This window comes from Spermophilus citellus, assembly GCF_964194105.1.
Source record: "Spermophilus citellus genome assembly, chromosome: X".
NCBI classification, from domain to species: Eukaryota; Metazoa; Chordata; class Mammalia; order Rodentia; family Sciuridae; genus Spermophilus; species Spermophilus citellus.
In genome coordinates, this window is record NC_138190.1 from 40,445,518 (window position 1) to 40,506,465 (window position 60,948).

The window sequence follows — 60,948 nt, forward strand, 5'->3', positions numbered from 1 at the left end:
AGACGGCTCACCTCCCTGGTTCCCGCCTCCAGCCGCCCAGCAGGGCAGCGAGGATTACTCTGGGCTAGCAGGAGAGAGAGAGAGAGCGAACACGCCTGGGAGTAGCCTTTTATTTGGGGAACAAGAGATTCAGGGGAGAATTCCATCCAATGAAGGTTGAGGGGGGCTGCACTCCAAGGTCAGGGTCAGTGATTGGGTCCCCGGGGTCAGTGGTCAGGCACACCCCCACACGGATGGGCTCTCTCATCAGGAAAGGGCCGGGAAAGTTCCTACACAGCCAGAGCGCCTCAGACCCTTAACGGGAGCCACCCAATCACATGTCAGAATGGCTCCCCACAGTGTACCACTAGGCCTGGCCATATTGTATTTTTAATTTCAGTTTCCATATGTTTATTGTTAGTATATAGAAATGTGATTGGTTTTGCTTGTTGGGTTTATACCCAGCAACTTCACTGAATTATGGTTAATTCTAGGATTTTTTTTTTGGGGGGGTGCTGGGGATAGAACTCAGGATTACTTGTGTATGCTAAGCAAGTACTCTATCACTGAGCTACACCCCCAGCCTCCAGGAATTTTTTGCATTGCTGGGCTTTGCATATGCTAAGCAGTGCCAAGCCACTAAGCCAAGTCTCCAGCCCTCTAGAGATTTTTGGGTCATTTTAACATAGACATGTCATTTACAAATAGGGACAGTTTTATTTCTTCCTTTATAATCTGTATGATGTCTCTTTGACATACTGATTTTATTTTGCTTGGCTATATATTGTTGGACCACATGATAATTCTCTTTTTAATTTTTAAGCTAGATCCTTATCATTTTGTCTATTATGTTAGGAAACTTGGGGTCCTATTTATTTATTTTCAGTGCTGGATTGAACCCAGGGCCTCACGCATGCTAGGCAAGTGTTCTACCACATGCTATATCCCCAGCCCTTCTGGGTCCTATTTAAATTTCTAATTTTAGCAGGCAGTCATCCTGTTTAGGTTTAGCATGCAGGTTTTGGCCTAGTTTTTTGTGCTGTGGTTCCAATGGCAGTTTCCGTCTTAGAGACTTTGTGGTGTTATTTTTGTCTGCCTGGTCTATCTGGTGTCTCTCTGATTCCCACTTGCTGAGTGGCTGGGAGGAATTTCTACAGGCCAGGCCTTCAGGTGCTTCTTGATGGTGGAGGGTTGTGATGGGATCCTTCTACCATGGCCTTCCTGCTACCCATGTGTCTGGGCAGACATCAAGAGTCTCAGCCATGAAAGGTCAAAAAGACTTCCTGTCAGGATGTTTGTTGTAGCTGGGTCCCTTCAGTTGGTCCTTCCTATCTCTCCCAGTATCTCTTGGCAAGTTTTCTAAATCAGTCCATCTGCTGAGGTTGGGTCATTTCTCTTTTACCCCAGCCCTGTGCCTCCCATTGGGATAAGAAAGTCTCAAAAGTCTCATGTCTTCAAGGCTTTGAAAGTAAAAGATTTTTCAGGCCTGGCCTCTTGCTGTGGTTGAGTTCCTCCTACAGGTTCTGCCTGGCGGCCTGGGAACCCCTGCTGGGAGAGGAGAGTTTTGAGCCTCCTTGGGAAAGCAGAGCACATCAGTATGGCCATTTCTGTTTTGGGCTCCTGTTTCATCTCCCTCCCTGTTGGTGTTGGATTTGTCTCCTGCTGTCAGAGGGACCTCTACTTGACCTAGGGGAGAATGGGCCTTTTGGGGCTGCTCTCTGTTACTAGGATCAGGGTTGGCAAATGCTGAGCTTGAGTTGCCCTCTTTGGTCAGTTGGTAGGGAGTGTAAGATACCCTACAGTTTTAGTGTTCCCTCAGTCCTAGGATACTAAATGAGTTCACGTGTTGCTATTTTTGTGGGTCCTTTAGCTCATGCAGGATAGAAATTAAACAGAGGCAGGTGTGGCAGCACACATCTAGAATCCTAGGGACTCAGGAGGCTGAGACAGGATAGCAAGTAAGAAGCCAGCCTGCGTAACCTGTCTCAAAATTAGAAAAAAAAAATAAAAGGGCTGGGGATGTAGTTCAGTGGTACAGCACCCATGGGTTCAATCTCCAGTATAAAAAAAATAAACAGAGCTAAAAAAGGGAGGCTTATAAAGAATCACTTATTGAGGGCTGGGGTTGCGGCTCAGTGGTAGGGCGCTTGACTTGCATGCATGTGGCACTGGGTTTGATTCTCAGCACCACATAAATAAACAAAAGAAAGAATCACTTATTGAATTGATTAAGGTGACAAGGTGGCTATGCCATAAGGCAGGGAAGTCAGGGATGAATAGCACACGCATGTTTTGGGGCTAGATATTAACATATTCATAAGTATGGGGTTACCTCTTACTTTGCCTGCAGTCTGCATCAACTTACACACTCAAAAATGTTTACAGATTTCAAAATGTGCCTAAAATTGTACTGGGTCTCCCCCTGGGCATATCTTTTAACATGGAAATAAATGCATTTAAATGAGAGTCCCCATTACTTTCTCTCAGGGGGTTGTGGTCAGATCTACTTGCATCTGCTTGATGTTTTCTTGTTGTTTATCTTGAATAATAGATATAGTCAGAGGCCTTTTTACCATTCATCTTAAGTACAAAGCATGCAGGGCTTTCATTTAAATATCTCCAACTTAAACTTTAACTCTATACTCCTGTCTCTAACAATTATCTTTTTTTTTTTTTTTTTTTTTTTTGGTACCAGGGATTTGTGAGAAACACATTCACCTACCCAAATTCAAAGAATGGGCTCGGAGACATAGGTACAGGGGAAAAAAAGTGAGACTTTAATGACAGTGTTGCAAAATAGAATGCCAGGTGGTCACAGACCCCAGAATGGTTACAATCAGCATGTGCACAAGGTCCCTGCCTTGGTTCCTCATTGCCTGAGTATTATGGGGTGCACAGTCTTCCCCAACATCACTTAGATTTTACTGTTTTCTATTGGGTTATTTATAGAAATATATCTTTGGGGCTGGGGCTGTAGCTCAAGGGTAGAGTGCTTGCCTAGCATATGTGAGGAACTGGGTTCGATCCTCAGCACCACATAAAAGTAAATAAATAAAACAAAAGGTATTGTGTCCATCTACAACTAAACAATAAAAAGAATATACCTTTAGTTGTGCCCAACTTCCTTTGTTCTTTTGTGACAGGAAAGCCTACTTGGGGGAAAGCTTTCTTGGGGTGAATATATTCTGACATGTACACAGCTCTTCTTTACCAAAGTTACTGTTTCTTAACAGAGATGTTTCTGTCTGTTGGTTAGACCAACTCCTTCCTCCACCTCTTATTTGTCAAGGAGCTATTCAGGTGCATGGACTTTGGATCTGCCACATCCATAGATTTTAGTGGTATTGTGTGAGTTAACTGCTTGCAACATTTCATTCTGCTCTATTTCCCCTCCAGCCTCCTTCCTTACCATCCTAGTTTTATGTGTTTTTTTTTTTTTTTGGAGGGGGAAGGGTGTACTGGGGATTGAACTCAGGGGCACTTGACCACTGAGCCACATCCCCAGCCCTATTTTTTTAAAAATATTTATTCTTAAGTTTTAGGTGGACACAATATCTTTATCTTACATTTATGTGGTGCTGAGGCTTGAACCCAGTGCCTCGTGCATGCTAGGCGAGCATTCTACCACTGAGCCACAACCCCAGTCCCCTATTTTATATTTTATGTAGAGACAGGGTCTCACTGAGTTGCTTAGCACCTTGGTTTTGCTGAGGCTGGCTTTGAACTCGTGATCCCCTGCCTCAGTCTCCTTATCCTTGAGATTACAGGCATGTGCCACCGCACCCAGCTTCTGCTAATTAAGCACAGTATATGTAGTGCATTTCTGTTAAACATCACCAACTTGTTTTTTTTCTTTTTAGTATAAACATCACCAACTTGTTTTTTTTCTTTTTAGTATTAGGGATTGAACCCAGGGGTGCTCTATCATTGAGCTACACCCTCAGCCCTTTTATTTGAGACAGGGTCTTGTTGAGAGCCATCCATGGGCTGTGTGGACTATATCATGCATCACATCCTAATGAATAGGAGAATCTGGTATTTGGGAACTTCCAGTAGACATTTCCTCTGGCTGACTGCCCAGATGCATTATGAGCCCTATTTAGCTCTGCCTGGTCCCACACAGCACTGGAGATGGGGTGACCTGCTATAGCTGCACAGTCCTCAGAGATGGGTGTGACCTGCCAAGATGCCAATAAACTTGCTGACTACCAGACCTCATGAAGCAAGACTCTACCCCTGAAACATTATCCCTGCCTTTGATGTATCCCCTTAAATAAACCACAGGAGCCATTTTCTAATTGTCTAGCTCCAGCTCCTTTGTGGACTGAACCTATCAGGCACTCCATCCTTTAAATCTAATTCTGACTTTGTCTTTTGTTCTTCACTAATTATTCTAGACTTAAATTTCTTAGGTGGCTTACACCCTCCTTGGCAGGAAGAACTCCCTAACAAGGCACTGGCTGCCTCACCCTAGGGTCTTGCTAATTTGCTTAAGGCCAAGTTGTAGAGGGTGGCCTCAAATTTACAATCCTCCTGCCTCAGCCTCCGCAGCTGCTGTGATTACAGGCATGTACCACCACGCCTGGTACCATCACCAACTTTCAACCCTATATATCCTGCCTCACACCATCTTCTTACCACTTTTCATAATGTTCCTTTGGTTGCCCCTTGTATTATTTCCACAGTTGATACTTGTGCTTAGCAGGAAGGAAGAGAGAGAAATGGGTCCATGCTATCTTTTTTTCATTGCTGGAGAATGAACCCAGGGTCTTGTGCATGCCAGGCAAAAGTTCTGCCATTGAGCTACACCTCCAGCCTGGGTCTGTGCTATATTGTTTGAACTACATGCCTCTATTTTTAAACCATTGATGCCTCTTAGGTCTGACCTCATACCCACACCTCTCTCAATTCTTTCACCATTAACAATATTCTGGTCTGCCCTTGAATATAGGCTTCTGTCAACAGTTTACTACCAGTTCCCAACTCTTATATTTCTTAAACTCTGGCCTCTATTATCTCTTCTACCATCATGGCCCTCTGGTCTGCAACTGAAGACTATGCCCCTCTCAGTCTGATGTGATATAGGAAAAGCCAAAAGCACATTTCCTACTCTCTTCTCTCCTCCCACACAGTCACTAAATACTTCTCTGCAGAAGGTTCTCCAGTGAACAATTGTTACATGTCCTCCAATTCAATCCAATTCTGACACCATCTACCTGGAGATAGCATAACATCCCACAGGTTGATGGCTCAGTTCCACAAGACTGGTCCCTGACCTCAGATGTCAATCACAAGCCCCATATTATTTTATTTATCTATTTATTTATTTATTTGCCATACTGGGGATTGAACTCAGGGGTGCTTTACCACTGAGCCACACACCTAGCACTTTTAAAATTTTATTTAGAGAGAGGTCTCACAATGTTGCTGAGGGCCTTGCTAAGTTGCTGAGACCGGCCTTGAACTTGAGATCCTCTTGCCTCAGTTTCCCAAGTCTCTGGAATTACAAGAAAGCACCACTGTGCCTGCTTCTCATATTCTTTTTAATATTTATTTTTTTTAGTTGTAGGTGAACACAATATATTTACTTCATTTTTATGTGGTGCTGAGGATTGAACCCAGGGCCTCATGTGTGCTACGCAAGCACTCTACCACTAGTCACAACCCCAGCCTCATATTGTTTTTTTTTTTTTTTAAGAGGAAGAGAGAGAGAGAGAGAGAGAGAGAGAGAGAGAATGTTTTAATATTTATTTTTTAGTTTTTGGTGGACACAACATCTTTGTTGGTATGTGGTGCTGAGGATCGAACCCCGGCTGCACGCATGCCAGGCGAGCGCGCTACCGCTTCAGCCACATCCCCAGCCCCCTCATATTGTTTTAACTGTGCTTCTGACTGACCAGGTACAAATCTGGTTTCCAGGATGCCCTCCTAGCATTCATTTAATCTTTTAGAGCAAGGGGGTGGGGTGGCATACACCTGTTAGTCAGTGACTTGGGAGGCTGAGACAAGATGATTGCAAGTTGGAGGCCAGCCTGGGCAACTTAGCGAGAACCTGTCTCAAAATAAATAAGAAAGGGGCTGGGAATGTGGCTCAGGCGGTAGCGTGCTCGTCTGGCATGCGTGCAGCCCGGGTTCGAGCCTCAGCACCACATACAAACAAAGATGTTGTGTCCGCCGATAACTAAAAAATAAATATTAAAAATTCTCTCTCTCTCCTCTCTCACTCTCTCTTTAAAAAATAAATAAATAAATAAGAAAAAGTCTGGGGATGCAGCTCAGTGGTAGATGCCTCTGGGTTCAATCCCTAGGACTGAAAAATAAATGAATGAATGAATAAATGAATAAATAAAATAGCTAGAGTATCTCACAGAACTCAGGGAAATACTTATGCTTACTCATTTATTCATTTAAAAAATTTTTTGTGTGGTGCTGGGGATTGAACCCAGGGATTTGTGTATGTGAGGCAAGCACTCTACCAACTGAACTACATTCCCAGCCCCATTTTTATTTTTTAAAAATAATGTTATTGTATTTTTTATACCTTTATTTTATTTATTTAATTTTACATGGTGCTGAGGATCGAACCCAGTGCCTCAAAAATGCTAGGAAAGTGCTCTACCACTGAGCCACAACTGCAGCCCATCATTTTAAGATTTTTATTCTTTGTGGTACTGGGAATTGAACCCATGGGTGTTTTACCACTGAGCTATATCCCCAGCCCTTTTTATTTTTTATTAGGGTCTCAGTGAGTTGATGAGGCTGGTCTTGAGCTTGTGATTCTCCTGCCTCAGTTTCCTGAGTTGCTGGAATTAAAGGTGTGGTCTATGGTACCTGGCTTGCTTATTCATTCATTATAAAGGATATTACAAAATACAGTTGGGGCTGTGGATGTAGCTTAGTAGTAGAGTACTTGAGTGGTATCCAAAAAGCTCTGAGTTTAAATCCCAACGCCATACACACCAAGAAATGATATAGATAAACACCAGATTAAAGAGATGTACCTAGCAAGACATAGAGCTTCTGTGTTTGCTCTAGAAACCTCTATGTGTGCAGCTATCTGGAGGCTCCTGGAACTCAGTCCTTTTGTGTTTTTATGGAGGCTTCATTATATAAGCACAGTCAATAAATCTTTAGCCAGGGCTGGGGATGTGGCTCAAGTAGTAGCACGCTCACCTAGCATGCATGAGGCACTGGGTTCGATTCTCAGCACCACATTAAAAAAAAAATAAAGATATTGTGTCCACCTAAACAAAATTAAAAAAAAATATTAAAAAAATAAATCTTTGGCCATTGGTGATCAATTTATCCTTCAGCTCCTTTCATCTCCTAGGAAGTTAGGGAGGGGATGAAAGTCTCAACCCCCTAATCCTGCCTATATCTTTCTGGTGACCAGCCCCTATCTGAAAGAGAGCTAGTGCCCCCAGCCTCCAGTCATCCCATTGGCATACAAAAGATACTTTCACTACTTTGGAGAATCCACAGATTTTAGGAGCTGTGTGTCAGGAAATCGGGAAAAGTCTGTCTCTCCCTCTGGGTATAGCCTGCATTCTCCCCTGAATGATTTTCTTCACTTTACCCCAAAGGTGTCTGTGTCTTGACACTGCCCCCATTCTTCCTTGTGTATGTATTACTTTCCTAAATAAACCTCTGTCTGTGCCTTTGACTGGTACATACTGAAATTATTTTCCATCACGTCTGCCAAGTATTAGGTCCTTAGGCCAAAGTAAGTAACTCCATTTTGAAAATCAGCACCTGCCCACCCAGGCATGACCTTCTCATTTGGCCGCCCCCAAAGAGTCCCTAACTACCTAAACCACAACAAAGATGTCAAGTAATCATTACGGCACCAGGGGGGTTATTTTTTGACTGCTGCATTGTACATGACTATATAGTTAAGAGGCCTTTTTTTCCCAAGCAGGCTGCTGCGCCTTGCAAAAGGGCAGCCTGGCAGATATTCTCTGTCAATAAACCTTTGCTTGAACTCAGAGCTGTGTCTCGCGGGGATATTTGCACCTAACACCAAGATCCCTGCAGGTCCAGAGTCAGGTTCCCCCCTCTCTCCAGGAACTCCTTGGACCAGACCCTTCTTTGGAGACATCTCTTCTCTTCCGATATTACCACCGGTTACCAGTGTCAAGTTCTGCTTCCCTGGAAATGCCGAGGAAAGTGGAGAAAACAAGTTTCTTTTGTTTTGGATTTTACCTTTTTAAATTTTATTTATCAATTTTTTTAAAATGTGGTGCTGAGGATCGAACTCAGTGCCTCACACTTGCAAGGCAAGCGCTCTCCCACTGAGCCACAGCCCCAGCCCAAAAAGTTTTATTTAAAGAATAGTAACACAGATTTCCCCACAGAGCTGAGTGTCCATGGGAGTGGGTGAATCTTGTCCTTCTTATAATTTCCAGGTTTTTTTTTTTTTTTTGACTTCTCACGACCCCTCCCTTTATCCTTGCCCAGGCGGGCAATTCAGGGAAAGCTGCCTGGGGAAAACGCATTAAGGGACAATCTCCCCAGAAGGTGACTTTCTGGTTAGTGGTTGCTGAGGGTGAAGGGTCAGGAAGGTATTAACATTCCAATACCCCAGAAGCGGGTGACTTTGGCCAAGAGTGAGGGGGATGTGTCCGGAAGGTATTAACATTCCATTCCTCTTCCTTTTTCCCAACCCTATTCTACTTCCTTCTTCCTGACCTGACCCCATTCATCTATCTACAACTGCCTGACCTTTGTTCTTGCTTTACTGACTTGCTGTTTGTAAGAGGCAAAGACTAAAAACAACATAGAAATCAGATCTGTCTTTGGGGGAATTGTATGGAGACATTTTATTAAGGCCATTCTGTGAAATGTCTTCCAGGATTTAAAATAAATGAACTGGAACCCTGTGCGTGGACGTGGAAAAGTTGTTCAAACTGAGAAAATGTCCAATTGGAAAAGAATAGGTGTATGCTATGTGCTGTTCTGTGTATTAAGGTTTATTTTATTTATTTATTTATCTATTTATTTATTTATACTGGGGATTGAACTCAGGGGCACTCAACTACTAAGCCACATCCCCAGCTCTATTTTGTATTTTATTTAGAGACAGGGTCTCACTGAGTTGCTAAGTGCCTCGCTTTTGCTGAGGCTGGCTTTGAACTCCCGATCCTCCTGCCTCAGCCTCCCGAGCCGTTGGGATTACAGGTGACCACCACGGCACCCGGCTAAATTTTTAAGCCTGTAAAGGAATACTTTCCCAAATATTGTGTAGTAAAAAATTAAAAGATGCCTTAGAATATGAACTGTAAAGTGGTAGTTACTCCACTAGAGGAGGAGAATATATATATATGTATATATATATATATATATATATATATATATATATGTATATATATATATATATATATATATATATATATATATATTTTTTTTTTAAGAAAATAGGGACAAAAACCAAATACATATTTCACAGTAGCATATATGACCAACATCCATGGCATATTGTCATGAATTGTATTATGGAATCCAGTAGATACAGCATCATATGTGACTGTTGAACATTTGAAATGAGGCTATTGAGATGGAAGAACTTAATTTAAATATTCATTTGTTTTAATAAATTTTAAATACTCAAGTCAATTATTGCAAAACTTTTAAAGTATATTTGGATCAATTTTTGAATGTAAATCTTCATTTTCAACTGTGAATTTTATGAAATTTAAGTACAGATGAAGTATTTCTGATGAAAATTATGCATGCAAATTGGGGTTCACCACCAGTGAAAAACATACATCTAATTTCACAGACACATTACCACAAAATTAATGTGAAGTATCTATGAATTAATTTTGAAATAATGTGTTGGTTACGTAGCTTAAGCAAAATATATTAATTTCACTTGGTTCTTTATCTGTTTCTCTTTAATGTATCATCTGTCTGCAGCCCCGCATTGAATCTCTTTCAGCTCCTCTACCTGGGTTGAAAATGGAGGCTGCTGCTCTGCGTCAAAGCAATTTAGAGTCTCCAGGCAGGAGATGTTTCATTTTTACTGATGTACAGCTTTCCCTGGGTGACTGCAGAGTTCATTCCAGGAACTCACCCTCCCCCATAACTCACTCCCCCATACCAGAATCCCCGGATGCTCAGGTCCCTTACAGAAAATGTGGCAGTAATGTCTTTTCTTTTTGCATTTTCTTTCTTTTTTTTTAACTTTATTTTATTAATTTTTTATGTGGTGCTGAGGACCAAATCTAGTGCCTCACGCATTCGAGGCAAGTGCTCTACCACTGAGCCACAAACCCAACCCGTGGTAGTACTTTCATATAACCTACATGCATCTTCCTAGATATTTTATCATCTATAAATTACTTATAATGCCTAATCAGTGTAAACACTATGATTAGTTGTTAAACTGTATCATTTAGGGAATGATAGCAAGAAAAAACTCTGTGATGTACGGTACAGATGCAGCATTTTTTTCCCTCAAATATTTGATCCAAGGTTGGTTGAATCCATGGTTGCAAAATCCATGGCTACAGGAGGGGAGACTAATCTGGAACAGCAAAATTATTTCTGCCCAGTGATAGGGATGTCAGCACTTCATTGGTCCTAGAGACTACAACCTCTCTCCTACATAGAGCCATTGGCCAGCTGTGCCATCCATCCAATGCAACTTTAGGCTTTACCCCACCCACTTACCCTTCCCTCACCCTGGGCTTGGCTAACTGGGCTATCTATCTGTACCCCTTCAGGCAATGTCCTGCCTCATCCCTGCATGTGACAATGGGGACCTCTGCCGATTTATAGAGCAGGGAACTTCATATTTATTGTGAAGACAAGAATCAGATTTCTATACTCAGCCACTAGCAGCTGCGCCTTCTGTCTACAGCTTCTCAGGCTACATTCTGGCTGCCTCACTTCACATGGCAACAGGGGTTAGTTTCTACTAATAGCCAGCCATTACCTACTATAGGCTGAAGAGAATGAAGCCCAACTTCTGCAGTCATTGGCTATTTGTAGCAACTCAGGCCCCTCCACATAGCAACAGGGGCTTCTCCCTAGTAACAGACTGCTGTTTCATCTCATTGGCCACCAGAAACCAGAAACCAGATCCCACCTCCCATACACAGCCATTGGCCAACTGCATCATCTGTCCTCAACCCTTTAGGGTCTAGACATCAGATCTCAAATTGCTGGTTTCTATTAACTCTTGCATAACCTCTGCTCACCTGGTTAGCCCTTGAACTTGACCATTTATTACCTAATCCACTATCAATGACTTCCTTGTCAAAATCTAAAATCTGGGCCTCTGTTAACATTTCTACCACCTTTGGACCAACTTTAAATCCCATGTTGCTTTAGTCTGACCTCAAATCTAGAACTGCTCCGATAACATTTCCACCATCACATAATTTCTGGTATGACTTAGCACTCAACTTTCAATCAACTATTCCCTCACCAATGTCTCTCTAATACAGAATCAGATCCAGATGTGTTAATTTTTCCACCATCAATGTATACCAGGAGCGATCTCAAAATTGACCTCTATTGCCAGGGTTCAATCCTCAGTATATATTTAAAAAAAATTCATAAAAGAAAAACTGAAATAATCATAATAATAATAAAAGTGAGGTCAGTGGCACATACCTGTAATCCTAGCTACTTGGGAGGCTGAGGTAGGAGGATTGCAAATCCAAGGCCAACCTCAGCAACTTAGAACCTAAGCAACTTAGTGAGATCCTGTCTCAATATAAAATAAAAAAGGTTGGGGATGTAGCTCAGTGGTAGAATACCCCTCAGTTCAATCCCAGATACCACACACACATAAAAAAAGACAATGATAAAAAAATGTTGACCTTTGTGAGTTTTTCCAACATTAATGACCTTGATACCACCAGGGTCACATACATACAATAAATAAAATGGGCTTATTAGTCTGCTGCAGCAAGGGAGACCAAACCTCACAAAACTGTGGGATGTCTCATCTAGGATGACTAATTTTTTTCCAGTTTGCCCAAGACTTTCCTGTTTTTAGCATTGAAACTGACCTTGTCCAAGTAAACCCCTCAGTCCTAGGCAAATAGAGATGGTTCATACCTTAGTGTCACCAAAAAAGAAATGGGATTACTATAGAGTGTAGGAGTGCATTAAGCAGATATAGAATTTAGGTAACATTTAACTGAAGCAATATTTTCAATGAGCCCAAAGTAAAACAGTTTGGTATGTAAAAGGGTCAACATCAGGTCTAGGATGTGAAGTAGACTCAAGGTCACTTCTCTTTAGAAATACCAAAGTAGCCAGGCATGGTGGCACATACCTGTAATCCCAGTAGCTCAAGAGGCTGAGACAGGAGGATTGCAAATTCAAAGCCAGCCTCAGCAATGGTGAGGCACTAAGCAATTGAGTGAGACTCTGTCTGTAAATAAAATACAAAATAGGGCTGGGGATGTGGCTCAGTGGTCAAGTGTCCCTGAGTTCAATCCCTGGTATAAAAAAAAAAAGAAAGAAAGAAAGAAAGAAAAAAGAAATACCAAAGTAAAACCAGATATGAAATATTGGCTTCAGTTATCCATTATCAGAAGCTCTGTACCTGGGTTGAAAATCAAGGCTGTTTCTCTATATCAAAGTGGGTTAAATCCTCCAGGCAAGAGTGGGAATTTTTATTTTTACCAATCATTTCACACAGGACAATATATAGTCTGTGATTTTAGAGAGCAAGTGTCCTGTGCAAGGCTCACTAAGACTAGAGAGAGGAAAGTGAATTTATGAGTGCAAAATTTAAAGATATTTGAAGCAATATTTTCAAAAGTCAAAATTAATGCAGTAAATTCTTTTTTAATAATTCTTTTTTTGGGTACTGGGGATTGAATTCAGGGGTGCTTTACCACTGAGCTACATCCCCAGTCCTTTATTTATTTATACATTTATTTTATTTATTTATATATGGCATTGAGGATCGAATCAAGCACCTTGCAAGTGTCAGGCGAGCACTCTACCACTGAGCCACAACCCCAGCCCCAGCAATAAATTCTTAATGAACAAAATACTAAGACTTTAATGAAACAAATACCTATACTAGCTATCTATTGCTGCATAACAAACAATCCCCAAACATAGAAACTTAAAACAACAAATATTATTATCTCAGTTTCTGTGGTATAAAGAATTTGGCTTACCTGGGTGGTTCTGTCTTAGGATCTCTCATAATGATTTTTACTTCTAAGCTGCTTTATTTGACTAGCTATTGGTGGTTGGGTGTGGAGACTGAGACAGGAGGACCAAAAGTTCAAAGCCAGCCTCAGCAACTTAGCAAGACCCTAAGCAACTCAGAGAGACCCTGTCTCAAAAAAATAAAAAAGATTGGGGCTGTTGCTCAGTGGTTAAGGGCCCCTGGGTTCAGTCGCTGTTATAAAAAAAAAATGCTGTTGGCTAAGGGCCTCAGTTCCTTACTGGCTATTAACAGGAATGCTTGGTACAAGGGCCTCTCCAAAGGCCGTTTGAGGTCTGGGAATGTAGTTTGGTGGCAGAACGCTTGCTTAGCATACACAGGGCCTTAGGTTATATCCCTACCACAGAACAAAAAAGCCATCTGAATGGCCTTATGACATAGTGGCTGGTTTACCCTGGAATGGGGATATGAGAGAGAGAGAAAGAGAGATACAGACCTAGGCTGATGTATCATAATTTCTGACCTTGAAACCTGGGGCCTCCATTAACTATGCCAAGTCTATATTCTAAGAAAATATTAATTTTTCACCAGGTGCCTTGGCACACACCTGTAATCCCAGTGACTCGGGAGGCTAGGATAGAAGGATCACAAGTTCAAAGCCAGCCTCAGCAACAGAGAGGTACTAAGCAACTCAGTAAGACCCTGTCTCTAAATAAAATACAAAATAGGGCTGGGAATACAGTTCAGTGGTTGAGTGTCCCTGAGTTCAATTCCCAGTACCAAAAAAGAAAAGAAAATATTAATTTTTCCATCATCAGTCTCTCCCTGGTTTTGTCTATAAATTTCTGTTAATGATTTTTTCCAGAAATCATTTTTCCAGAAACCATCTTGTTTCATAGGTAGCAAACATAGGCCTGTAAGAAGTCTTCTAGTATGAATACATTTTTACTGTTAATGGCTCTCTGGGCCAGTTCCTTACCCTGAGCTTCTGTTGGTTTAAAAACATCATTGTCCCTCTGGTTTGAACTTTAACTCAGGCATTTGTTAAAGTGATGGGTTTGGATATCTAATCAGAAGGACTTTGATGGTAGAAGAATTAACCCTGGCTCCATAGTTGAGATTTAGAACACAGAGGCTTTGAGAGGGATTGTTAGTGGAAAACTAATAGATATCCAGTCTCTCAATTTATAAAAGAAGAGTTAGCAAGCAGAAGTATGGTAGTCAGCCTTTTGTTACTTTGGCAAATATTTAGAAAAACAACTTAGAGGAGGAAAGATATATTTTGGCTCACAGGTACAAAGGTTTCAGGGGTGACCAGGGCACGACCCAAGTGACCTGATTCCTTCAACTAGTTTCCACTTCACAGTAGTCCATTCAGCCATCAATGGATTAATCCACTAATGAGGTCAGAACTCTCATGATCTTGTTATTCCCCCAAAGCCTCACTTCTGAGCACATGCAAATTTGGATGGTCATTCCAGATTCAAACCATAACAAGAAGCTTGGATTTGGCTTGTTACAGTGGTACAAGCCTGTAATCCCAGCAACTCAGGAGACTAAGGCAGGAGGATCACAATTTGTGGCCAATAAAATGGCCTGGGGGCATGGCTTAGTGGTAGAGTGCTTATGAATTCAATCCTGACACACACACACACACACACACACACACACACACACACAAAGAGAGAGAGAGAAGTTTGGATTCAAAATGAAAATGCAGGAATCATTGATAGACATAGGTGCTGGGGAGTTAATACATTTTTTTTCTTGTACTGGGGATTGGACCCAGGGCACTTAACCACTAAGCCACATCCCTCCCCTTTTTAAAAATACTTTATTTTGAGACAGGGTCTCTCTGAGTTGCTAAGGGTCTTGCTAATTTGCTGAGGCTGGCTTTAAACTCACTATCCTCCTCCTTCAGCCTCCAGAGCCTCTGGGATTACAGGTGTGTGCCACTGCGCCTAGCATGATCCATGTTTAAGATCAGTTTACAGAGGCATTGGTGGTGGATGAGTTAACAGAGTCCAGGGTTTGAGATGTTGAGCAGAAGTCACAACAATGATGAATTTGGGGAATTTTTGTAGAAGTGTATGCCTTATAGCAGTATTCTCACAGATGTCATTGTCTTTCTTTCAACTCACCAATACTGCAAGATGGACAAAGAAAGTGGGGGTAATGATGAGCTACGGCCCAGAGAGAAGATTTAGATGTCTTTAGGGTGCTAGTTATCCATACCCAAGCTAAGCCATAACCTACCTGCTGGTTCTGAAACAACTTCAGCAGGGAAAATATCCCCCTACCTCTAATCAGGGAAGGCTTCCTGGAGGAGTATATATTTGGACTAGGTTTGGAAAAATGTGTAGGAGTTCACATATAAAGAACATCCATAATTCACTAGCAGCTTCTGAATTTACATACAGGAGATGCTAATCAGCTGTATCTTGTTGGCAGCAAGAGGAGGAGATATATCCTTGGAGGTACATTTCACCAAAAGTATCCTTATAACGTTTTCTAAACATTTTTCTATTGAGAGTTTGTTGAAAAACCTTAGTTGTCCATGTGGAAGACTATTATTTTTATTATTCCTGGCTACCATCCTCTTATCTGGATAATGGAAATTGAGGGGGATTCAAGTCCCCTCTACGGCAATTGTGGCACATTAAGAGGAGACTTATCACCCTAATTCTTCCCCGCCCCCGTCTTCTCCAATGGTATCGCCCATGAGGGAACCTGTACCGCTTTAACCTGACTTCTCCTCCTCATCCCAGTGGTAGCGCCAAGAAGAGGATTGTACCATCCTGAGTCCTTTACCTTCTTGCTCAATGTATCTACTTGAGAGCTAAGGGTACACCTCCCTATGCTCCCGGAAGGAAAGGCAACTTTGTTTTGCTAAACTTTGTACCGATCTACAGAATCCATTTCCAAAGTCCAGCGTCTACCGGAAGCTTGCCTTCGCCAGGCTTCTACACCTGAACACCCCCGTTGATCCCGCCTTCTGTGGAACAGCCCGCTGTACGGAATTGGGCGCAAATATGGCGGCTCTCATGGAGAGAAGCCCTAGCGCGGCCATGTTGATCTCCTGATAACGCCATTCATGGCCAAAGTCTCTGCCGATCCGTAACAACACCTTGTTCAAGTGTGAGTAGACTGCAACCTCTCAGCCCTTATGATTGGGTGCAAAACCAACAGTCCTAGAAGGTGCAGTGTCTGGGGTGAGGACAGGAAACGGAAATGGTCCTCAGAGGCCATTTAAGTCTCGGCGCGCGGCACTAAAGCCAGTGCATGAGGGTATATGGCGTGACAGTCTCTCAGGTGGTTTTGAGGTGATGGCTTTGTTGTATTTTGGGAAGGATAAATTGGAAGGTTATGTGTGCCAATTGCTGGTGAATTAAAGAACCCAGTGAATGAGAGTCTGTGGGGGTCAAGGTTAGGAGCCTCTGGGGTAGTCTGCTTTCAGCTCCCTTGAAGCATCATTTTTTAAAATTGTTTTTTCTCTTCTTGGAGATTGAACCCAGGGCGCTTTACCACTGAGCTACGTCCCCAGCCCTTTTTATTTTTATTTTATTTTATTTAAATTTTGAGCTACAGCCTCACCACCTTGTAGATGCTGGCCTTAAAACTTTGATCTTCCTGCCTCAGTCTCCCCCATCTCTGGGATTACAGATGTGCAGCCATATTTGTCCAGATTTCTTTTATATATATATATATATATATATATATATATATATATATATATATATATATATTTTTTTTTTTTTTTTTTAGAGAGAGTGAGAGAGGGGAGAGAGAGAGAGAGAGAGAGAGAATTTTTAATATTTATTTTTTAGTTCTTGGTGGACACAACATCTTTGTTGGTATGTGGTGCTGAGGATCGAACCCGGGCCGCACGCATGCCAGGCGAGCGCGCTACCGCTTGAGCCACATCCCCAGCCCCTGTCCAGATTTCTAAACCATTTTAATTGTATAGGCCCAACTCCTCTAACAAGTTTATTCTTAGATGTTATATGTTTCCTGCTATTATAATTATTAATAGATTTTTCTTCCATTTCCATTTGCTCATTGCTACTATAGGGAAAAAGTATCTGCTGTTATCATTTTATCTCGAATCCAGCCCCTTTTCACTGTACCTTGTGAATCCTAGTAACCCTTTAGCAGTCTGGTAAGTTTTGTATGTATAAAATCAAATCACTGGCAAATAAAGCTACATTTTCATTTCTTCTCAATATTTACTCTATTTCATCTAGAGCTCACAAAACAATTTTTGAGACATAGCAGGAGTCTATCTTTGTGTGTGTGTGTGTGTGTGTGTGTGTGTATGTGTGTCTGTCCTAGGGATTGAATTCCATGGTGCTTTACCACTGAGCTACATCCCCAGCCTCTTTTATTTTTTATTTTGAGACAAGTTCTAAGTTGCTGAGGCTGGCCTCCTGCTTGTGATCCTCTTGCCTCAGTCTCCTCAGTTGCTGGGATTACCTCTTTTTCTTTTTTGTTTTTGTGATGCAGGAGTGGAACCCAGGGTCTCACATATGCTAAGCATGCATTCTACACCTTCAGCCCTCTTTACTAACTTCAATGGCAATAGTTCCATTTACTTTTTGGTATAATATTTCAGGGCTATGTTTCAATTTCATAAGTAATTTTTGTGATATTTAACTTATTTTCTTCTTCCCTAATTTTAGTCTGAGCTTTTATTAGTAATGGTTGTTGAACTGTGTTAGATGCCTTTGGGGTATAAATTAGTAGCAGCATGTCACCCCTAATTTGCTGATGTAATAAATAACAGTATTAATGTTTACCATCTTCTGGAAAGGAGAGACTCAAACTCTTCTGTAGAAGAATTTTTAAGAGAGTTTTTAAAACATTTTTTCCAGTTGGTGTGGTGATGCACACCTGGAATCCTAGTAATATGGGGGGCTGAGGCAGAAGGATTTCAAATTTGAGGCCAACCCCAGCAATTTAGCAAGACCTTGTCTCAAAATAAAATAAAAAGTCTGGGGATGCACCTGTAATCCCAGCCTTTTGGGAGGCTGAAGCAGAGGGATCAGGAGTTCAAAGCCAGGCTCAGCAGTGGCAAGTCGCTAAGCAACTCAGTGAGACCCTGTCTCTGAATAAAATGCAAAAAAGGGCTGGGAATGTGAGTCAATTGGTCGAATTCCCCTTGAGTTCAACCCACGGTACAAAACAAAACAAAAAAAAAAAAATAGAGGGAGAAAGATTTTAAATGTTAAAATGGAAAAATAATAAAAAGTGGCAGAAGAGACTACCCATTCATTTTCATTGAGATTGCTAAGTCTCCTGTCTTCAGTCACCTACCAGGTCCCCAGGAACAAGTCCCTTCTCTACCTACCCTTTGGAGCTTCACCATTCTCTGCCCCACTTCTACCCTCCCTTCAAACCCAGATCTGGAATTGAAGAGTAGGCTGGCTTGTAGAGTGTGAAGCACCCTGTGGAGCCACTCAAGGATAAGGGACTCCAAGTCCATTAATTTGATCCCAGATTTCATTATCATTTTCATAATCCATGCTGAATAATACTCAGAATAGAGGTTGTTGAATTTTGTGGGATGAATGTGGAACAACACTGATGACATGGATACTGTCCCTTTTAGGATTTCTTGATGTCTCTGTGGAGCTATTGAGCCTTGTACCTTACTGGAGGCTGCAGAATTGTCTGCATATGGACATCTCCCCAGCTTTGGAAGGGGGACTGAGGTCCAGGATGAACATGCCAGCTAATGGGAAATCACCGCAGAGGTTCCCTGCACAGATTCCAGGAGAACCTGGAAGACCATTTGAGGTAAGGAGGAGGAGCCTACTTTTGTTTTCTTTTTTAATATTTATTTTTTAGTTTTCGGCGGACACAACATCTTTGTTTGTATGTGGTGCTGAGGATCGAACCCGGGCCGCACGCATGCCAGGCAAGCGCGCTACCGCTTGAGCCACATCCCCAGCCCCTACTTTTTTCTATTTGCTATTTTCTTTCATTATTTCTCTAGTTCGTTTTTATTTTGAAATAATTATAGATTCAAATGCAATGTACTGTTTACCTAGTTTCCCCTAATGGTAACATCTTATTAAACTTTGGTACAAGATCGTTACCAGGATATTGTCATCCATCCCACAAGGATATCTCATGTTACTCTTTAATAGCCGTGACCACTCCCCTCCCATCCCCACTCCCTCCTTAACCTCCGGCACCTCCGGCAACTACTAAACTGTCTCCTAATACAATAAATAATTGTGCCATTTCAAGAATGTTATAAAAGGCTGGGTACAATGGTGCATGCCTGTAATCCCAGGGGCTTGGGAGGCTGAGGCAGGAGGATCACTAGCAAAGCCAGCCTCAGCAAAAGCGAGGTGTTAAGCAACTCTGAGACCCTATCTCTAAATAAAATACAAAATAGGGCTGGGGATGTGGCTCAGTGGTCAAGTGGCCCTGAGTTCAATCCCTGGTACCAAAAAAAAAGGTTAATGACCTATATCCAGCATTCCAGTTTCTTTTTTTTTAATTTTTTTTAGTTATGTGTGGACACAATATCATTATTTTGTTTATTTATTTTCATGTGTTGCTGACGATTGAACCCAGTGCCTCACATGTGTGAGGCAAGCGTTCTGCCACTGAGCCACAAACCCAGCCCAGCACTCCAGTTTCACATAAGCAGTTTCACCTGTGCTTCAGCTTTTCCTCCTTCTGCCCAAATCTCTTCTGGCAATTACAGATGATGATGATAATGATGGTGGTGGTGGTGGTGGTGATGATGATGATGATGATGATGATGATGATGATTTGGTACAGGGGCTACATCCCCAGCCGTTTTTACTTTTTAAATTTTGAGACAGGGAATTTACTATGTTGTTTAGGGTCTCACTAAGCTCAGTAAGTTTCTGAGGCTGCCCTTGAACTCATAATCCTCTTCACTTAGCCTCTCAAATCACTGGGATTATAGGTGTGCACCATCACACTGGGTCAGATTATTTGTTTGTCTATAGTTTTTTTTTTTTTTTTTTGTGTGTGTGTGTGTGTGTGTACCGGGGATTGAACTCAGGGGCACTCGACCACTGAGCCCCATCCCCAGCCCTATTTTGTATGTTATTTAGAGACAGGGTCTCACTGAGCTGCTTAGCGCCTCACTGTTGCTGAGGCTGACTTTGAATTCTTGATCCTTCTACCTCAGCCTCCTGAGCCACTGGGATTACAGGCATGCACCACCGTACCTGGTTGTCTGTAGTTTTTACCTTTTCTAAAATGTCAATGTAGTTGGAACTATATACTATTTAGCTTTCTCAGACTGGGTTCTTTTTTGTTGTTGTTGTTGTTGTTTATTGATTTTTTAAAAAATAAATGACAGTGGAATGCATTACAATTCTTATTACACATATACAGCACAATTTTTCATATCCCTGGTGTATATAAGGTATGTTGACACCAATTTGTGTCTTCATACATGTACTTTGGATAATGATGTCTATCACATTCCACCATCCTTGCTAATCCCCTGCTCCCTCCCTTTCCTTTCTGCCCCTAAGACTGGGTTCTTTCACTTAGTAATTTATATTTAAGGTTCCTTCATATGTTTTTGTGATCTGATAGTTCATTTCTTCTTACCACTGAATAATACTCCATGGTATATATGTACCACAGTTTGTTTATCCATTCCCATATTGAAGAGCTTCTTGGTTGTTTCTAGGTTTTGGAGATTTATGAATAAAACTTCTCTGATAATTCATGTGCATGTTTTTGTGTGGACCTAAGTTTTCAACTTAACTGGTTACATAAGTAGGAGCATAATTGCTGAGTTATATGGTAAGATTGTATTTATTTATTTGTTTGTTTGTTTATTTATTTTGGTGCTGGGGATTGAACCCAGGGCTTTGTGCGTGCTATACAAGCACTCTACCAACTGACCTATATCCTCAGCCCTATGGTAAGATTTTGTTTACTTTTGTAAGAGTATTGCCAAACTGTCTTCCAGGGGTTTGCAGCATTTTCAATCCCTTCCAACCACCAATGAGAGTTCCTGTTCCTGAATATCCTCATGAGCATTTGGTATAGTTGGTATTCTGGATTTTAACTGCCCTAATACGTGTGTAGTTGTACCTTACTTTTAAAAATGTTTTTCAGTATTGGGGATGGAACCCAGGGCCTCATATATGCTGGAAACTGCTCTACCGCTGAGCTACCTCTCTAGCTCTCTTTAAATTTTATTTCAAGTTTTGGAGACTGGCCTTGAATTTATGATCCTCTTGCCTCATCCTTCCAAACGGCTGGTATTGTAAGCATATGCCACCATACCCAACTATATCTTATTGTTTTAATTTGAAATTTTCTAATGGTATAGTATATAATATTGAGCACATTTTTACATGCTTATTTGCTATCTGAATGTCTTCTTTGGTGAGATATCTGTTCAGATCTTTTGCTTATTTGTGTGTGTGTGTGTGTGTGTGTGTGTGTGTGTGCGCTGTTTGTAGTACCAGGGCCTTGTGCATGCCAGGTTTGCTCATTTCTTAATTATTATTATTTTCTTGGTACTGGGGATTGAACTCAGGGATGCTTAACCACTGAGCCACATCCTCAGCCCTTTCTTATATTTTATTTAGAGACAAGATCTTGCTAAGCTGCTAAGGCTGTCTTTGAACTCAAAATCCTCCTGCCTCAGCCTTCCAAGCCACTGGGATTATAGGCATGTTCTACTGCACCCAGACTTAATTGTTTTTTACCCCCTCAAATTTATTCAATTAAAGGACAAGACACAGTTTGTTTGCCTTCTTATTGTTGAGGTTTTTTAAAATATTATTTTAGTTTTTGTTGACCTTTATTTAATTAATTTATTTGTATGTTGTGCTGAGAATTGAACCTAGTACCTCACACATTCTAGGCAAGTGCTAAGAGTTCTTAATTTTTAAATTTTTAGGCAGTGCTAGAGATTAAACCCAGGGCCTTGTGCATGCTAGGCAAGCACTCTACCAATGAGCCACATGCCAAGCCCTTAAGAGATTTTTTAAAATATATTTTGGGTATAAGACTTTTGTCGGATAAATGTTTTACAAACATTTCTCATAGTCTGTGCCTTATTGCTTCATTTTATTAATACTGTCTTTCACAAAGCAGAAGCTTTCTTTTTATTTATTTTTTTATTGATACAGGGATTGAACCCAGGGTGCTTTACCACTGAGCCACATTTCCAACCCTTTTTATTTTTATTTTGAGACAGGATCTTGCTATGTTGCTGAGGCTGGCCTTGAATTTGTGATCCTTCTGCCTCAGCTTTCCAAGTCACTGGGATATGGGCATGTGCTATCACACCTGGCATGAAGTTTTCAATTTTAATAAAGTCTCATTTATCAAATTCTCCTTTTGTGGATCATAGTTTTGGTGTTGTATTTTAAAAAGTCATTGCCAAGCTCAAGATCACATGATTTTCTCCTATGTTACCTTCTAGAAGTTTTACACACACAGGTCTATGATCCGTTTTTAGGTTTTTTTTTTGTGTGTGTGTGTGGTGGTGCTGGGGATTGAACCCAGGGCCTTGTGCATATGAGGCAAGCATTCTACCAACTGAGCTATATCTCCAGCCCTAAAAATCCATTTTTGAGTTAATCATTATGAAATGTATAATGTCTGTGCTAGATTCTTTTTTAATTTTTGCATATCACGTTGTTCCAGCATAATTTGTTGAAAAGACTATTATTTCTCAGCTAAGCATGTAGCTCAGTGGTACAGCATTTGCCTAGTATGGGCAAGGCCCTGGGTTTGGTCATCCCAAGCATGGCAAAACAAACAAAAACTCATTATTTCTTCATTTCTTTTCTGTTTTCTTTTTCTTTTTTGGCACTGGGGATTGAACCCAGGGATACTTTGCCACTGAGCTACATCTTCAGATCTTTATTATAATATTTTTTTATTTTGAAACACAGTCTCACTAAATTTCTTAGGGCCTCACTGAGTTGCTGAAGCTTGCCTCGAGCTTGTGATCCTCCTACCTCACTCTCCTGAGTCATTGGAATTACAGGTATGCACCACTGTGCCTGGCTTGCTCTTGCTTTTTTGTCAAAGATCAGTTGGGTATATTTGTGTGGGCCTATTTTGGGGCTCTTTACCATGTTACATTGATCTATTCATCTATTCTTTCACCAATAATGTTACCAGAGTTTTAGGAAGAAGGCCCTGGCTCTAGGGGTCCCAACAGACTAGGCTCAGTCACATATCTCAAGATACCAATTGAAAAGACAAGCAATAGTGAAGGCAGGAAAGCAGCTTTTTAAAAATGGTATTGGATATTGATCCCAGAGTCTCACACATGCTAGGCAAGTGTTCTATCACTGAGCTACATCCCCAGCCCTTTTAAATTTTTTAAACATTTTTAGATATAGAGGGACATAATACTTTTATTTAATTAATTTATTTTTTATGTGGTGCTGAGGATTGACCCAGTGCCTCATACATATGAGGCAAGTGCTCCACCACTGACTGAGCTAAAACCCCAGATTCCCTTTTTAAATTTTGAGATCAGGTCTCACTAAGTTGCACAGCTGGCCTGGAGCTTGCAATCCTTTTGCCTCAGCCTTGGAGTACCTGGGGTTACAAGAATGCATCATGCTTTCCTAGGAAAGGAGTTTTTTAAATTAATTTTTTTTGCAGTAGTGGGGATTGAACACAGGGGTATTTTACCATTAAGCTACATCCCTAGCCGTGTGTGTGTGTGTGTGTGTGTGTGTGTGTGTGTGTGTGTGTGTGTTGCTGGAGATCGAACCCAGGGCTTCATGGGCAAGCACTCCACCACTGAGCAACATCCCTAGCCCCAGGACTTTTTATTTTTATTTTAGAACAGGGTCTTGGTAATTTATTTGCCCAGGCTGACCTCAAACTTGCAATCCTTCTGCCTCAGCCTCCTGAATAGTTGAATTCATGCCCAGCAGGAAAGGAGTTTTAATCAGCGTGGTCTCATTGAGAAGAACAGAAAAAAACAAAGATCTGTCTATGAGGGATTGAGAAGAACTTTGAGGTTTTTCTAGAAAGAGAAATGAAGGGAAGGGTTAGGATTTGCCTAGCTAGGGGCAAAGCTAGATAATCTGTTCAGGTCGTGGTCTGGTTGATTATTATCTCAAGATGATCAGGCAGGGTCTTGATGAAGATAAGAAAGTTGCTGTTGCCTGGATTATAGTTACTATTCTTGTAATAAGATATTTATCCATTGGACTTGTTTTTCCTGGTGTCCAAGAAGAAAATGACTGAGGAGAACTCAGAAGGGAAAAAAACATGGCAGAGAGGCAAGATGGAGTCAGGGAGACAATTTGGAGTTAGTTAGGACAGTGACTAGAGGCCCTTTTTCAATACTGATGTCTTTATTATTTGAGCTTTATAGGAATTTTTTAATACTATGTCATTTATTCTTTTACTTTTCTGATACTGTGGAAGTGAAGCCATGGGTGCTTTACTACTGAGTTCCCAGTCCTTTTATCTCACTAAGTTGCTGAGTTCCTTGCTAAATTGCTGAGGTTGGCTTTGAACTTTCAATCCTCTTGCCTCAGCATCCCAAGTCAATGGGATTACAGGCATGCACCACCACACTGGCTGTAGTAAGTTTTAACGCTGGCTAGCATCTGTACTGTGAGTTATAGATATATGTGGTTTGGGAAGAAAAAGGCTGAAAAAGCAGGGATGAGGAATCTTTGATTCTTGGTTGGTATCATGGTATTATTCAGACTCTTGTTAAAAGCAGCAAGGAAGACTTTATTCAGGACTTTTGGAATAGAAAAAAAATAAATCAAACTCAACTCTGTATGCAGTAGAGACAAAGGGGGTTCATGGCCAATGGTCAGTGTGGTGAAGGAATAGATACAAAACTCTTTTTTGAAAAATTTTTAAGTTGCAGATGGACACAATACCTTTGTTTTATTTATTTATTTTTATGTGTGCTGAGAATCAAACCCAGTGCTTCACACATGCTAGGCAAGTTCTCTATTACTGAGCCACAACCCCAGTCCCAGAAAATTCTTGAGAAGAACTGGGTTAGGTATCAAAGATGGAGGAAGAGGAATTTGGTTAGATTATCAATGATAGGAGAAGAAAAACTTGATTGGGTGGGCAATCGTTTTTAAATTGGTTTGTCAATATTCTTGGTAAAACTTGGTTTGTGAGTCCAGGGATGAGGCCTAGTCCAGAAGAGGGCTGTGAGGATCCTGACTAAAGTTTGGTTAAAGAGTTTGTCCTTGACAGTGGTCATGTAATCACCCATGATATTATTATTCTGCCCTAATCTTATATTGCATAGGTGACCTGGCTGAATTTTTACCCTTCTCTAATTTTGTCTTTGAGGGTACCTGAAGGCCAGAATTTCCTCTTTAGGTGGGTTAACTGAAAGTAATTAGATCTAAGACATGGGAGCCTCATTCACTCAGGTACCAAAATCCATTGGTGAAGTCCTAACTTGGGCTACAATTGGATTGAGAGAATATAGAAATACAAGGGTTGATAGGATTAAGGTGGACTTTATGATGAAAATTGACATGCTTAAATGGGATTTACCTGAATGTTCTATGGATATGGATATTATGTCTGATTGGGGAACACTTGACCTACCTGGCATCCTAAAACCAAAACCTGTTTCAGCAATCCTAATGGAACTACACATAGTAATGTAAAGGTTAATGGGATCAAGGTAAATGTGTGGAGAAGAATTGGTCTATTTGAACAGGCTTTATGACAAGTAGTGGCATCTCTTTTACATAAATGTTTTATGGAGATGGACATCATATCTGATTATGGAATGTTTCCCTTCCTTGGTATTGTTAATTCATCCTTTAAGCAGTATTACTTGAAGATAATTACTTGGAGATACTAAATGGGAACCAGTAAAATTGTTCAAGCCCACAATGTATAGAATAGAACCAGGGTACTGGTATCAACAAATTCTCTGCACAATAGCCCTGTGTAGAATATGGTCTGGTGCTTATGATAAAAGCCCATGAGTGCCTCCCAGTGGTAACTACTAGGATTTGGGGCTAGAGAATTTCCATTTGAGGGATAGTTACTAATTTGCTATTAGATAGATATTAACTGAAACTGTCCCTATGACTGAAGGACATTAAGTAATTTTGAGACCTAAAATATCCGTGATGTCTTGACTGATGGAGAAACACACTAATTCCAGAGGAATTTCATAATAAATGGAAATGGTTTGTATAGGCATATGCTGCCAGGGGAATGGAGTTAGCATATTTATGAGCATCAGTAAACTCTTTTTTTCTTGGAGTTGATATATGATGAAGTGGCAGATTCTGTTGTCACGTGGACAGTGTCCTAGTTTTCAGCTGACCAACAAAGAGCTGCTTGGTTTGTGGGTCGTAGTTCCAAGGTAAATGGACAGTATCCTGACTTGGAACAGTACCACTGTGACTGAATAAAGTAAATGCAAATCACCTGAGTTGGGTGAAGTGCTTTATTACTTGCTAGCAATGATGAAAGAATTGAACAAAATTGAGAGCCCCTGTGTTTGAGTTTTTACTGACTTATGGGCAGTGGCCAGGGAGCTGGCCATATAGTCAGGCAGAAGGGCAATGAAATACTGGGCATTAATGTCCCTATGGAAATCACTGTAGGAATTTGAGGGAGGCATGAAAGTGAGATACATTGATGCCTATCAGAAGATCCCCCTTCAGCATTAGAAGGTGAATAGAATCAACAAACAGATATCCTTATATGTCTGCTTGTAGTAGCCACCTGGGTCCATGAAATGAGTGGATATGGGAGTATTGCAGCAATTCAGAGATGGAAGATAATCTACCTAGAGGAGTTGGTCCTGTGTGTGCCACACATGTATGGAATCATGCATGGAAAATATTTGGAAAAAATCACATCTATACTAAACATGTATAGACTTTTTTCTTGTCATTATTCACCAAACAATACAGCATGACAACTATTTACATGGCACTTACATTGTATTAGGAATTATAAGTAACCTAGAGATGATTTCAAGAGGCATTGTATATAGCTCAGCTAGCATGTGCAAGGCCCTGACCTTGATCCTCAGCACTGCAAAAAACAAAAACACAATGGAGGCATATGAAGGATTTTTGCAAATGCTATACCATTTTGTAGAGGGATTGAGTTTATGTGGATTTTGGTATTTGCAGGGGTACTATAACCAATCCTCTAGGAATACCAAGGGACAGTTATAATTCTTTGTGTATCCCCAAAGAAAAAAACACCAATAAAAACTGTTCTGTTTGCCAACAAAAGAGACAGAGACAGTAGATATCTATGTGGCAGATTCCCCAGGGGGACGATCCTGAACATAGTTAGTTGTGAAGTCAGACTATTGCTGGTAGCCCCAAGGGCCACAAATGGGTGCAGACAAGAATAGACACTGCCTCTTGATTGGTCTTTGCTTACTCTGTGGTATATTTAATGCTCTCAGTGCTATAAAAGATGCACAACAGAAGATATTGCACCAGTTTGGGCCCCCGAGTCACATTTCTTCTGACCTAGGAATGCATGTATTCCTGTTAAGTGAACTGCAGCAGGCAATTGAAGCTCTGGATCTTTACAACAGGAGTGAGAGGGGGGAGATACAAACATGAAGGACCTATTTTACACTTTTTCTCAAATGTTTGCTCATCTTCAATGTAAGAGGGGGAAAGGAAGTATCCCCATCAAATAGATTCTGTTTTTTTTTTTTTTTTTTTTTTTTTTTTTTTTTTTGTGATGGATGCAGGAAAGAAGATGGTGGTATGATGACTATGCTTTTCTCTTTCTTCCCCATATCACCTTGACTCTTTCTTCTTACCTGATGCAATGGTAGCAGGACTGGGGCTACAACTAGGAGTGCCACAAGCAGGGATGAATCCTAAGCAAGGAACTGTAACTATTTTTTCTAAATATTTATTTTTTATTTGTAGTTGGACACAAAACCTTTATTTTATTTATTTAGTTTTATGTGATGCTGAGGATTGAACCCAGTGCCTCATGTGTGTCAGGCAAGTGCTCTACTGCTGAGCTACAGTGCCTTTGATGGTGTTTTGATGAATAGATTTTGTTTTAATAGTTTGTATTTGAAACTATTTTAAGCTTTGTAGAAGTTGCAAGTACAGTAAAAATGCCTTTTTTTCCCCCTGAACCAGTGGGTGTAGGGGTGGGTGTCCCTAGTCCTAGCTGCTGCTTGGGAGGCTGAGGCAGGAGGATCCATTGAACCCAGGAATTTTAGACCAGCATGGGCAACATAGTGAAACCCGACTCAAAAAAACAGACAAGGGACTGGAGATGTAGCTCAGTGCTAAGGCTAAACATACTTAAGTTCCTGGGTTTGATTCAGTACTGCAAACAATTTTTCTTTCTGAATATTTGAAAGTAAGTTGGCAGCCTGCTGCCCCATCATTTCTGAATGCTTCAGTGTTTTCTACGTGCAAAGACCTTCTACATAACCCCAGGGCACCAGCAAAATCAAGAAACCCACACTACTACCAGCCAGACCCCACTCAGGTTCCACCTGTGGTCTCACTAGAGTCCAATGTAGCTAAGGATCCCGGTCAGGATTCCATTTAGCCTTCAGCAGGCATCACGTTAGTGTTCCTCAATAGCTAGAGTTCCTCTGTCATTCTTGGTCTTTTGTAACTTTTGGGGGGTTACAGGGCAGTTATTTTATAGAATATCCCTTAATTTGGACATGCCTGGTGCTTCTTCAGGATTAGGTTCTGGGTATTTATATTTGTCAGAGATGTCACAGAAGCCATGCTGTGTCCTCAGTGCATCTGGTCAGGTGGCCTCTGATCTCAGTTTGTCCCACTAGCAATGATGTTCACTGTGGTCACCTGATGAAAGTAGGTCTGCTAGGCTTCTCCACCATTAAGTTGCTCTTTTTCCCCTTGTAATTCACAAGTAGTTTGTGGAGAGGCTTTGAGGTCAGGTAAATATCCTCTTCCTCATTAAATTTTCAATTTGCTCTTTTGTTTATATTAGTATGGACTCATGGTCCCTTCCTTTCTTCTATGGATTAAAATCTTTTGTTATTATTCTGATTTTTCCCATATTGGGGATTGAACTCAATGGCAGTCTACCATGGAGCTGCACCCTAGCCCTTTTTAATTAATTAATTAATTAATTATTATTTTGAGACAGAATCTCACTATGTTGCTGAGGCTGGCTTCAACATGTGATCCTCCTGCCTCAGCCTCCGAAGTCACTGGGATTACAGGCATGCACTACCACACCTGGCTGGTTGCTTTTTCACTGTTAAGATTCATTCATTCATTCATTTTGGGGGATTTAACAGAGGGGTGCTTTGCCACTGAGCTACATTCCAGTCCTTTTTATTTTTTATTTTGATAGGATCTTTCTTAAGTTGCTTAGAGTCACACTAAGTTACAGATTCTGGCCATGAATTTGTGATTCTCCTGCCTCAGCCTCACAAATTGCTAAGATTACAGACATGTGCCACCACACCTGGCATCTGTTAAGTGTGTTTTTATTTTATAAAAGTTTTAAAAATTGAAGCCAGACCAGGTGGTGCATGCCTGTAATCCCAATGACTTTGGAAGCTGAGGCAGGAGGATGGCAAGTTCAAAGCCAGCTTTGATAACTTAGACCCTGCCTCAAAATGCAAATAAAAAAATGGCTGGGGGTTGTAAAGCACACCTGGGGTTCAATCCCCAATATTAGAAAATATTTTAAATTAATAAATAATAATTGTACATTTTATTGGACACCAGGTGATAGTTCAATAAATCAATACAATGTGCAATGAGCAGATGAAGGTAATAGGCATATCCATCACCTCAAACATTTATCATTTCTTTTCAGTGAGGTTTTTTTTTTGTGGTACTGGGGATTGAACCCATGGCTTATGTGCATGTGAGGCAAGCACTCTACCAACTGAGTATTTCTCCGGCCCAGACATTTATCATTTCTTTGTGTTGCAACCATCTAAAATCTTCTCTATTGGCTACTTTAAAATATATAATTAATTGCTGTCAACCATCATTATTCTACTGTGTTATTGAACATGGAAAGTTATTCCTCTTTCCAGGTGTGGTGGTACACTTCTGTAATCTCAGTGACTCGGGAGGTTGAAGCAGAAGGATTGCAAGTTTAAGACCATCCTTGGCAGCTCAGTGAGACCCTGTCTCAAAATAAAAAATAAATAGGGGAGCTGGATACAACTGGGTACAGATGTACATCTGTAATCCCAGTGACTTGGGAGGCTGAGGCAGGAGGATCACAAGGTTGAAGTCAGCCTCAGCAACTTACTGAGGCCCTAAGCAGCTTAGCTAGACTATGTTTCAGAATTAAAAAAAAAAAAAATTGAAAAAAGGGCTGCGATGTAGATCAGTGGTTAGGTGCCCCTGGGTTCAATCCCTGGTACAAATAAATAAATGGATAAAATAAAATAAAATAATAAAAAGCAGGGGTTGTACCTCAGTGGTGGAGCACCTCTGGCTCCCTGAGTTTAATCCCCAGTACCACAAAAAAGTTATTCCTCTATTCGTCTTATCCAAATGTACCCCTATATTCATTAACCATCCTGTCTCCACCTATCCCCCACCTTCCCAGGCTCTGGTCACCACTATTTTACTCTTTCCTATGAGATAAAAAAATTTTTTTGGCACTAGGGATTGAACCCAGGGGCATTTAACCACTGAGCTACATCCCCAGTCTTTTAAAATTTTGAGGCAGGGTCTTGCTAAGGTGCTTACAGCCTTGTTAAGTTGCTGAGCCTGGCTTTGAATTTTCAGTCCTCCTGCCTCAGCCTCCTGAGTTGCTGTGGGATTATAGGTGTGTGCCACAATGCCTGGCTAGGTCAACTATTTTTTAGCTTCCCCAGATATGTGAGAACATGGGGTATTTGTCTTTCTGGGCCTGCCTTATTTCACTTAACATAATTAATGTCTTCTAGTTCCACCCATATTTCTTTTCTTTGTTTTTATCTTTTTACTTTTGGTACCAGGGATTAAAGCCAGGAGTGCTTAACCATTGAGCCATATCCCCAGCCCTTTTTATTTTTTATTTTGAGACAGAGTCTTGCTGAGTCACTTAGGGCCTCACTAAATTGATGCTGGCTTTGAACTTGTGATCCTCCTGCCTCAACCTCATGAGCCAGTGGGATTATAGGTGTGCACCACCGCACCTGGCTCCAGGTTTTATTTCTGAAAAAAAAAAAAAAGATTTTGGTAGCTTTTTTCTTGTTTTGATGGTACTGGAGATTGAAACTGGGTCATTCTACTGTGGAGCAACACTATATATATATGATTTTTTTTGAGACAGCTTAGTTGCTGAGGCTGCCCTTCAATTTTTGATCTTCTTATCTCCTGAGTCAGGATTATAAGTGTGGGCCACTGCACCTGGATTTTGGTAGGTATTGAATCCAGGGCCTCAAAAGTGCTAGGCAAGTGCTCTGCCACTGAGCTACGTCCCTAAGTCTTCTTATTTTATTTTTATTCTTTTCGTCTTTCTTTATTGGTGCATTATAATAATACATAATAATGGAATTCATTGTACTGCTTAGCTGATTCCTCTGATCAGAGTGTCACAAAGATGAAAGGATATTGGCCAGACTGTGATCTTTTTCCAGAGCCAGGACTATTCTTCCAAGTTCTTTCAGGTTGTTGGCAGAATTGGGTTCCTTGGCGTTGTAATACTGAGGCCATCAACTCCTAGAGGCTGCACTTCTGCATTGAAGTTCACAACTTACTTGTTTGCTTCTTCTTGATAAAATACATAATAAAATATACTGTATAGGTAGTTCAGTGCTTTTAAACACATTCACAATGTTGTGTAACCATTACTACCATCCATCCTCAGAACTCTCTTCATCTTGTAAGAGCGTCACCATGTATCTTCTTTGGAGAAAAATTGATCAAGTACTTTGCACATTTTTGAATTGGTTTGTTTTATTTATATCTTTATTTTTATTTATTTATTTTTATGTGGTGCTAAGGATCAAACCCAGTGCCTCATGCTTGTGAGGCAAGCGCTCTACCACTGAGCTACAACCCCAACCCGGGTTGTTTGTCTTTTGTTCTCAGTTTTGGGGAGGAGTACTGAGAATGAACTCAGAGGCTCTTTACCATTGAGCTACATCCCCAAACCTTAAAAAAATTTTTTAAACAGTAACACAGATTTAATTAGGGCAAGCCTGTGGAGGTGGTTCTAGTGAAGACTCTTTTTACTTATTTTTCTATTATTTAATTTTTCATATGGGTCTTATTGTGTTGCCAAGGCTGGCCTCAAATTTATAATCCTTCTGTCTTAGCCTCTTGAGTAGCTAGGATTACAGGCATGCCCCACCTTGCCCAGCCCCACTCAATTTTCATTTGATAATTTATTTACTTATTGCTTTTGTTTTTCTATGGATTTTAGGAAGGCTTTAAGTTTAAATAGATTAATGTTAGGATTAAAGGAATAAAGAGGGAAGAAAGTGGAAACACAAGTTTTAGAAGGTAAGCATGTCCTACACAACTAGAAACTGTTGTTATTATTTTTTTTTTGTACTGGGTATTGAACCCACGAGTACTGAGTTACATCCCCAGACCTTATTTATGTTTCACTTTGAAGTGAACATAGATTTCACTAAGTTACTGAGGCTGGCCTTAAACTTGTGATCTTCCCCATCTCAGCCTCCTGGGTAGTTGGGTTATAGGCATGCACCACCATGCTTAGTTCACAGCCAGAAACTTTGAAATCTAGATTTGTCTCTGTTGTTCTGAGAAGACATGACAGAACAGGAAGTGCATTCAGGCACATGAATGGTAATTTCCCCTTGGAGAACTCAATTTATAGTAGGCTGCTGAAATATATGATTTTTATGATTTATTAAATTATTTCTTGGGAGGCAAAAAACATGTCTATACTAAAAACATTTCCTGGTACTGGAGGATCAAGAAATCTTTCACTGAATCATCAAATGGATGATGGAGACAATATCTTTTTTTTTCCTTTTTGATGGTATTTTATTAGAGCTTTATGGTTATACATACTAGTTGGATTCATCCTGAGGAAATAGTATCTTTAATTAAAACTTTGTCATTAGTCTTAATATAGGTGTCCTGTGGCTGCTTTTCTTTTAGAAAAAATTAAATTTTTTTTAGTGGTAGATGGACACAGTACCTTTATTTATTATTTTTATGTGGTGCTGAGGATGGAACCCAGTGCCTTACACATGCTAGGAAAATGTTCTACCACTGAACTACAACCATAGCCATAGAAAATTTTTAATTCCATGTTTGAGATGAAAAAGATTTTTATGAGTGTGGTGGTGCACACCTGTAATTCCAGCAATTTGGGAGGTTGAAGCAGGAGGATCACCAGTTCAAGGCCAGCTTCAGCAACTTAGTGAGATCTTGTCTCAAAATAAAAAAGTGTAAAACGCCTGGGATGTAACTCAGTGGTAAAGTGCCCAAGTTCAATCCTTAGTACCAAAATAAGTAAATAAAAGAAAAAAAATTTCTGGCAGTTGGTGAATGATAAGAGAAGAGATGAGGGGCTGGGGATGTGGCTCAAGCGGTAGCACGCTCGCCTGGCATGCGTGCGGCCCGGGTTCGATCCTCAGCACCACATACAAAGATGTTGTGTCCACCGAAAATTAAAAAAAAAAAAAAAAGAGAAGAGATGAGCATGAATTAACATCTGATGGGTCAACAAAAATTGCTTTGGATCCACAAATTAATCAGTGATATACTTGAATAATTAGAGTTTTAGAGCAAGCCAGGCATGGTGGTGCACTTCTGTAATTCCAGCAATTTGGGAGGCTGAGGCAGGAGAATTGAAGGTTTAAAGCCAGCCTTTAGTGAGGCCCTATGCAACTTAATGAGACCCTGTCTCAAAATAAATCAAGGCTGGGTGCTGTGGTGCACACCTGTAATCCCAGAATTTCAGGAGGCTGAAGCAGGAGGATCGTGAGTTCAAAGCCAGCCTCAGCAGTTTAGCGAGGCCATTAAGCAACTCAGTGAGACCCTGTCTCTAAATAAAATACAAAATAGGGCTGGGGATGTAGCTCAGTGGTTGAGTGCCCCTGAGTTCAACCCCCTGTACCCCACCAAAAAAACCATAAAAGGGGCTGTGGATATGGCTTAGTGGTAAAGTGACCCTGGGTTAAATCTTGCCCTTGTCCCCCCCCCAAAAAAAAAGAGTTTTAGAGCAAACTACCTCTAAACAAAACCCAAGAACCTATGGACAATGGACGCATGAAAAACTACATAAAGAAGCCCATGGAGGAAAGTTGTGTCAGGCTTTTTGATTTTGTAGCCTTCTAGCAGTGGATATGTGAGGACTTAGTTATTTCACCTTAGATTTTTCTGAGTTGGACCATTTTATTTTATTTTGGTAGCAGGGATTGAACCCAGGGGTGCTTAACCACTGAGCCACATCCCCAGCCCCTCCCCCCTTTTTGAATTTCATTTAGAAACAGGGTCTTGCTGAGTTGCTTTGGACCTCATTAAGTTGCTGATGCTGGCTTTGAACTCACAATTCTCCTGTCTGAGCCTTCTGAGTCCTTGGGATTACAGGTGTGCGCCATGATGCCTGGCTGAGTTAGACCATTTTAACCTAACTGATCAGGATTAAAGAGACACTTTAGGGCTGGGGGTGTAGTTCAGTGGTAGAGCACTTGTCTAGCATGCCCTAGGCCTTGGTTTCCATCCCCAGCACTACAAAAAAGACATTTTTCAATATAGATATTATATGTTTATTGCATACACTGTACTTATTTGTATCTAAGCAGAATTTGTATAATTTGTACTCCCAGCAATTTCATTCATCCTCATTATCATCTTTCATTATCTTGAGTCTTCCATCCCTTATCTTATCTTCCCTCCCTTTTTAAAGTCTTCCCATGGTTTTCCAGGAGTTTTGTCTAGCTGTTATGTTTTTTTTTCTGGGTTCCTAGATTGTGCACACTTTGTGTTCTTTTGTTGTTCTTAAAAGAGTCGGTGTGGAAGAAGTATTACTTACCTGGTTCAATCTGGTGAACCTTCACTGCCCCCCATCCCCTCTTATTGTGAGTTAGCATTTGCATATCAGAGAACATTTGGCCTTTGGTTTTTTGGGATTGGCTTATTTCACTTAGCATGATAGTCCCAGTTCCATCCATTGACTGGAAAATACCATAATTTCATTCTTCTTTACAGCTGAGTAATATTCCATTATGTATTTATACCCTATTTTCCTTATCCATTCATCTCCAACATCTCCAGGTAGTTTTTTTTTTAATATTTATTTTTTTAGAGTTGTAGTTGGACACAATACCTTTATTCCATTTATTTATTTTTATGTGGTGCTGAGGATTGAAATCAGGGCCCCGCGTATGCCAGGCGAGCACTCTACCGCTGAGCCACAACCCCAGCCCCTCCAACCAGGTAGTTGTTTTTTTGTAATTGTTGATGGACAGAATGCCTTTATTTTAATTGTTTATTTATTTATTTATTTTTTAATGTGGTGCTGAGAATCGAACCCAGTGCCTCACGCATGTTAGGCAAGTGCTCTACCACTGAGTTATAGCCCCAGCCCCATAACCGGGTAGTTTTAATGGCCCATTTCCTGCCAGTGAAATTTTGGAAGTCTGACAGCCCTCTGTCACTTGTCCTGTTTCTGTCCCTTTAAGTTTCAGCTGGCAGTATTTCTACTGATGTTAACATTCTTTTTGTTTTGTTTTTTTTTTATTATTTTTTATTTTTTTTATTGGTTGTTCACAACATTACAAAGTTCTTGACATATCATATTTCATACATTAGATTGAAGTGGGTTATGAACTCCCATTTTTACCCCAAATACAGATTGCAGAATCACATCGGTTACACATCCACATTTTTACATAATGCCATATTAGTGACTGTTGTATTCTGCTACCTTTCCTATCCTCAACTATCCCCCCTCCCCTCCCCTCCCATCTTCTCTCTCTACCCCATCTACTGTAATTCATTTCTCTCCTTGTTTATTTTCCCATTCCCCTCACAACCTCTTATATGTAATTTTGTATAGCAATGAGGGTCTCCCTTCATTTCCATGCAATTTCCCTTTTCTCTCCCTTTCCCTCCCATCTCATGTCTCTGTTTAATGTTAATCTTTTCTTCCTGCTCTTCCTCCCTGCTCTGTTCATAGTTGCTCTCATTATATCAAAGAAGACATTTGGTATTTGTTTTTTAGGGATTGGCTAGCTTCACTAAGCATAATCTGCTCTAGTGCCATCCATTTCCCTGAAAATTCTATGATTTTGTCATTTTTTATTGCTGCATAGTACTCCATTGTGTATAGATGCCACATTTTTTTTTATCCATTCATCTATTGAAGGGCATCTGGGTTGGTTCCACAGTCTAGCTATTGTGAATTGTGCTGCTATGAACATCGATGTGGCAGTATCCCTGTAGCATGCTCTTTTAAGGTCTTCAGGGAATAGTCCGAGAAGGGCAATAGCAGGGTCAAATGGTGGTTCCATTCCCAGCTTTCCCAGGAATCTCCAAACTGCTTTCCAAATTGGCCGCACCAATTTGCAGTCCCACCAGCAATGTACAAGTGTACCCTTTTCTCCACATCTTCGCCAGCACTTGTTGTTGTTTGACTTCATAGTGGCTGCCAATCTTACTGGAGTGAGATGGTATCTTAGGGTGGTTTTGATTTGCATTTCTCTGACTGCTAGAGATGGTGAGCATTTTTTCATGTACTTGTTGATTGATAGTATGTCCTCCTCTGAGAAGTGTCTGTTCAGGTCCTTGGCCCATTTGTTGATTGGGTTATTTGTTATCTTATTGTCTAATTTTTTGAGTTCTTTGTATACTCTGGATATTAGGGCTCTATCTGAAGTGTGAGGAGTAAAAATTTGTTCCCAGGATGTAGGCTCCCTATTTACCTCTCTTATTGTTTCTCTTGCTGAGAAAAAAAAAAAAACTTTTTAGTTTAAGTAAGTCCCATTTGTTGATTCTTGTTATTAACTCTTGTGCTATGGGTGTCCTATTAAGGAATTTGGAGCCCGACCCCACAATATGTAGATCGGAGCCAACTTTTTCTTCTATCAGACGCAGAGTCTCTGATTTGATATCAAGCTCCTTGATCCATTTTGAGTTAACTTTTGTGCATGGCGAGAGAAAGGGATTCAGTTTCATTTTGTTGCATATGGATTTCCAGTTTTCCCAACACCATTTGTTGAAGATGCTATCCTTCCTCCATTGCATGCTTTTAGCCCCTTTATCAAATATATGATAGTTGTAACTTTGTGGATTAGTCTCTGTGTCCTCTATTCTATACCATTGGTCCACCCGCCTGTTTTGGTACCAGTACCATGCTGTTTTTGTCACTATTGCTCTGTAATATAGTTTGAAATCTGGTATCGCTATACCACCTGATTCACACTTCCTGTTTAGAATTGCTTTTGCTATTCTGGGTCTTTTATTTTTCCATATGAATTTCATGATTGCTTTATCTATTTCTGCAAGAAATGCCGTTGGGATTTTGGTTGGCATTGCATTAAACCTATAGAGAACTTTTGGTAATATCGCCATTTTGATGATGTTAGTTCTGCCTATCCATGAACAGGGTACATTTTTCCATCTTCTAAGATCTTCTTCTACTTCTCTCTTTAGGGTTCTGTAGTTTTCATTGTATAAATCTTTCACCTCTTTTGTTAGGTTGATTCCCAAGTATTTTATTTTTTTTGAGGATATTGTGAATGGGGTGTTTTTCCTCATTTCCGTTTCAGAAGTTTTGTCGCTGATATACAGAAATGCCTTTGATTTATGCATGTTGATTTTATATCCTGCCACTTTGCTGAATTCATTTATTAGTTCTAGTAGTTTTTTTGTAGACCCTTTTGGGTCTTCTAGGTATAGAATCATGTTGTCTGCAAATAGTGATAATTTAAGTTCTTCTTTTCCTATTTTTATGCCTTTAATTTCTTTCGTCTAATTGCTCTGGCCAGTGTTTCGAGAACTATATTGAATAGAAGTGGTGATAGAGGGCATCCCTGTCTTGTTCCGGATTTTAGAGGGAATGCCTTCAACTTTTGTCCATTCAGAATGATGCTAGCCTGAGGCTTAGCATAGATAGCTTTTACAATGTCAAGGTAAGTTCCTGTTATCCCTAGTTTTTCTAATGTTTTGAACATAAAGGGATGCTGTACTTTGTCGAATGCTTTCTCTGCGTCTATCAAGATGATCATATGGTTCTTATCTTTAAGTCTATTGATGTGGTGAATAACATTTATTGATTTCCGTATATTGAACCATCCTTGCATCCCAGGGATGAATCCTACTTGATCATGGTGCACAATTTTTTTGATGTGTTTTTGTATTTGATTCGCCAGAATTTTATTGAGGATTTTTGCATCTAGGTTCATTAGAGATATTGGTCTGTAGTTTTCTTTCTTTGAGGTGTCTTTGTCTGGTTTCGGAATCAGGGTGATGTTGGCCTCATAGAATGAATTTGGAAGAGCTCCCTCTTTTTCTATTTCCTGAAATAACTTGAAAAGTATTGGTATTAATTCTTCTTTAAAGGTTTTGTAAAACTCCGCTGTATACCCATCCGGTCCTGGGCTTTTCTTAGTTGGTAGTCTTTTGATGGTTTCTTCTATTTCCTCTATTGATATTGGTCTGTTTAGGTTGTCTATATCTTCCTGACTCAATCTGGGCAGATCATATGACTTAAGAAATTTATCTATGCCTTCACTATCTTCTATTTTATTGGAGTATAAGGATTCAAAATAATTTCTGATTATCTTCTGTATTTCTGAAGTGTCTGTTGTGATATTGCCTTTTTCATCCCGTATGTTAGTAATCTGAGTTCTCTCTCTTCTTCTCTTCGTTAGCATGGCTAAAGGTCTGTCGATCTTATTTATTTTTTCGAAGAACCAACTTTTAGTTTTGTTAATTTTTTCAATAGTGTCTTTTGTTTCAATTTCATTGATTTCCGCTCTGATTTTAATTATTTCTTGCCTTCTGCTACATTTGCTGTTGTTTTGCTCTTCCTTTTCTAGGGCTTTGAGATGAAGTGTGAGCTCATTTATTGTTGGTTTTTTCTTTTTTTGAGGAATGACCACCAGGTGATGAATTTTCCTCTTAAAACTGCTTTCATTGTGTCCCATAGATTCCGATATGTTGTGTCTGTATTTTCATTGATCTCTAATAATTTTTTATTTCCTCCTTTATGTCTTCTGTAACCCATTGATCATTCAGTAACATATTGTTCATTTTCCATGTGATGTAGGATTTTTCCTTCCTTCTTTTATCATTGATTTCCAGTTTCATTCCATTATGATCAGATAAAATGCAAGGTATTATCTCCACCCCTTTATATTTACTGAGGTTTGCCCTATGGCATAATATATGGTCTATTTTTGAGAAGGATCCATGTGCTGCTGAGAAAAAAGTATATCCATTTGATGATGGTTGATATATTTTATATATGTCAGTGAAGTCTAGGTTATTGATTGTGATATTGAGTTCTATAGTTTCTTTATTCAGCTTTTGTTTGGAGGATCTGTCCAATGGTGAGAGAGGTGTGTTGAAGTCACCCATAATTATTGTGTTGTGGTCTATTTGATTCTTGAACTTGAGGAGAATTTGTTTTATGAATGTCACAGCACCATTGTTTGGTGCATAAATATTGATAATTGTTATGTCTTGTTGGTGAATGGTTCCTTTTAACAGAATATAATGACCTTCTTTATCCCTTTTGATTAACTTAGTCTTGAAGTCAATTTTATTCGATATGAGGATGGCCACCCCTGCTTGCTTACGAGAACTGTGTGCGTGGTATATTTTTTCCCATCCTTTCACCTTCAGCCTGTGTATGTCTTTTCCAATCAGATGTGTCTCCTAGAGGCAGCATATTGTTGGATTTGTTTTTTTAATCCAAGATACCAGCCTATGTCACTTTATTGGAGAGTTTAAGCCATTAACATTCATAGTTGCTATTGATATATGGTTTGTACTTCCATCTATGTTTGATTATTTATCCTTTTTTAAAAAAAATTTAGTTTGTTTCTCCATGATTATCTTTCCCCTCACCCTCTGTCTTTACCGAGGCACTTCCTACTGATGGTTTTGGTTATTGTTTTTCATTTCTTCCTCGTGTAGTGTTTTGCTCAAAATGCTTTGCAATGCTGGTTTTCTGGCTCCAAATTCTTTTAACTTTTGTTTATCATGAAAGATTTTTATTTTGTTGTCATACCTGAAGCTTAATTTTGCTGGATACAGAATTCTTGGTTGGCATCCATTGTCTTTCAGTGTTTGAAATACATTGTTCCATGACCTTCTTGCTTTCAGCGTCTGTGATGAAAAATCCGTTGTTAACCTTATTGGTTTACCCCTGAATGTAATCTGTCTCCTTTCTCTTGTAGCTTTTAATATTTTCTCTTTGTTCTGTATATTGGATATCTTCATAACAATGTGTCTTGGCGTTGGTCTACTGTGATTTTGTGTGCTCGGTGTCCTGTATGCATCTTCAATTTGTGTATCTGTTTCCTTTTTTATTTCTGGAAAGTTTTCTGTAATTATTTCATTCAGCAGGTTACTCATTCCCTTGGTTTGAATCTCTGTACCTTCTTCTATCCCGATGACTCGTAAGTTTGGTTTTTTTATGTTATCCCATAACTCTTGGATGTTTTTCTCATGATTTTTTACTAGCCTTTCCGAGTTGGCTAGACTCTTTTCAAGATGATATATTTTGTCTTCATTATCTGACGTTCTGGCTTCTACTTGCTCCACTCTGTTAGTGATACTCTCAATTGAGTTTTTAATTTGGTTTATCGTTTCCTTCATTTCTAGAATTATTGTTTGATTATTTTTTATAATCTCTATCTCCTGATAAAGATGCTTAACTTCTTCTTTTATCTGTTTATGTAATTCATTCTCAATGTGTTCTTTCGCTGCTTGAATTTGCTGTCTTGTATCCTCTTTAAGGTTCCATTCCATCTGTCTAAAGTGTTCCTTGAGTTCTTTATATGACCAGTTTTCTGATGACTCTAGGTCCTCCTGAATATTTAGGCTGTCCTGCATTGTTTGTACTCCTTTTCTTCCTTGCTTTTTGAAGCTTCTAATGTTACTTCTTGTTCTGTTTGACTGATGAGTTACTGTTTACTTCTATAAATTTATTAGATGCTTGGGAGGAAAGGTATTAGAAGGGAAGGGAAGAAGTCACTAAAGAGAATGAGAGTAAGCAGGTAGAATTCAAGGAAGGGGGGATAAGATAATTGAAAAGAAATGAAAAGACAAAAGAAGAAAAAATAGGAAATAAAAAAAGAAGAAAAAAAATTTTTTAAAAAATAATAAAAACAAAATTAAAAGTAAAATTAGAAGAAAAAAATTTAAAAAAATTGTAAAAAAAATTTAAAAAAACAACAAGAAAAAAGAAAATGAAAGAAAAACCCAAATCAAAAAAAAAAGAGAGAAAAGAAAAAAAAAGAAAAAAAACCAAACTAATAAATGCAGTCTTAGAGTTTGATTAACTTCTCTTCCAGTAGGTGGCGCTGTGCACACCAGGCCAAGTTTCTCCTGTTAATACGCGGGAACCAATCACTGTGCAGCAGCTCCTCCCAGACTGGGCGAGTCTCCAATCCTGAGTGCCTAGGGCCTCCTCTTGTGTCTAGTCACTTCCCACTTTTCCTCTAGCCAGGCCCCTCTCACGGGTGCCGCTCACCACAATACTGGCTACACACCAGGTCTGCTGCTCCCGGGAGCCCTGTTTTCATGAACGACTGGGCACACTCTCCCAGTTTGCCATTCCCTCAGACCCTAAGTTTGTAGAGCTTGGGGCTGAGAATCCTCAGCGAATTTTACTTGCCCTCCGGTAGCCACGCCCCGGGTAGCTGGTGCAAGAGACCTCAGCTGTCAGCATTGGTGGGAGCAGTAGTTCCGTGCCGCGGGTCCCGCGCCACCTCTGATTCCCTCGGTCTGGCTATCGTGCTCACGGGAGAGCTGGGAGGGGCCCTTATGGGAGAGCTGGGATGGGCCCTTAAGGTTTCCCCATGTGTGGAGAGGGAAGGCTAGGGAATTACACACCTGTAGCCACAGGTTTCAATGAAGTTATCTCCTCCGCCGCAGTCTGATGACGTCAGTTCTCTGCCATGGTGGTATCTCTTGCAAATGGCGACAGTTCGTTTCCCTTTGCTGGGCGACCAATGCAACGGGTGGGTCCTTCCTGTCTCTCCCAAGCCCCGTTTCAAACCTGTGGCCACTACCTATGAAGGCTCGGTAGGCATTTACCTCCGTAGGATGAGAAGGGCTGACCAGTTGTTTCAGCCGGATGGATTAGTGCTGAGTCACAGCTGTTTGTCTCTGATGTTAACATTCTTGAAAGCCTGTGGTTCTCTTGTGTTCCAGCCCCATTTGACAAAAAGTTTCTCCACAGATCTTTCCTGGATATTCCCATCTCTGTTCCTGTCTTCTGATAAGATAATTTAGTAGATTTGTGAGTCACATACCTAATTTTTCCTGTCACTGTGACTTATGCTCTGCTGGTGGAGAGGTCTTATTTCCAATGGAAGGAATGTTTCCACCAGGTTACACAACAGTCATTTCATTGAATTGGAAGCTAAGACTTCTGGAAGGCCACTTTGGTTTCCTCATGCCTCAAATCGACAGGTGAGGAAGGGAGCAATTTTTCTAATTTTAGCATCTTTTATAATCTGTCAAGATCTCCAAAGCTACCAGCATCAGTCTAACTTGCCCTCCAAGTTTAAATCTTTTGCACCTGGGAATCTGCCTTGTAGCCATCTGCAGTCTTTTTTGCTGGGAGTCAGAACAGTTCTTATTGTCATTTTGTACCTGAGAAAGTACACAAAGAACATGTCTAGATTCAGCCCATCTTTGCAATTCCCCATATCCACTCATTTCATGGACCCAGGTGGCCACCTCCAGTGAGCAATGGGGATTTCTGCTTGTCTATTCCAATCACCTTCTGAACCTAGAAGGGGGTTCTTTTATTTTTTAGTAGACTCATTCATTACATTTATTGTAATACCTGTTTCATCATAGGGTTGACTTCAATCTATTTGGACAAAGGATGATCTGAAAGAAAAGCTCACTGAGTTGGGTAAAGAAAGCAAACACTCTAAGACACTTTTCTTTTTTTATGAACATGGCTGACATCGTTTAATGCAGACCCAAGGTCACACATTTTGGGAGAGTAAATTTTACTGGTAGTACAGAGTCTCTTCACATAAGATCATAAAAATGCAACGCAGTGTGATGAGCCCAACTCAAAAATGACATGCAGCAGCCCACATCAACACACATGGCTTCTAAGAGGGACGAGAAAAGCTGAGTCTGGTATCTTCTAGGGAGATAATAGGGTGTAAGGAACTAGAACAGATTGAAACAGGAAACAAAAGCATGCCCAACAGCCACGCAAGGTCAAATGATCATCTTCTTGACCAAAAGAACCCACATGAAACCCTTGCCCAGCCAGCAGAGAAGATCAGCATCCTGTGCTCAGGCAGACTCCAAGATCAGTGGCGGAAGACATCTCTGCACTTTACAGAAAACATTGAAGGGATGGGGAATCTGCTTTCATGGGACAATGGACACTTTTTTTGGTACCAGGGATTGCCACATCCCCAGCCCTATGTTGTATTTTATTTAGAGACAGAGTCTCACTGAGTTGCTTCGTGCCTCTCCATTGCTGAGGCTGGCTTTGAACTCATGATTCTCCTGTCTCAGCCTTCCAAGCCACTGGGATTACAGGCATGTGCCAATGTACCCGGCACAGTGGGCACTTTCTAAAGGAAAGGCTGGCATTTGACTATCAAAAATGAAATTAAAAATTAAGCAGAACCTAGTGAAGGATAATGTATGAAATGATTATAGTGTAACCTTGAGATCCCAGTGGGTACCATTTAAAAAGGCAAGAATTTAAGAGCATTCCAAAATTATGGTACAGAAGAACAATCCTAAAACAACTTGACCTAAATGAGAATTCCAGTGGCTTGCACTGAGTGCCTGCTGCTGCCTGGAGCTGGCCTGCAGTGGGTGGGGCTCACAGTCTAAAGACCTAGAAGTGGGTTCTTTTGATAGGCATTGACATGTCCTACTTGGATGCATCCCTCAAATTCCTGTAGTACATATCCCACTTGGGTATCCATCCCTTTCATAGCCATGTTTCTATTGCCTCCCTACCTGAGTATTTGGTCAGGTCATTCACCATTGCTCATGAGTAAGTAAGAGCCCAAACACGGGGCTTTTTAAACACTGTTCAGTTCTTCCATCATTTCTAGATAAACAGCATGCAATTCGGTCCACCAAGCTGATTTATTTTTACCTTCCTCAGTCACAATGGTAATCTTCCAATATCCAGGATGTTGTCCATTCCCTTGGAACTGCCATCCATGAACCCAGCAGCTCTTTGTCAGTCAGTTGATGGCTGATTATAGGATACTATTCCAGAATCTTGATATTCCTCATGCAGCTCAAAGTTAGTCTTAGGGCAAAAGAGATTCTTTCATTCCCCCTGGTTGCATGTTCCTGTGTAAATCATTTCCATTTTACTATGAAACTGGTTTTTTTTTTTGAGGTAATGGGGATTAAACCCAGGGCCTTGCACATGCTAGGCAAGGGCTCTATTACTGAGCTGTATCCCCAACCCTTCCCTTTTTTTTTTTTTGAGACAGGGTCTCATTAAGTTGCTGAGGATAGCTTCAAAGTTGCAGTCTTCATGCGTCAACGTTTCAAGTTTCTGGGATTGTGCCCAGAAACTTACAATTCTTCTGGGCACTTCCCTTCTCATTAGAATTTCTCTGACATCACCCAAGACAATGGGCATTTCACGTTTTAAAATCATTTCGTGTCCTTCCATCACAGAGGTAGCTTCAATTAATATTCCATAGCAAAGTAAGAAATGTCCCTTAAGTGGAAAAACTCCAGAGTCTCAGTAGTCATCACTGGGAGGTCTTGACAGGCTCCACATTTTTTTCTGAACCAGCACTCTACTCCTTTTATTGTACATCATGTGGGCTTGGGTAATCTTACTGGTTCTGATTTAGCATGTTCAATTCATATAGTTTGTCTGATTTCTTTTTTGTGTTGTTCTGTGTGTGTGTGTGTGTGTGTGTGTGTGTGTGTGTTGCTGGGGATCAAACCTAGGGCCTCATGCATGCTAGGCAAGCATTGTACCCCGGACCAACCATACCCTAGCCCCCTTGTTTGAAGGGTGGGTTTACATATTTTCTGTTTTACGGTACAGATAGGGGAAACATTTCCACATTAGTCAGTGTTTGGTTACTATGGCCAAAGTACCTGACAAGAACCACTTAGAGAAAGAAAAGTTTATTTTGGCTCATGGTTTCAGGAGTTTAGTCCATGGTGAAGCAAATTCATTGCTCTGGGCCTAAGGTGAAGCAGGCAGACATGGTGGAGAAGCACTGCTCCACCTATGGCCACCTGAAAGCACAGAAAAAAAGAGGAAGGGGCCATGGGGAAGGTGCATCCTTCAAAGGTCCGTCCCCAGTGTCCCACCTGCCTATAGATACCACCCAGTTAGTCCATTCAAGCTAGGATGGACTGATTAAGTTAAGATTTCACAATCCAGTCATTTCATCTCTGAATATTCCTATATTAATACAGGAGCCTCTCTGCCACGGCCTGTGTGGGAAGGGAGTAGGTACACGTTGGAGGTATGGGCCAGCTGCAAATAAAAGCTAGGAAAGTAAGATTAAGAAATGAACACAAGGGCTGGGATTGTGGCTCAGAGATAGAACACTCACCTACCATGCATGAGGCACTGGGTTCGATCCTCAGCACCACATAAAAATAAAATAAAGATACTGTGTGTCCACCTATAACTAAAAAAATATTTTAAAAAGAAATAAACACAAAAATGAGAATTATATGTATTCAAAGCAGGGGCTTGACCAGTGGAAGAGACCTGATGGATCTGATCCTAACAAAGGGAAAAGCAGACAAATGCTTTATTTATAGTGAAACACACCAAAGGAATTTATTGTGAGGAAGGGTTCTTCAAAGGTAAACAAGGAACTGAGGCTGTGGGGAAGTTGGCTTGATTGGGGACTTATCACTTGAGCAGTAATTCTTCCTCCTCCAGGCAGCTGGCACCACAGGGCCAGTTAGGCACTGGTATCTCTTTCTCCCTAGGGTAGCAGGCATCTGCATTCAAAGCTATTGAACCCATAAATTCCACACCAGGCATGGAATCTGCCTCATTAACAGCAGCTGCTTGCAAATGGGTGTGTCTTTCTGCACTGTTGCACTGAGAGAAGCCCAAAAGGGCAGTCTAGCTGTCCAAGGCTGCGGAGTTCAAAGCAATGATTCCTTTGTTGCTCCCAACAGGAGCCTTTGGGGGATATCTCATACCCAAATCATAACAATTTCCCAGTGAGATACAATGTTCATCCCCCTAACAATCAGGTAAAGGTGATAAAGCTACTTCATATAAAGTCTGTTCAAATATACCAACTCTCTCATTCACTTTAACCTCAACTCCATCAACCCTTACTTTCCTAACTATAGTATCCATTGGGACTTTTTGTAATTCTTTATTATGATGCTGGGTATTGAACCTAGGCCCATGAACATCCTAAATAAGTGCTGTACTGATGAGTTACTTCTCCAGTCCCTGGTTCCAGCTTTCTAATACCCTTCTTTTTTTTCCTAATACCCTTTTTAAGACTAAATATCATATGTTTGTGGGGTGACTAGGGGCCCTCAGCCACCAGTCACCCCATAAACATATAAAAAAACTCTTATCACTCTAGAAATTCCAAGGATTTTGGGAGTTATATGTCAGAAGCCGGGGACTGGAGACCAAATCTATATTTGACAATATCACAGCATCTAGTAATAGTCAAGCAAGTAATACTAAAAATAGAGTTATACAGAAGTCTTTGAGAGATGCAAAACTATTGAATGAAAGTTTAATAAAGAACAAAATATATACATAATCTCAATATATCTCCACTGATTACTTATTTTAATTATATAGGGAGAAATGGTAACTTTATAGTGGAGAAACCTGATGGACACTATCTTTTTTTCCAAATATTTATTCTTAAGTTTTAGGTGGACACAAGATCTTTATTTTACGTTTACATGGTGCTGAGGATTGAACCCAGTGCCTTGTGCATGCTAGGCGAGCACTCTACCACTGAGCCACAACTCCAGCCCCTGATGGCCACTGTCTTAACCAAATGATTAGAATTAGAAAACTTTTAATTTGAAAATTTCTCATAATCTCATTTTATGGAATTAACCAATCTTCTCCCACTGGGAATTGAACCAAGGGCCTTGTAAATGCTAGCCAAGCCCTCTACCTCTGAGTTACACCCAAGCCTTCATTTCTTAATATGGTGGGTCATATTGTTTTGTTTTTTTTTTTTTAAATTTTTTTAAACACCAGGGGTATTTAAGACCTGAGCCGCATCCCCAACCCTTTTTATTTTTTATTTCGAGAGAGAGTCTCACCAAGTTTCTTAGGGCCTCCTTAAGTTAATGAGGCTACGCTTGAAGAACTTGTAATTCTCCTGTCTCTCATATTGGTTTTTAAAATTTCTGCCAGCCTTGTACTCTTTGGTTAAATTTCAACTGATCAGACAGTATGTTTTTACATGTTTCTGGATTTGATTTGCTATTTGTTGAGGTTTCTTCTGTGTTTATGAGGGATATTAGACTGTAATTTTTTTGTCATGTCTTTGGTTTTATAATCAGGATAATGTTGACCTCCCCCAAAATGAGTTGAGAATTGAGGGCTGGGGATGTGGCTCTGTGTTAGTAGATTGCCTACCTGGCATGTGTGAGGCCCTAGGTTTTAATCCCTAGCAGAGGGGGGGGGGGAGGGAGGGAGGGAGGAGTTGAGAAGTATTCTCTTTAAGAAAATTAAAAAAGGAGGGATTGTGTAGAATTGATATATTCCTTAAATGGCTGGTAGAAATGACCAGTTAACCCATCTGGGCCTGTGAATTTCTTTTTTCAGAAGGCTTTCAACTAAGAATTCAATTTTTTAGTAGATATTTCTTTAGGTTATATACTTCTTCTCGAGTGAGTTTTGGTATTTTATGGATTTCATAGAAATGGTCCATTTCATCTAAGTTGTTAAATTTATGTGAACAAAGGTGTTCATTTTTTTTTCTCATTTCAGTGTCTATGGAGTATATAGTGATATCTCCTCTTCTACTTCTGCTATGAATAAGTGGTCTCTTTTGTTTTTTTTCTTTCTTAGTCCATCAAGAAGTTAATCAATTTCATCAATCTTTTTAAAAAATGAACTTTTGGTGTCATGTATTTCTCTATTCTTTCCCCTATATTTAATTTTGCTTATCTTTTTATCATTTCCTTTCTTCTGCTTGCATTGAGTTTATGTTACTCTCAATTCTAGTATTGTAAGAAGCTTAGATTGTTGATTTCAGATTTTTTTTTACTGTAAGTATTTCTTGTTATAAATTTCTATCTTGGGCTGGGATTGTGGCTTAGCAATAGAGCACTCGCTTAGCATGGGCGGGACCCGGGTTTGATTCTCAGCACCACATAAAAATAAATAAATAAAAAGGCATTGTGTTGTATCCATCTACCTAAAAAAAAACATTCTCTCTCTCTCTCTCCTTTAAAAAATTTCTATCTCAGCATTACTTTATCTATACCCCATAAATACTGATATGTTGTATTTTTAATTTTTTTTTTAGTTATACATGGTTGCAGTATCTTTGTTTATTTACTTTTATGTGGTGCTGAGGATTGAACCCAGTGCCTCCCTCTACTGCTGAGCCACACCCCAGCCGCTTGATATGTTGTATTTTATTCTTCTTTCAGTACAAAGTATTTTTTATTTACCTTGAGACTTTCTTTTTGGACCATGCATTATGTAGAAATGTGTTTTTTTTGTTTGTTGTTAGTTGTCTAGGCTGGTCTCAAACTCCTGGGCTCAAGTAGTCCTCCTGCCTCAGCCCCCTGAGTAGCATACTGCCACAACCAGTGGAAAATGTTTTTTTTTTTTTTTCAGTACTGGGGATTGAACCCAGGGCCTTGTGCATGGACAATATCTTCTTCAGTTTCTGAATATTTAGGAATTTTCCAGGCATCTTTCTATTATTGGTTTCTAGTTTAATTCCCTTATTATCAGAGAATACTTGAAATGTTTTCAATTCTTTTAAATTTATTGAGGATTGTTTTATGATCCTGAATATGGTCTATGTTGGTAAATATTCCATGTGTACTTGAAGGACCCATCTTTTCTTTGGAGTAGAGTGTCTGTAAAGTTATTTGGTTGATTGATGGTGTTCAATTTCCCTATATCCTTGCTGATTTTCTGTCTACTAGTTCTTACTCCTAGAGAGCTGTTGAAGTCTCTAGTCATTGTTGTAGATTTGTCCATTTTTCTGTTCAGTTCTTTTCATTATTTAATTATTATGTTGCTGGGGATTGAACCCAGGGCCTTGTGCATGTGAGGCAAGCACTCTACCAATTGAGCTATTCCCAAGCCCTCACTTTTGATTTTTTTTTTTTAATTTCTAGGGCTTCGTATGTGCTGGGTGAGTACTCCACTGCTGAGCCACAGCCCCAGCCCATCCACAAGCTTTTCCTCCTCCCACTGTAGCTCCCTGAGCTGACTAGAGAGCTGGAGATATAGCGTTTCCACTATGGCACTCAGGGTTTCCCAACTAGGTTTGCCTTCAGAATCAGCCATTGATAGTATAGGATAAAAGTGGCAGGGGTCCTTCCCACTGTCTCTGGTCAGAGAGTAGGACTCCCTTTCCTTCAAGGTGACTGCTGTTGCTGGATTGCAGTGTTGGCACTAGGCTTTGTTGGGGGCAGAACTGCATGAAGAAAAAAAATAGGATTTCTCCTAGTCTCTTTGTCTCACAGGGGCCTTCCATTTTTCTCTGAAGATTATAAATATTTTTTTGGTAGTGCAGGATGGAACCAGGGCCTCATTTATGCTAGGCAAGCTCTCTACCACTTGGCTACACCTCAGCCCAAAGGTCTTCTTTTAGCTTTTAAAGATAGGCGAGATGAATGGGTGTGTTATTATTCACTATCCTTTTCTTATGGAGGTGCTGATGGTGGAACCCAGAACCTTGTGCTAGGCAAGCCCTCGACCACTGAGTCACACTATCTTAAACTGGAAATGGCACAGTTATCTGAGACTGTCTCCTGGCTTATGTTCCAAAACATCATACTTTCCTGGTTCTGTCCCTACCATTCAAAAATTTGCCTTGTAATCTTCATGGCACATTGGTGCCTCTCAGACTCTGTACTCAGTTCTTGCCGCAGTCTGGCTGGGCACGAATAACCGAGCCCCACAAAGCCTTGTAGATTCAAACAGCAACTACTTTATTTAAACTCTCACCGGCACTGCATGCGGGCTTTTCCACCAACGCCACCCACGCGGCCTTCTCCCTGGACACACCACACACCAACCGGAAATCCCTCCTCCGGCACTTCCTCAACCAATGGGAACTCTCCGGGAATCCCCGCGAGAACTCCAAAGTAGCAGGCGGACAGCAGGGGTCTAATATATACAGCTTAACATAACCATTATCATCTCAATGGCTTGCTGGCCTCATCTCTCAACCACTCCTTCTGGCGAAAATGCCATGCATCATTCAGACTCGGCTATGGCTCTCAGCAGGTTCTCCTCTCAAACCCATGTTCTCTCTTAGCTTCCCAATTCATTGTAGTAGCTTCAGATAGTAGTGAAATAATCTCGCCTCCCAAACCTTGCTGTATGCCAGCCTTCTGTCCTGAATTCCAGCTGGACATTTCCATTGGAATATTCCATAGACACTCCTGGTGGGTCTCAAGATCTACCTCGCTTTCTCCTCCCTTGACTCATTGTCTCTCATTTTGCTGTTCTCGACAACCTTCCCCCCTTTTTTGAGGTATTGAGGATTGAAACCAGGGACGCTTAACCACTCACTGAGCCACATCTCCAGCCCTTTTTTGCATTTTATTTAGAGACAGGGTCTCACTGAGTTGCTTGTGTGAACTTGTTGAGTGCAGATCCCATGGTTTCTTCATTTTCATTTCCCCAGAAACTTGCCGAGGACCAGGCACACAGTCTCAATTCAGTAGTTTAGTAATCTTTTCTTCATGAATTAATGCATGAACACAGTAGCGTGACTTTTCAGGTTTCCTTTGTCCAAAAAAGTGTAATATCAAGTAAGATACTGGATGGGGTATCCGGTGTGCCTCTTTCTAGTGTGCTCTCAATAAGACTCCATTGAAAGGACCAGTTCTCAAACATCTTTTTTTTTTTTTAATTTATACATCCAATTCTGATCACTGGAGATTGTTGTTGTAGGGGTCCGTGTCATTTGAGGATGTTGCTGTGGATTTCACCCGACAAGAGTGGCACAGACTGGACCCTGCTCAGAGGACCATGCACAAGGATGTGATGCTGGAGACCTACAGCAACCTGGCATCCGTGGGTGAGGATGTTTGTCTTTGTAACTCCTGGGAGCATATGATCACTAGACCACATGCAGCCTCTGTAGAGTTTAGTTTCAGATTCAAGGGTCACACTGGCTGAACAGTTTAGGGCACCAGGAAGAACTCTGTATGTTCTCATCTCCCCAGTGAAAGGTTTAAATGGGCCCCCTTCCTTGTGCAGCTCATGAAGATGCACCTTCCTCCTTCATCAGAGGCCCCAAAGCTCAGACATCTTGGCCCACGTCCTGTGCCATTTCCCATTAACAGGCCTCTGCGTGGCCAAACCAGAGATGATCTTCAAATTGGAGCGAGGAGAAGAACTGTGGATATTAGAGGAGGAATCTTCAGATCATGGTTACTCAGGTGAGTATGTAAGAAACAGACATATGGAACACAGGGGGAGTGAGATCCCAGGAATTCAGGTCAGAGGATATCCTTATACAATATTTCTAGGAATCTCTTTTGCTAGGCCTGAACTCTTTGAAAATAAGGACAGAAGGTTTAACTGCTTTCGATACCTAAATTCCATACCCCAACATCATGCTCACAATTCACTGTTGTTTTATCTTGATTTTTGTCAAGTTATCCAGTACTCTTTTTCTTTTTTTGTACCAGGAATTGAATCTAGGGACACTTACCACTGAGCCACATCCATAGCCCTTTTTTGGGAGGGAGGGGGTGCCAGGGATTGAACTCAGGAGCACTAGGCCACTGAACCACATCCCCAGCCCTATTTTGTATTTTATTTAGAGACAGGAACTGAATTGCTAAGTGCCTAGTTTTTGCTGAGGCTGGCTTTGAACTCACAATCCTCCTGCCTCAGCCTCCTGAGCCATTGGAATTATAGGCATGTGCCACCATGCCCAGCTCCCCAGCCCTTTTTATGTTTTATTTAGAGACAGGGTCTTGCCAAGTTGCTGAGGACCTCACTAAATTGCTGAGGCTGGCTTTGAACTCACAATCCTCCTGCCTCAGCCTCCCAAGTTGCTGGGATTACAAGTGTGCACCACCACACCTGGCTGAGCCATATGAATTTTGAATATTGTGGGCAGATTGAACCCAGTGCCAAGCTTAGTCTAAGTGACATCTCCTGGGACTTGCAAAAAGGCCAGGGCAAAAGAGGGAAAAATATTGAGAGGTAGTATCAGTGAGTCATCAGGGGGCCAAAATGATATAAATTATAAAGGCTCTGGTGACGAGTTTAATTTTACACTATGACAGAAGCCATTTGAAGGTGTTAGTACCTCAAACAGTGACAGACTCTGGTTTGTTTTTAAAGGATCTCTCTCACTACTGTGTGGCAACAGCTCTGTTGGGGCTAATGCCCTCAGGCTGGATAACAGCCTGCTTCAGCATCAGAGTCTTCACAGTTTGAATCAAAAGGTTGAATATAATGGATGTGGGAAAGGCTTCCACCAGGAAACTGGCTTCCTTCAACAGAAAAGAACACACACTGGAGATAAAAGCTTTGAATGTCATGAATGTGGGAAGGCATACTGCAGGAAATCAAACCTGGTTGAACATCTGCGAATACACACAGGGGAAAAACCTTATGAATGTGGCGACTGTGCCAAAACCTTCAGTGCCAGATCATACCTCATTGCCCATCAGAAAACTCACACGGGGGAGAAGCCTTTCGAATGCCCTGAATGTGGGAAATCTTTTGGCCGGAAGTCACAACTCATTTTACACAGGAGAACCCACACAGGAGAGAGACCCTATGAATGTACAGAATGTGGGAAAACCTTTTCCGAGAAGGCAACTCTCACCATCCACCAGAGGACTCACACGGGGGAGAAACCCTACAAGTGTAGTGAATGTGGGAAACCATTTCGTGTCAAGATAGCCCTCACCCAGCACCAGAGAACTCACACGGGGGAGAAACCCTATGAATGTGGGGAATGTGGGAAAAATTTCCGGGCAAAGAAATCCCTAAATCAACATCAGAGCATTCACACAGGGGAGAAACCTTATGAATGTGCAGAATGTGGGAAGTTCTTCCGAATGAAGATGACTCTCAATAATCATCAGAGGATCCACACCGGTGAGAAACCCTATCAGTGCAATGAATGTGGGAAAGCTTTCAGTGTGCACTCCTCTCTTGGGGTCCATCAGAGAATTCACACGGGAGAGAAGCCTTACCAATGCAACAAATGTGGTTACGCCTTCTACGTGAAAGCACGTCTCATCGAGCATCAGCGAAGACATTCGGGAGAGAAACCCTATGAATGCACTGAGTGTGGGAAGATCTTTAGCATGAGGAAGTCCCTTCGGCAGCACCGGAGAACGCACACAGGAGAGAAACCGTATGAATGCAGTGAGTGTGGAAATGCCTTCTACGTGAAAGCCCGTCTCATTGAGCATCAGCGAATTCACACGGGGGAGAGACCCTTTGAATGTCAAGAGTGCGGGAAGGCTTTCTGCCGGAAGGCACACCTCACGGAACACCAGAGAACTCACTTAGGCCGGCCCTTGCCATGTGCAATAGAAAAAGCCCCTCCCTAAAGACCCTCCCCACCCCTGGATCAAGCCCCTTGGGGCATCTGATTACCAGAGCACTCAGAATATCCCTGTCATGTTGTGGCACCTAGCTTGGTGGAAAGCTAGTTCCTGACCCCCTTAGGGGGCAGCTCCTTGTTATTTTCATTTGTATTTCCCCAGTTGGTGGTGAAGTTGAATATCTTATCCGTTTGGCCCTTCAGGTTTTTCCTTCCATGTATTGACTGTTCACATTCTTTCCTCACTGATTATTTGGTACTGAGAATTGAACCCATGGGCACTTTACCACTGAGCCACAGCCACAGTCCTTTTTTATTTTGAGACAGTGTTTCACTAGGCTTCTAAGGCTGGCCTTGAACTTGCCTCAGCCTCCAAAGTAGCTGGTGCTCACTGTTTTCTTTTGTCTTTTTAAAAAAAATTTTTTTAGTTGTTGATGGATCTTTATTTTATTTATTTGAATGTGGTGCTGAGAATTGAACCCAGTGTGTCATGCATACTAGGCAAGCATGCTACCACTGAGTCACAACCCCAGCCCCTCTTTTATCTTTTTTTCTGTACCAGGGAATGACCCCAGGGGTGCTTAACCACTAAGCCACATCCCAAGTCCTTTTTATTTTTTATTTTGACACAGGACCTCACTAAGTTACTGAAGGTGGCTTCATATTGTGATCCTCCTGCCTCAGCCTCATGAGTTGCTGGGATTACATGTAGGTGCCCCTGTGCTTGGTATGCTCACTGTTTTCTAATAGGCTGTTCATGTTTTACTTCCTGGTTGAAATGGTGTTTAATATATGAGATTATAAAAATCCTTTTTCGTGTGTTATGTAATGTGTTCTCTCAGTCCATGACTGATTCATTTTGTTCGTTCTTCTGCTGAAGTTTTTTTTTCTATACTTTCCTCTGCAGTTGAAGTTTTTACCATCATTTAGAATTTCAATCCACTTTGAGATTTCCTTTCGTATAGAATGAAGTCTGCAATGTATAATACTACATGGTCTTGTTAATGTTACACAGATACTGTCACACTATAGATAAAATTTGGTAGGCTGGGGATATAGCTCAGTTGGTAGAGTGCTTGCCTAGATGTACAAGGTCCTGGGTTCAATCTCTAGTACCACCAAAAAATAAAAATAAAAATAAATAAAATAAAATTTGGTAGCTTGCTTTTTTTATGTGATGCTACCTTCTCAATATCTATCCATGTTGATAAAAGTCTAATTTATTTATTCCCCTCTCCATTCCCCTTGTGAAGGACATTGTATTGTTTCTGTGTTTTGTGACCTAGAAGTGGAATTGCTGGTTCATAGGGTGTAGTGATTTGCCAGTTACTAAGCTCTTTTTTTTTTTTTTTGTATTGGAGATTGAACCCAGGGGCACTTTACAACTGAGCTACATCCCCAGTCTTTTTTATGTCTTATTTTGAGGCAAGGTCTCTCAAAGCTGCCTGGATTGCTCTCAAACTTGTGATTTTCCTGCCTCAGCCTCCCAAGCAGCTGGGATTACAGGTGTGTGCCACCTCAGCCAGCAGTTATTAAGCTCTTGTGTCCCAGCTCCAAACCCACCTTTCTAGATTGTACTTTGTGAGTCTAAAAACCACATTTCTGTATTGCCAGCTGCTCTCTGCCAAGAAGAGATACTAGATGTAAATTTTAGGACTGGAGAGAGAGGGGAAAAAAAGGAACTGGGTCCTTTTGTCCCTTCCTGTTAGCTCCTCCTTCATCTGTGTGTCCAGCCAGCACTGTGTTTTCACTAGGCAGCAGAATTCCTTGTCATAGAAGCAGTTTTGTGCACTTTGAGATTTCCTAGTCCCCCTAGATTCAGCTTTATGGGACTCCACCTGCTTTGAGACATAGGCATCAGCTGGCTGATAAAACCTCCTTAGAGGCCTGAGTCCCAGTTACATGGGACCCCTCTTCCACCTTTCTAATTTTTAATAACTCCAATGGTATCCTTTTGTTACTACCTAGCCTAGCTGCTTTCTACAGTTGCTGCCTCCCTGAAAACTTAAATTTGTTTTCTTTTTGTCTCTTAAGTTATATGTGGGAATTCTCCAATTTTATAAGCAATTGTTATTTAAAATAACTTTTCTCTGTGAAAATAATGGGTATGGTTTCTGTGTCTTACCTGGGCCCTGATTAATCTGCGTCAAAGTTTGTCAACTTTATTGTTTTTTTCCTTTCTGAATTGGATTACTTTATACTGTCAGAAGTTTGAGAAGTTCCTAGCATCACCAGCACTTAATATTAGTCTTCTAATTTTTTTTTTGGTACTGAGGATTGAACCCAGGGGTGCTTAACCAATGAGCCACATCCCCAGCCCTTTTTATATTTTATTTACAGACAGGTGTCTTTTACTTAGACAAGGCACTTGTGCCTTGCTAAGTTGCTGAGGCTGGCTTTGAATTCAAGGTCCTCCTGTCTCAGCCTCTCAAGATGCTGGGATTACAGGTGTTGCACCACCTAAAATTTTAACAGCAACTTTGCTCATATGTGTGTGTATGTGTGTATGTATATGTGTGTATATACACACACACACACACACACACATATACACATACGTGTATTTAAAAATATAATGAGTTATGGTGTGTGTGTGTGTGTGTGTGTGTGTGTGTGTGGCACACACATCACAAACTTTTTTTTTCATTTCTGAAAACAAGTTTATTTAAATAAGGGTCTAAATACATTATATAACATTAAAACTGGAAGGGGAAAAAGAAAACCAGAAAACAGTTTATCACTTCACATGACACTGGGCAGCTGTTGCTAGTGAGTTGCAAGCTCTACAGCTAGCTATGGGACTGATAACATCAGTTGGTATCTGTTCCTTTCTCAAAAATTTAACTGATATTAAGCTGGCCTCACATTCTGTTGTTTTGGATACCCCTTAGCTAAGATATGTCTAGTCAAAAAAAAAAAAAAAAGACATTGGTGGCAAGTCAAATGTCGCATCGCCTCACAAGAGGGAAGGTGGCCTCTGAGTTCTGCCTACCTGGTCAGGTTAGACACCAGGGATTCTTTTTAAAAAACAAAACAAAACAAAAAACAAAAAAACCCACCCAAACTACCAAAGTCCCCCTCTAGTTGTACAGTTGCCTTAACCCATCCTCCTGATCAGGTCAGAACACTCTTAGGGCAGGGGCCTCTGTTAAGGGAGAGCTGAGAAGCTTCTGGTCAGACACAGCCATCTGATCTTGGGGCTCTGGGCTTTGCTGAAACATCATGTTATTGCTTTGTTTCAGGGTGGACACTGCCAGGCACCTACTGCTTGACCTCTGTTTAAATGAAGGACTTCAAGACTAGACAGCATGGCTCTTTTCAGTTTATTGCATGAAGGAGTTACACTAGTCCAAGTTAAAAGAGGACCCCAAGTGGTTACATTATACAAGCTGTGAGGTTTTTGAACTTGTGACAAGGGACAGAAAGGACATTCTACTTATTGCAAGGAAATTTTCACTTAAGCTTCAGTAAGCCACAAGCACTTAAAACCCATGAACCTTCAGCTGATTGCCCTTAGCCAGTCCAATCTCTACCAGGAACTGGCATGTTCTTGCACTGGTCGCCCTGTAGCTGAATTACTTCTCCATATTCTGGATGCTCAATTACAGTACTATTGCAGGCAAATTTCTTCCTAAACACCTCCATTCGTTTCTTTTAATCGTAATCACCAGCGACTCCTTGGACAGTAGTAAGGGTCTTCCAGACGTTTCTCTGTTGAATTATTATGTGGATCTAATCCTCAGTGCCAGCAGGAAGCAGGTCATAACCCTTGCTTGCATCAGCAAAAGGGTCAAAAGTGGAGGTTCTGGATACCGGAAATATAGGAAATAGGATAGGATTCCTTTTCTGCGGTGGAAACGGTGGAAACGCGGGGGGGGGGGGGGGGGGGCTGCGGGAGAAGGGGGGGCGGGGCCTCGGGAAGTGCAGGGGGGATGGAGGGGGAGGCTGCTGAGTCATTGGCAGAGACTCAGTGACTGGGGATTCAGGAACATTTTTATCTTATATTGGCAATATTTCTTTTATTTTGCTCACATATTTGCCATCTTGGTTCCTCTTTGCTTTCTGCACTCCATCCAGGGATCATTTTCCTCTTTGCCTGAAAAATACCCTGTAGAGTGTGCTCTAGTGGGTGTCTGATTGTGGTGAACTTCTCAACTTTGTCTGGGTTTTGTTTTGTTTTGGGTCCTGGAGAATAAACCCAGGGGTACTCTACCAACGAGCTTCATCCCCAGCCCTTTTTTATTTTTTATTTTGAGAAATGGTCTCTTACATTGCTGAGGTTGTCCTCAAACTTGTGACCTTCCTGCTTAAGCCTCCTGAGCTGCTAGGATTACAGACATGAGCCATCGCATCCAGTCTGAGACTGTTTCCTTATGACATGTTTTTTAAAGAGTGAATCCTTTACCTTTTAGTATTGCGTGGCACTATGCCAGAGTAAATAAATTATTTGCTTTTCCCCTGAATCTCCCATGCTTATGATACACAGGGCATTTCAATTGATCCTCAGACACCCACACTACAGCATATATTGAATATATATACTATCCTTCCTGTATTTTCTATATAGCATGCCCTTACTCTGGTTTACTAAGTATTAAATGTATCAAAAAGCCATTTCATCAACTCTTCCAATCTTTATCTCACCCATTTAAAAAAATCAGTTTTGATGATTTAAAATTTTTGGATGTTTTAATAGTTTATTATGGAAAATGTCAAACCTAAATAAAGAGCATCTATAGTAACAAAACAGACCAGTGGTTGCCTCTGGAGGTGGATATTAACTCATAAAGGGTAGGAAGGAACTTCTTGGGTTGATGAAAATATTTCATATCTTGATTGGAGTGTGTGTTGATGGGTGTATACAATAATCATCAAATGGGCAGCTTAAAATGTATGCATTGTATTGTATGTAAGTTATGTCTCAATTAAAATGTGAAAACAAAACAATAAAAAGTGTTCTGTTCTCATTCCAGGAGTCAGACTTGGGTTTCCTGAGATGCCTGAAACTGTAGACCATATCAAACTCTCTATATACTGTTTTTTCTTATACATACATACGATAAAGTTTAATTCATAAACACAGTAAGAGATTAACAATAACAATAAAATAGGACACATAACAATAAACTGTAACAAGCAGTACAGTGTAATATTTCATCATTCTACTCAAAATGGCATGCAATTTAAAACTTACAAATTATTATTATTTTTTTTAAAGAGAGAGTGAGAGAGGGAGAGAGAGAGAGAGAGAGAGAGGGGAGAGAAGAGAGAGGAGAGAGAGAGTTTTAATATTTATTTTTTAGTTTTTGGCGGACACAACATCTTTGTTGGTATGTGGTGCTGAGGATCGAACCCGGGCCGCACGCATGCCAGGCGAGTGCGCTACTGCTTGAGTCACATCCCCAGCCCACTTACAAATTATTTATTTCTGGAATTTTCCATGTACTATTTCCAGACTGTGATTGACTATAGGTAACTGAAAATGTGGAAAGTAAAACCATGGATAAAAGGGACTAACTACTGTACCCACTGGATGCAACTGAAGACATTAAACAGCAACTGAGAATTGCAGGCTGTAGAGGGAACACCTTTTTCCCAGTAAGATCCTTGCCACAGGGGAGCAATTTCTATAGAGAGGCTGCCTGCTTCAGAGCCCTGGTGTGGACTCATGGCAGGACATCTGTAGCCCTGGGGTCACTGTTTCCTTCCATTACCCTTTTAGAAAATCCATTAAAGTGAGCGCTCCCCAGCATTCACTGTGTCAGTGTCGAATCTCTGTGATAGCTGAGAGCGTGTGCATGGTGGGGATCACAGGCATAAAAGGTGTCTAGCATGGGATCCATCTCAGTGGGTAACCTCTGTACCAGTCCCCCTTTAAAAATGGGAATCACATCTCTACCCAGTATCCTTCAGACATCTGTGCTAAGATTGGAGGATGACTATGGGATGTCTTTGCTCCTTGGAGATTTTTATTTTTATTTTTTAAAAAATATTTATTTTTTAGTTTTAGGTGGAGACAATATCTTTATTTTATATTTATGTGGTGCTGAGGATTGAACCCAGTGCCTCATGCATGCTAGGTGAACACTTTACCTCTGAGCTACAACCCCAGCCCTCCATGGGTATTTTTAAAACTGAAATATGAAACTCTCACGATAAGAACTTAAACTACAATATTATTAACAGTGATTTAATTTCTAGATACTCAGTGTGGTGTAACAGATAAGAATACTAAAGCCAGATCAGCATTTCAATGCTGGCCCTCAATGGCTTCTTAGATATGATAGCAAAAACACATATCATAAAACAAAAAGTAGGTAAATGGGACTTTATCACAAAAACTTTTCTGCTATAAATTTGCAAATCCCATATCTGGTTAAAGATTTGTATCCAGTATACATAAAGAACTCTTAAACTTGGATATAAAAGCATAAATAACCCAATTAAAAAATAGGCAAAGGTTCTAAGTTGATAATTTCCCAAAGATATACAAATGCCCAATAAACACATGAATAGATATGGAACATCACTAGCCATTAGGAGTCATGGCTCGGGATGTAGCTCAGTATAAAGCACTTGCCTTGCATTCCATTCCCAGCACCACAAAAACAAACAAACCAAAACAAAATAAAATGAGATATCACTTTATATCCTCTAGAATGGATAGAATTAAAAAAAATGAGACAATAACAAGTGTTGCCAAGGATTGGAACACTTTAAAATTTTTTTTTTGTAGTTGCAGATGGCTGATGCTGAGGCTCAAGCCTGCCACTGAGTCACAACCCCAGCCCTTTAACACTTTTACATTGTCGATGGGATGTAAAGCAGTGCAGCCATTTTGGAAAACAGTGTGGCAGTTTTTTTCAGAATGTTAACCATACAATTGTCATGTGATCTAGGAATTCCACTCTTTGGTATCTATCTGAGAGAAAGGAAAACACACACTCAACAAAAACTTGTACACAGATATTCACAGCAG

At 40.6% G+C, this 60,948-nt stretch overlaps 1 protein-coding gene and 1 pseudogene across 6 annotated transcripts; one reads left to right on the forward strand and one right to left on the reverse strand.

The window, feature by feature from the left end:
- Positions 1–16,127: 16,127 nt before the first annotated feature.
- On the forward strand, positions 16,128–57,794 carry ZNF157 (zinc finger protein 157). 5 transcript variants are annotated; one of them, XM_081277230.1, is made up of 6 exons: positions 16,128–16,258; positions 18,729–18,916; positions 23,056–23,132; positions 51,344–51,470; positions 51,739–51,834; positions 52,751–57,794. In XM_081277230.1, exons 4-6 carry the CDS (start codon positions 51,422–51,424, stop codon positions 53,974–53,976), a joined length of 1,371 nt encoding a protein of 456 aa, XP_081133356.1. In that variant the 5' UTR covers positions 16,128–16,258; positions 18,729–18,916; positions 23,056–23,132; positions 51,344–51,421; the 3' UTR covers positions 53,977–57,794. The 5 variants fall into 5 exon arrangements, with proteins under 5 accessions (XP_081133356.1, XP_081133357.1, XP_081133353.1 ...); XM_081277231.1 differs by having other exon boundaries at positions 51,653–51,834; positions 52,751–54,433; XM_081277229.1 differs by lacking the exons at positions 16,128–16,258; positions 23,056–23,132 and adding exons at positions 16,398–16,443; positions 17,192–17,279.
- On the reverse strand, positions 57,452–58,875 carry LOC308639158 (eukaryotic translation initiation factor 1-like; annotated as a pseudogene). Its single transcript has one exon. The product of its transcript is annotated as a eukaryotic translation initiation factor 1-like (transcript).
- Between the last annotated feature and the right edge of the window lie 2,073 nt (positions 58,876–60,948).

Excerpts from the sequence above, each read along its gene's own strand:
- ZNF157 (XM_081277227.1), top strand. The coding sequence starts at position 18,797 with ATGGACATCTCCCCAGCTTTGGAAGGGGGACTGAGGTCCAGGATGAAC. Across the intron at positions 18,917-51,343 it reads AACCTGGAAGACCATTTGAG|GGGTCCGTGTCATTTGAGGA; the intron begins GTAAGGAGGAGG and ends TTGTTGTTGTAG. Across the intron at positions 51,835-52,750 it reads TTCAGATCATGGTTACTCAG|GATCTCTCTCACTACTGTGT; the intron begins GTGAGTATGTAA and ends TTGTTTTTAAAG.